The 72,089-nt window shown below is 31.9% G+C and overlaps 6 protein-coding genes across 6 annotated transcripts; 2 read left to right on the plus strand and 4 right to left on the minus strand.

Moving 5' to 3' along the window:
* Positions 1–2,691: 2,691 nt before the first annotated feature.
* LOC107867449 (lipid transfer protein EARLI 1) lies at positions 2,692–3,453 on the plus strand. Its single transcript, XM_016713703.2, has one exon. It carries the CDS (start codon positions 2,768–2,770, stop codon positions 3,194–3,196), a length of 429 nt encoding a protein of 142 aa, XP_016569189.1. The 5' UTR covers positions 2,692–2,767; the 3' UTR covers positions 3,197–3,453.
* Positions 3,454–7,943: 4,490 nt separating this feature from the next.
* On the minus strand, positions 7,944–9,585 carry LOC107867459 (36.4 kDa proline-rich protein). Its single transcript, XM_016713713.2, has one exon. It carries the CDS (start codon positions 9,088–9,090, stop codon positions 8,149–8,151), a length of 942 nt encoding a protein of 313 aa, XP_016569199.2. The 5' UTR covers positions 9,091–9,585; the 3' UTR covers positions 7,944–8,148.
* Positions 9,586–11,503: 1,918 nt separating this feature from the next.
* LOC107867468 (cation/H(+) antiporter 15-like) lies at positions 11,504–15,314 on the plus strand. The gene is made up of 3 exons (XM_016713725.2): positions 11,504–12,107; positions 12,567–13,562; positions 13,779–15,314. Exons 1-3 carry the CDS (start codon positions 11,895–11,897, stop codon positions 15,117–15,119), a joined length of 2,550 nt encoding a protein of 849 aa, XP_016569211.2. The 5' UTR covers positions 11,504–11,894; the 3' UTR covers positions 15,120–15,314.
* Positions 15,315–19,641: 4,327 nt separating this feature from the next.
* LOC107852707 (14 kDa proline-rich protein DC2.15) lies at positions 19,642–20,371 on the minus strand. The gene has a single exon (XM_016697746.2). The coding sequence runs from the start codon at positions 20,284–20,286 to the stop codon at positions 19,867–19,869; it is 420 nt and encodes a 139-aa protein (XP_016553232.2). The 5' UTR covers positions 20,287–20,371; the 3' UTR covers positions 19,642–19,866.
* An 856-nt stretch (positions 20,372–21,227) lies between these two features.
* On the minus strand, positions 21,228–23,203 carry LOC107862140. The gene is made up of 3 exons (XM_016707641.2): positions 22,810–23,203; positions 22,065–22,190; positions 21,228–21,583 (listed from the first exon to the last, which is right to left on the minus strand). Exons 1-3 carry the CDS (start codon positions 23,201–23,203, stop codon positions 21,228–21,230), a joined length of 876 nt encoding a protein of 291 aa, XP_016563127.2.
* Positions 23,204–41,073: 17,870 nt separating this feature from the next.
* On the minus strand, positions 41,074–46,149 carry LOC107867479 (NADH dehydrogenase [ubiquinone] 1 beta subcomplex subunit 8, mitochondrial). Its single transcript, XM_016713734.2, has 4 exons — positions 45,795–46,149; positions 45,581–45,667; positions 44,254–44,349; positions 41,074–41,324 (listed from the first exon to the last, which is right to left on the minus strand). Exons 1-4 carry the CDS (start codon positions 45,930–45,932, stop codon positions 41,268–41,270), a joined length of 378 nt encoding a protein of 125 aa, XP_016569220.1. The 5' UTR covers positions 45,933–46,149; the 3' UTR covers positions 41,074–41,267.
* Positions 46,150–72,089: the final 25,940 nt, after the last annotated feature.

Genomic DNA, 72,089 nt, shown 5'->3' on the forward strand with positions numbered 1-72,089 from the left:
ATTTTTTTAATTAAAGTGTGTTAATTTGGAATGGCGTAGGTAATACTTTTAATTTTCTATTATATAAGGTGGAGCCCTTGGTACCTTCCTATTGTGCCCGTGACTCGAAGAAAGTCCTAGATTCCCACTACACCTATCAAAATTTGCAACTTGAGCCATATACTTCAACAAAGAAATGACCATGCTTTCGACTAATAAAATAATTATTCTATTTTCCCAGATTTAATCACACAAAAATCCAAAGATTAGAAGCCACCAAGAGTCAAAATATTCAGCATAAATTCTGCTAAACCTATTCTCATTTGATGATTTGGATCAAGGGAATTAAATGATTAAGCATTGATTTGACCTCATCTTTGCCTTTTAGGTAAAAGTGACAATCTAACAGAATTAAAGATGAGCAATTATCAAAAATACAACCTAGAAAGAACAAAAGAAAGCTAAAAAATTGATCAAGAGAGAAAAAAATTAAGTAACATTATGCAATCATGCATCTCTTTAAACCTTAATAATCAAATGTCACTACTCTCTATTTTTAACCACTTTTGGTCCTTATGAGGAAGAATATTGTACAAGACAGAACAAAGATGAATTGAACTTCATCTTACTTATGGCAAAAGCTAAATATCAAATGAACACGCCAAACCAAAAATAAATAGCAAAACTACAAATCCAATATTAAAAAGTATACATTACTACCAAAAAAAGAGAAGGATTAGCGATAATGGATAATTACTTATGTCGGCAAAGAGTAAATATTCTTTTTTAATCCTATTTAACCATAGATAAGCAAGAAGCAATTTTTGTGGAATCATCAGGTATATATGGGTACTAGCTAACCATAGATAAGCAAGAAGCAATTTTTGTGGAATCATCAGGTATATATGGGTACTAGCTAAGAGGTACAAATTATTTTTTTTATATATAGTGATGTTCATCCACTGCACCAAAAAAATATTTAGTGGCATTTAGTTAATGACAATAATTTTATTATTGTTAAATTATATTTTTTACAGGCAATTATAATTATACTATTTAGCATGCACTCTTTGTAAATGCCCCTAAGACCTATAGCAATATTAAATTCAATGAGAATTAATTAACTAACTGGTAAAAGCTTTAAGTACATTCTTTAACGTGTATATTTATTGCCACAAATATCTTTATTGTTGTAGTGGTCTAAAATATTTAGGAAAAGGAAAACACAAAAAAGCTACATCAACTCAAGTGTATTTAATACCAATGATTCTATTGAGGTTCATTAACTCCTCAGGATTGATAATGTAAGGTCTCGTCCCCTGCTTATACTTATTCCTATTGAGAATTTTATTTTTATTTTAATAAAAAAAATCGCTAGACACACTAAATGTGGTATAAATTTTCTTTTAAAAAAAGTATTTAGTAAATTAGTTATAAAATTTATCATTAACTTGTTGCTAAATAGCCCGTCGCTATCAATTTTTTTTTTTAAATTGTTCTCATCCATCTTTAAATAGAATTAGCAAAGAATTTAATTTTTGTAATTTAGCTAAAGAATTTGTCTATCACTAATTACTGACTTTTCAATATTGTAAGTGGTAGCTCGTAGGTAGATCTAGTATATATTTACATCTTAAATACGCATACATTTCTCTTCCAATATAATTTCCTTTTCTTGTCTTTTATTCATTACGTGTAGACTCTGTCGACGAACATGGCAATTTGCAACACTTCACTTCTAATAATAATACATTTTCAAGTTATTTGATTAATCTTTGCTTGTGATGCCAGCTAAAACTTAATTTAATTAGGGGTGTGCATCGATCGGTTCGGCTCGATTTTACATATTATCGGTTTGGTTTATCGGTTTTTAAATATGTTAAACCAAAAACCAAATCAATAAGATATTTTTTATCGGTTTTCGATTTATCGGTTTTTAGTTCTTAACAATTCGGTTTTCGGTTTAACCGATAAGAAAATACTCATAAAATAGAAATAGTAGTAATTAACATGAAAAAAATCGAATCTCAGTTGCAAACAAAAATCCTACATAATTTGTTTTAATTTACAAAAATCTTCAAGTTTGAACTAAATGTTTTTAGGAGAAATTAAGAGTTTGTATAATTGAAATAATAGATTTGTTCATTAGTAGAGATTAAAGAGAAATTAAGAGAAATATATAATATAATATAATATATATATATATATATATATATTTCTTATTGGGTTATCGGTTTACCCAATAACCCAATAAGAAAAAAAACAAACCGAACCAATAACCTAATAATTTTTTTTCATAAAACCATTAAAAACCCGTTAACCCAATAACAATAAACCAATAACATTTTTATCGGTCGATTCGATTTTTGCACACCTCTAAATTTAATACTCACTCCGTCTCAATTTATGTGTCACCTTTCCAATTTCAAGATTCAAAACACATCTATCTTTAATTGAGATCTTAATTTTTTCATATATATTTTAAATATTTTGAATTATTAATTTTTGTAGAGTATTTTTAACGTAGTTTTCAAATATATAAAGTTTATTTTATAAATCTTGAAGATTTTATATCTAAATTCACGGTCAAACTTAAATTATTTGACTCTCAGGAAACTAAAAATGTCACATAAACTGAGACAAATGGAAGTATTATTTATTATTTTCCATGACTACGATGTTTAATATTGAATTCCTATAAATACCAACCTTCTATAGTCTTTTGCGATATCAACCAAAGCCAAAAATAAAAATCTACTTTAAAGTTTAAACACCTAAGTTAGAAAATATGGCTTCCAAGAAAACTACTACTCTTGCTCTATTTATCCTTGTGAACCTTCTTTTTTTCTCTCTTGTGAGTGCATGTGGCACTTGTCCAAGTCCAAAACCAAAGCCAAAGCCAAAGCCAAAGCCAACTCCAACTCCAAAGCCAACCCCGAGCCCCGGCTCAAAAGGCAAGTGCCCAATCGATGCACTAAAATTAGGTATTTGTGCTAATGTTCTTGGAAATTTACTTGGAGTTGTACTTGGAAATCCTCCAAAGAAACCTTGTTGTTCTCTCATTCAAGGACTTGTTGATCTTGAGGCTGCTCTTTGTCTTTGCACTGCCCTTAAAGCAAATATTCTTGGGATTAACCTTAATGTCCCTATTTCTCTAAGCCTTCTTCTTAATGTTTGTGGCAAAAAAGTTCCATCTGGCTTTCAATGTCCTAATTGAACAAACAACTATAACTACGCCTCAGTTCTAAATAAGTTGTAGTCAGCTATATGAATCTTCATTTCGTCACTATTACATATTTCGATTTAGTTGTTTGGATTTTTATTTTGGTCCTAGGTATGAACTTCTCCTATTAAGGATAAGTTCTAGTGTGTGGAATTTTCTTGTTCCCTTTGTAGCTTGAAAATAAGTTCCTCTTTGTATTTCCTAATGTACTTTTTATGCTTCACAATATACAGAAGTCTATTTTGTGGTAAGGTTTTAATTTTTTCGATTCTCCTTATGTCAATAAGTATATGTATATGAGTGCTCTATTCATATTTCTAATTGCAGTTGATATAATTAACATCATTTGTCACCTCTATTAACTTAATCTAATAAGATATTTGAGAATCGAAAATATTAAGTGTTTAAGTACTTGAATACAAGCAGAAGAGGTACATTTAACTAGGGCAAATATTCAACTTCAAAGCGACTAGGTAAGAGATCATGCACAGGTCACCAGTAGAACTCAATAATTTTGATTCAAACATTTTTACAATATCACTTAATCTATATCTATAATCTATAATCTATAATTTATATCTATATCTATAATTTATAATCTATATATATAATCTATATCTATATCTATAATCTGTATCTATAATATATAATATATTAAAAGTGTGAAGACCCTTAGAAAAGTGATTTAAACTTTTTGTCCTTCATTAAAAATCTCCGCAATAGATAAAATCATCTTTTTACATCATTAATTTATTATATAATTATATTTATAATATTAATTCCTAAAATATATAAAACTAAGAATTCCTAAAATATATGATAAAATAAAATATAATATTTATAAACTACTAAATATATGGTAATCCCCCCCTCCCCCTTCCTCATATTTTCCATATTTCCCGTAAAGAATTATGATCCGAAAAGAAAAAAACATTAAAACTACCCTAAATAATTTGTTTAGTTAAACATATAATAAATTACCTTAAATAATTTAATAGCATAATTAATTGTTACTTTTTCCAAAAGAAAAATAACTTTTTTTCATATTTAAAGAATCCCTTTCTTAGAAGAAAAGAATTTGAACTTCTATAAATTGATTATTATTCCTTTCACATCAATGTAGAGATATTATTCTCCCAATATTATAGTTTTCTTTATATCAGTCATGTGTAGATTTAATTTATTACAAATTATGTTTTATAATTTCTCTTTGTTATCGTCGTTCAAGATTTCTTTATTTCTTGATGATATAAAAAAAAATAATAAATATTTGCATTATTCGTCATCTTTCTCTTCTTTTTTTTATTTGTGTTGTAGGAATATGCAGTTTCTCAACAGTTTATAATAAGGTATTTCAGTTATATTTTCTATAAATTTTATACTGTTAGGCTATAACTTTATGATTTTTTTATGATTAATAATTAAAGAATCCTAAAATATATGATGAATAAATTTCTCTTTTTTATCGTCGTTCAAGATTTTTTTGTTTCTTGATGATGTAAATAAAAAATAAAGAATAAATATGTGTATTATTCTTCATCTTTCTCGATTTTTCTATTGATGATATATGCCTTTTTTTTCTTTTCTTTTTTTCTATTTTTGTTGCAGGAATATGTAATTTTTTAAAGATTTATATCCAAATATTTTTTTTAGTTATATTTTCTATAAATTTTGTATGTTAGACTATGACTTTGTGATTTTCTCTATAATTAATAATTAAAGAATCCTAAAATATATGATAATAGGGAATTAATAACTTAAGCTCAATAAAATAAAATTATTATTTTAATAATTTATTTGTGTGCAGAAAAAAGGTATTACTAATTCAATAATGCATATTATAAAATTTATTATAGTAGAACACACAAATTAAAAAAAAAAGTAGCATAAAGAAAGTCTTAAATACAATGCTTATTTATCAAAAAAAAAAATTGTATTATAGTTACTTTAAAATATTTAGTCATGTCAATAGTTTAGAATTAAGTGTTTAGGTTTATTTGAAATAATATGTTAAATAATTTATGAAAGAAAAATAAAAAATTTCGTAGTTTGGTGATTTTCTTTGAAGAAAAAGCTTTTGAATTTGGATTTTTATAAATTGAGAATCATTTCATTTTGCGACAATATGACAGGAAACAAAAATAGATTGAAGTGATTTTGACAAATTACTTCTTGAAAAATAACGAATGAGAAAAGATGTTGTTGCAAGTATAGTTTTTATCTTAAATGTTTTATGTTATTTTTTAAAAAAGTTATTTATATAATACTCTGACATACACACATAATTTATCTTTTCATAAAAATTTATTATAAATTAACGCGAGACACACGTGCAAAGCACGTGTGTTTGACTCGTATATTATAAAAGTAATTTACTCTAAACTCGATAAGTTATCTTGGATTCGTCTCTATTGGAGATTATTGTACGTACTAGCAAGAGATTTCATGACTACAACCTAGCTAGTTTACAAGTTACAACCAAACAACAACATATTCTCCCGTACCGTACGTGAGTTTGAAGTTTGAGCCGAAGTGACGGTGTTTGGATTTCGAAAGTTAAAAAGGAATTATTTTAATCATAATTCTTTTATATGTATTCTTTAAATTTAGTAATTACTAAACATAATATATTTTTTACGTAGTTTTTAAATATGTAAATTTATTTCAAAAAAGTAGAAGATTCTGCAGCAAATATACAATCAAGATTAAGAAATCTGAATATGTAAAAGCGAAAAAAAATGTCACATAAATATTATTAGGACGAGTATATTTCAAATGTTGAAAAAGAAAAAAAGGAACTCCAATTCAAAAGAAATTTGATTGTCATACTTTAATCTGGATCAGATCAATGCCATAGACATAATCATAAATTAAACTGGTCTCCACGAAATTACAAATTTCACCCATTTCTCGTATATAAACCTTACCCAAATACCAAGCACATCGATCCTTAACAAGGGTCTATTTTTGTAAGAACTTTATAAATTTATTTTTATTTTTATTTTTATTTTTACTCATAGAGATATCTGAAAGTAACACTCTATAAAGTATTTGTAAGTACTATGGTCATCCATTTCCTCCCTTGAAATTAGGGTGTTCACAGTTTTTCTACAGTATTACTAGTCACAAGAACAAGAGCTAAATAATGGATGATAATTCAACTCATACAATACGAGCTAAATAATGGATGATAATTCAACTCATACAACTCATAATTAATATTCCATCAGTTTCAATTTGTTCGACCCTGCCAAAGTTCGAACCCGGGTTGTTGATGCGGAAATGCACACTCTTGATCATTACTGGACTATGCTTCTCTAGCTTGTCAAGGGTGTGCAACAACATGTATATAACCATAAATATTTATATTTAACCTATATACTCTAAAAAAATTCCGACGAAGGTGTTCATCTGACCACCCTTCGTCGGTTGTGGCTCCACCACTGGTTAGACCTACTTTTCTTTTTAGTCCGCTTCAAAAACGATGATCAATTTTCTTTCTAACAATTCTTAAATTTCAACTTTCCATGTGACATGCTTAAGATCACAAGATTAAAGAATATTTTAGTACATCTGACATATTTTTAATTTAAGACCATGAAATTCTAAAAAAAAAAAAATATTTTTTAAACTCCATGTCAATCTAAAATAGGTAAATCAATTTGAAACGGATAGAATATTATGTTCATTTATCTGTTTGTCCATTCAAGTCATTTCAGTTTTTCCGTTTCTTTTTTTTGGGGGGTGGGAATCAGAGTAGACTTAGGAAAGTGATTTATCATTGATTTTTTTCATATAAATGGGGCCAAGGTGCTTTGGCAAATTAGCCACAAGTGAAAGTTCATGCATTACTACTATATATGTACTACAAATTAATGGTGGATATTCTTTAGACTTTGTAATTGATCTTGACATCCAACATTCTTTTTCATATAAAATGTCTTGTTAAACTTTCTTTTTACGCGGTTCGACAAATATGGCATGCAAGTTGGATACTCAAATTACGACTATATATGATAATCAACTTTAATTATATTGACATATTGTGATTTGGTACGAAAATCGAATTTCAATTTTTACAACTTTGTTTGTTTGCAATGTTTTTTCCAGAAAAGAAGCTCTTTCTTTTCAAATTTTGAAAAAGAAAAAAGAGTTTCAACTTCGTTGAAAACGTGAAAAACTACAAAAAGAAAAAATGCAAGAAAATGCACTTAATGTGCAAGTACTTCGCTCAAAAGGAATCAAATGTGTTGAGACGAAGTAAGAATTTGTAGTTTATGCGTTTTATATTCTAATTGTTTAAAGTTATTGAGTTTAATATTAATAATTTGAACATATTAAATAAATTTCTTAAGATAAATATAGAATTTAGATCAAAGTTACCGAGTTTGCCCCGTGTGCATGCAAACTTAGTAAAGTACTTCTAGTTGGGTATATCCAACTACTTTTGCAAACGACTTCTTTGAAAAAACTGAAAACCTATCCACTAAAATTGCTTCAAAAAATTCAAAAAAGTTGTTCAATGTATGACTAAGTACCTTTCACTCGAAAAGAATCCAAGTGCATGTGCAACTTAGTAGGTACTAGCTTGGCATATCCAACGATTCTTTGCATACGCGACGAGATATTGTAACTGGTAAAGTGATATTGATACAACAGTCCACTAAGATTCAACCCTTTATCATTGATCGATTTAACAAAGATAATAACTGAAATTACATAAAATGAATACATCAACACATTAATATTATCAAGTTCTTGAATTCAATTTATGCAGGAGCGAAATACAAAACATAACAAAGACACAATTCTCTTAGGATCATATCGTTTACACCTAGAGAAATTAAAAACAAGACTAGGGAACTCGTAATTATTTGCATTTTACCTCTAACGTACCTTGCAAAATACTACAACAAAAGAACAACATAATTAAAAACCTTAGTAATTCAGACAAGAGGAGGACATACAAAACCAGGAGGAGGAGTTAAACCACACGTTGCAAGAACTGAAAGTGCCAGTGGAAGGAAAATATTAAGGTTTAGAAGTTTAAGCCTTATAGTTGTGCATAGACAAATAGCAGCTTCTAGCTCTAGTAGTCCTTGTAACACTGGGCAGCATATATGTTCCACTGGATTCCCTATCCCAATATGCACTAATCCTCCAAGTACATCAAGGCAAAGTCCAAGTTTCAATGCATCTATAGGACACGTGGCAGGCGGAGGCGGAACAATACCTGGAATGCCTCCGCCTCCGCCTCCACCTGGTGGGCCGCCACCGGGAGGTGCGTAAGGAGGATATCCGCCACCACTAGACGGTGGTGGGAATCCTCCTCCAGGAGGATTTGTTATTGGTGGAAAAATTCCGGGAGGGTTTATTATTGGTGGAAGAATGCCAGGTGGCTTTGTGATTGGTGGTAGGATGCCAGGTGGCCTAGTGATTGGAGGGATTACAACAGGAGGATTAACTATAGGTGGTAAAACTCCAGGTGGCGGTCTAGTCACTGGGGGTGAAATGCCAGGTGGACGAGTGATCGGAGGCGAAACGCCAGGTGGACGAGTGATCGGAGGTGATACGACAGGTGGAGGAAAGACGATAGGTGGCAAAACCTTAGGAGGTGGCGGTTTGGTGGTTGGTGGATGAGGACGGGGAGTCGATGGTGGAGGGTGGGGTCTAGCGGGAGCCTTAGGTGGATGAGGGTGATGATGACCTGGAGATTTTGGAGGATGTGGAGGACGCGGAGTAGCGCCAGGTGGACTAGGTCGTTGGTAAGGTGGATAAGGAGGAGTACATGGGCATTGACCAGATGAAGCATAAGCTGGTGGTAACAAACATATTGACATGAAAATCATACTCATGTAGAACATTGCTGAAATCTTTGATGAACCCATAATGTCTCCTCCAATTTTCTTCTTCTTTTGGGGTTCTAAAAGTGTGGACGCATTATAAAAAAAAACTTTTATGTTCTTGATTTTTCTTATACACTATAGTTTATATAGGTGAATATATGTGTAACCCGTGAAGGGTTATTACTTGAAATTGAAGTGAGAGAGCAACACGTAGGTGGAGGAATTCCAAAGTGATAGGTGTTGCAATTGAAATGAAAACTTTGGATCTATGTTCTTTCATTGCAAGTTGCAACCTTCAACATCCAATCCGTGAATACTGATTAAATAGTCCGTGAATAGTTGCTTTTAGTACTGTATTTCACAAAGTGTTCATTTTGCACAGATTTTAAGGCACTTCATGTACTGTGCATTACATATTGTATTCTGGAGTTTCTCCTAATTTGTTTGGATATTGAATCCTCCTACTAGAATGCTAAGCTTGAAAGGGAAATTAAATCTGATCTTCTTTTCTATCGTTCTGAAAATAATTATTTGGTACTTCACATAACTGAAAATACTATGACAACTTGTATATATAATAATAATAAATATTTTTTACACTATCAAGCGTTCCAAAGAATATCTACTGATAACTCTCGATATAACTTTAACTCTTCTTTAATTTTATAGACCAAAAACATCGGCCACAAACGCCTTCATTCTATAAGTTACGCTGTAATCTGAAATATTAGCAAAAAATCTCAGTTTAATTTGATTGAAATGTCTCTTTAGCTTGCTCTAAAAAAAAAAAATCAAACAGTAAATAGTGAAGTATTCGTCTTGTTCATTTCACCAAGGCATCATGTGAACCTTTCTTGAGATTCTTTCAACTTCGAGGTTTCAGTCTTTCAGACTGGAAAAGGGAGCAAAAGAAAAACTTTTATTTTGGCCTCCACAGTCCACACCAAAGACGAATAAGTATGACGAAAAAATTATTGCAATAATTACCACTCGATCTATTGACTTTGATATTTAACACATATTCTATTAGTTTATTTGTCTACTTTAACAACAATAACAACAAAAATAAATATTCAGTGTAATTTCACAAGTAAAATTTTGAGAGTTGATCAGATTTCGTTTATCCAGACTACTTTACCCTATCTTTGTGGGTAAAAGTTGTTTTCAATCGACTCTTGATTCAAGAAAATCGTTTTTTGGGATAGATTTGAACAACATCATATACGAGTGAAATAAGTCATGATGAGAATATTGAAGAAAAAAACACTGAGAATATATAATCAATGTATACACACATTACCTCTCCAAAAATGATTGATAAGCTCAATCATCCAAAAAAGGAAAAGATATATACACCTATACATAATCTCTTCCATTATAGGAAAGTAAAATCAACTAATAAAAATATTAGCCTTTGTTAATTTTTTTTCTATTGCCGAATACTTGTTATCTATCTAGTTGAAATGGCCCTTCGCCTCTTTTGATAATTAACCAAGAAACTGTCATCCGAATTGATTTTGACTCTGTTTGCATCAAGTTTAATCCAGTTTAATTCATTCTTTCAATGATGTATATCACACATCACTAACCAAGTATACCTTCTAATTAATAGGAGTACTACCAAAATCAAGATCGATAAACTTATCTAGCTGAGTTGGTTAGCTACTTGAATTTTCACATTGTTAGTGAAGATTATTCGATTTTCCACCTTGTAATCCCTTTCCGTGTTTATCCTTCCCCTTCCCCTTCCCCAAACCCCAATAGGAAAAGATAAAAAACAGAAGCTAATATTAAGTATTGCTTTTCCACCAGAAATGCTATAAATAACAAAGTTAAATAATCCATATTTTTACCTTTTTCTGAAAAGAGTTAGTTTTGAGTGTTCTAGGAAAAAACAAAGTTTAATTAATCACCATTCACATGTCTTATTAGTCTTTACGCACCATATTCTTCGGTTTGAACTAATCAAGAATTACGTATTAAACAACTCATGACATATCTTTCTTTGGACTATTTTTGTTGGATATGAACAAATATCTCATATATATTAGTAGTTAAATAAAGGAAGTTGCATATAATATGCAGGAAATAATATTTTTAATGATATGGACGTATAATTATTGCTGTTGTGTGACATTTTTCGATAAAATCATGTGTTATTAGTTTGAAGAGATACAAGTAAAGAGATGACAGAACAATAGTATAGGTTCGATTTACTCTCTTTATTGGGTCAATAGCTTTTTCCACTCTCACACATCTAACCTATTTTTATTTTGTCAAAAAAAAAAAAGAAGTTATTTTTATTATATTGGGATCTATTAAGTTATTCCCTTAGTCTAAATTACAATTTTTTTTGTGTCACAAAATGTCCTCCCACTTTCAACAATCATGCTACTTTCAAGCATTTCTGTGGTTAAGTTTGCTGCTGTTCCCAATTTAGTAGTTACTATATTTTTTAAGTGTACTTTCTTAACTTATCAAATCCAAGAAAGTAAGAAATATCCCCTTTCTCTTTCTCGTTGAGCCTATCCCTTTTGAAAGACCGATTTTCCTAGAGAAGACATGCATGCATAACATTCATTGTTGACGTATTAGCAGAGCGAGAAATTCTAATAAGAGAATTCAAAAAGCTGGAAGAATATGTACCTATGACCTAAAGTACGAGGAATTCAAACAAGAGAATTCAAAAAGCTACAAGAATATCATACGTGTGATTTGTACCTATGACCTAAAGTACGAGGAATTCTAACAAGAGAATTCAAAAGGCTGCAAGAAAATCATCATACGCGTAATTAATTTATAGATGTAACCTAAAGTAGGTAATTTTTGAGTCACATTTGATCAGAATGTCGGACGATATAATAATATCGAACTCCGAAACGATAGTATGTTATGCACCAACGATGATAACCACAACTGGGATATGGCAAGGTGATAATCCTCTTGATTATTCATTGCCACTTTTCATAGTGCAATTGACCTTGGTGGTGGTTGTCACTAGACTTCTCGTTTTCATCTTGAAACCAATTCGTCAACCTCGTGTTATTGCTGAGATTCTTGTAAGTAATTTATACAATTCTCCAGAATTTAATTATATGATCGTTCCTATTTTCATTTTCATTATTTGTCAAGCATACGTCGTTTCATAAGGGGGAAACCCTTGATGTAATCAATCGTTGTGTGAACTGAGGTCGCAAATTTAAGCATAGTTGATAACCTCTTGCGGAAACATGAGGTGAAACTGCATATAGTAGACCTAATATGGTCCAACTTTTCCTCGGAGCCCATGCACAACGCGAGAGCTTAATTAGAGACCATGTCTGCATTTTATAGTGCACTAATTTAATGGTTGTTAGGACAATTACAATTGTATCTCTTATTTCTTGTTGGATAAAATGATCTAGAGTTGAGTATCTTATTGGTAAAGCAAATTCGACTATAAGAGGAGGACTGCTATAATCTTGTTAGCTTTGTTTTATAAACTACTTGTATATTAATATTGTGCAAAATGGTGGCAGGGTGGTGTAATTTTAGGGCCATCAGTATTGGGAAGAAGTAACAAATTTGCTGAAACAATATTTCCTCAGAGAAGTGTTATGGTTCTTGAAACAATGGCAAATATTGGCCTTCTTTACTTCCTTTTTCTAGTTGGAGTAGAAATGGACATTGCTGTGATTCGTCAAAATGGTAAAAGATCCTTGATTATAGCAATAGCAGGAATGATATTGCCATTTGTAATAGGGAGTTCATTCTCCTTCTTGTTGCATGAGAAATCACAAAATACCAAAGAAGGAACTTTCATTCTCTTCCTTGGCCTCGCGCTTTCTGTTACTTCATTTCCAGTTCTTGCTAGAATCCTCGCGGAACTCAAACTTATCAACACTGAAATTGGGAAGCTCGCGATGTCTGCTTCACTTATTAATGATATGTTGGCATGGGTTGTCTTAGCTTTTGCTATTGCCTTTACTGAGAATAAAGACACGAGTTTGGCTTCTCTTTGGGTGATCCTCTCAAGCATTGCCTTTATTTGCTTATGCTTTTTTGTAGTTAAGCCATTGATTGGAAGGAGGATTAAACAGACCCCAGAAGGCGAATCGATTAGTGAGTTCAATGTATGTCTCATTCTCTCAGGGGTTATGATTGCTGGATTCATAACAGATGTTATTGGAACACATTCTGTTTTTGGTGCTTTTGTCTTTGGTTTGATTATCCCTAGTGGTCCTCTTGGTTTGACCCTTATAGAAAGGCTAGAGGACTTTGTTTCGGGGCTTTTGTTGCCCCTTTTTTTCGCCATTAGTGGTCTCAAGACACAGGTTAGTGCTATTGATGGAGCAACAACATGGGGAGTTTTATTTGTTGTTATAATCCTGTCTTGTGCTGGCAAAGTAATAGGTGTAGTCCTTGTAAGTTTTTTCTACCAAATGCCGTTTTATGAAGGCCTTTCTCTTGGTTTCCTCATGAATGCCAAAGGCCTTGTTGAGATGATTGTGCTCAATGTTGGTAAAGACCAAAAGGTAATGGTAATTGTAACACATACACTTTCATCTATTTCGTGGAAAAACCCTCTTACAGAAATGCATGGTAAGGCCGAGTACAGTAGACCCTTGTGGTCCGGCCTTTTCCCGGACTCTATGCATAGCGGGAGCTTAGTGCACCGGGATGCCCTTTTTACTTTTATCTATTCGTCATCACACAAAACTCAAAAGTACTAAATACTTGTGTAAATGCAGGTTCTTGATGAAAAATCTTTTGCTATAATGGTGATTGTAGCATTAGGCATGACTGCAGTAATCACCCCCATTGTGACAATGGTCTACAAACCATCAAAAAATTTCACCCCATACAAGAGAAGAACAGTTCAAAAAATAAAATTGGATAGGGAATTTCGAGTAGTTGTCAGCATCCACACCCCTAGAATCGTTCCAACAGTTATCAGTCTTCTTGAATCTTCCTGTCCTACCAAGAAATCACCAATATGCGTATACGCCCTACACCTTGTCGAGCTCACTGGCCGTGCATCTGGAATGCTTATTGTCCATAACATGAGAAAATCAGGGAGGCCAGCTATGAACAGGACACAAGCTCAATCGGATCACATCATCAATGCATTCGAGAACTTTGAGAAAAGTACAGGATGTGTCTATGTGCAGACTCTCACTGCCGTCTCCCCTTACTCCACTATGCATGAAGACATTTGCGTCACAGCTGAGGAAAAACGTGTGGCGTTAATCATCGTCCCTTTTCACAAGCAACAAGCAGTTGATGGTGGACTCGAAGCTACAAATCCAGCATTCCGAACAATTAACCAGAATGTATTAGCAAATGCACCTTGCTCCGTTGGAATACTAGTTGACAGAGGCTTAAGTGGATCTGCAAGGTCCACAATGAACCAAGTTTCTCATCATGTCGCGGTGTTATTCTTTGGAGGACCAGATGATCGCGAAGCATTAGCCTATGCTTGGAGAATGAGTGAACACCCAAACGTTAATTTAACTGTTATGCGTTTCCTCCCTGGAGAAACCGTAATTGAAACAGAAAGATCAGACTCAACCAACAGCAGGAATGACCATAGTATACTAACAGTTGAAACAGAACGCGATAGGGAAAAACAGCTCGATGAGGAATATGTAACACACTTCAGGACGAAAACAGGTAATGATGAATCAATAGCTTACATAGAAAGAGTAGTGAATCATGGAGAAGAAACAGTAGGAGCAATAAGGACTATAGATAACTCACATGACTTGTTCATAGTTGGTAGAGGACAAGGCACTATCTCCCCATTAACATCAGGGCTAACTGATTGGAGCGAATGCCCGGAGCTTGGTGCTATTGGGGATCTATTAGCTTCTTCAGATTTCGCGATGACTGCTTCAGTATTAGTGGTGCAACAATACGTAGGAATGGGTTCAGGGGATCCCTTAGCCATTCCGGATAGTCCTAGCCAGCATTCCGAACACGTCAACATTGAACAAACGAATCGTAGGTCACATAGCAGCTATACGTCACAAAGCAGCTATAGAGAACAACTACAACAACAACAACAACCTGATTTTCATTCACAACATTGAAAACTTGGTAGGATTCTTGTCCATATCAATTATTTTTTTTTGTTAACTATTCTTGAATTTTGTTACTTGTAAAATGTAAAGTTCTTTTATGCTTCCTACTCTCAACATATCATTCATACTTGATGTATATGGTATTCCATTGAAAGAGTAAAGTGAAGATAACGTATGAAACAGTTTTATTTTCCTTTGTTGCTTCTATTGTTCTCTTGGTTCCAATTTTAAACATTACGATTATTATGAATGTCGGACCCTTAACTCCAAAGGTGAAACTAGAATTTCTAGAATATGGATGCGCTACTAATGAATGGCGATAAAAAACTTAGCATTCAACCAAGTGCACCATTCAAATCCTTTCCCCGTGAGGGCACTAATTCGAAGAAGAACATTGTGTAGATAAGAAAAAGATACTAATGATAATAAGCAATTACAAAACTCAATTGATTTTCATATTTATCATGGATATTTTGTTTCATTAGTAGTAATGTATATAATGAATAAATCACAACAACAATCACCTTGACCTTGTCAACCTTGATGAAATATTGCAAAACTAAACCATCTTATTTTTATTTTTTTTGAATTCTAATCCATCTTATTCAACCTATTACGTTGAATTATCTTTTCTAAACAATGAGAAATTTAGTGAAACATAAACACCTTAGATGAGTTTCTAAACGCTTGTTAACCACCTTACCATATTTATACCTTGTCACAGTTCTTCACATGATTCAAGATGGAGTTTTAAGTTTTGTGCACTGTGTACAAATATTCTACACTATCAGATAATTTGATCTGCTATTGTAAGTTACCCAATTATTTACATAAAAATTGAAAAAGGAAAATTATGTAACTTGCAATAGCAAGTCAAATTTATCTAATAATGTAGAATATTATGAACACTGACAGTGCATGAAACTTAAATTCAGATGGATATCATACCCTAACCCCTTCCAATAGAAGGTGTATCCTCAGATTCAATTTGTTTGTTTAGTTTCAACTTGTCACGAAGTTAAAAAAAAAAAAAAAAAAAGATGATTTTTGAATTTTGTGTTTTGAACTAAAGATATAGAACATATCGAAATATTCTTAATCTTATGTTTTAAACATGACATGTGAAAGGTTGGAATTAAATAGTCGTCATAATAAGAAAGTGATATTATTTTTTAAATGGATTATTAAGACCCAAAGTAAAACCAACAAAGTGAAATTGAAAGGAGAGAGTGGCAATCTTTGTGCAAGTATTTTCAATTTCAGAGTGTCCTCAACATGTGACTTGTGGTATAATTGTATGACATCCTTCCTCAATTGTTCATCAAGCCCTACTAATGGTCTTCCATTATTCCTCAGTTGATCATGTACAAAAGTGTACCCTTGATATCAGCTCTTCTATTTCTGACTCATGAATTTTTCATCCATGCTCCAGTTTTATTTTTTCAATTCCAAGGTATTACTAACATGGATTGTGTTGCAGTGGTAAGCCTCTTCGCCCTTAATCAGGAGTCTCGGGTTTGAGTCCTGAATATTGAGAAAATCCTGTTGGAAATCTCACTTCAAGACTAGGCGTTACAGTGCTATATCCAAATTAATCGAAGCTCTAACGCAAATACCGATCGAACAGGGAATAAAGAAAAACATGTTAGTCTTGATGGTGGCAAGTAGAGTTTCTTGATGGTGGCAAGTAGAGTTAATATTGTCACATGTAGCCTAGAGGCTATTCAACACGAAATATTTTTCTTGTAGTCGATCATGTATCAAAACAAAAAGGGTAATGTTTCTTTTATACAAGATTTATCACTTAATTAATATTATATAGTATTTATGTTACCTTAGTTAATCACTTAATCTTGATAAATAAACATACTTTAGTTTATACACTAAAAAGGGCAGCCCCGTCAAAGCTACCCGAGTGCGAGTCTGAAAAGAGTCGACCACAAAAATCTATTGTATACAATCACTTTAGTTTATATAATCCTATATATGCTACTTTTTATAATTTTTCCTTTCTTTTTCCTACCGTATACTGCATTTCTGCAGAAGTAAAAACAGTATTTTGGCTGTTTGTTTTTTCTTAATTTTCTAGTACCCAATATCTACATTAATACCCAATTAAATATGAATTCATACATTACATAGCCTTCTTTTAGGAAGGACTTTTCAACAAAATCTTTTTTATTGTCAGAGCTCAAATGACGAAATTCTGATTAAACATAAAGAGTGTCAATCATCCTATCACGGCTATATAAGCATACTGTGGCTGTTTTGGTTGGCGTTTACTTCAAAAAAGATGCTACTATAATTTTATCTTTAATCATCGACAAAACTCACATGTGAACCTAATCAATTGGCAAACTTTTTGTCATCAAGATTTTTGTTTTTGTATTCTTAAATTTTTTGGCATCTAAATAAACTTTCAAGGCATTATACTTAACTAAGAGTATCTCTCAACAGCATCTCACTCTATTTTCATTTGCGTTTAAGTTATATACAATTAAAGTATCCCAATTATTTGAATTTCATATCTTAATTGTTAGGTGTACGAATTTTTTATCTAAACTATCACCAATTATCTATCAATCACTCCTTAATTATCAATAGTTCACTTTTCCTACCTAAATCATGGTGATATTTCAGATAGGAAAAGTAAACAATTGATAATGAATTGTATTTGATAAATATATTTAGTGATAGTTCGTGTAGAAGACTCACCACAGTTCAAGTATGAAAATGAAAATCGGATATTTTACCTGTGATTTTGACCCTTCAATGTTAAATACTAAAAGGCTAAAAGTGCTTAATCAGATATCGCAAGAATTGAAATTAAAATTTATTAATAATTGAGTGATCAAAATATTATCTAACTCGTGTAAAGATTCTCACATGTAAGACTCCTACAAACTAAAAACAGAAATTATATAGTGAAAATAAAAGCTACATTTAACAATAGATAAAGTTATCTGATAATAAATATTTAAGAAAAAATTATGCAGCCCATATATAAAAATAAAAGCCTCTTCCCTTAACCATTAGTTATATTCTTTTTCCTAGCCCTAGACTTCTTACCAATGTGATGAAATAGGGACATTAATTAAAATTGTCATGTAACGTTATAGGTCGACAAACACTTGACAATACTAAATTGTGGTCCTATAATGCCATATGTTATACGTGTTAAAATTTATGTAGTTGAATCTAGAACATCCATAAAATTGTGGTCTCCTTTACTAGCCATGTGTCATTTCCACAAAAGATTAAGATAAATTGAACACATATGGAGTAGCTTTTTTACATTTCTTATCGAAACAATTCACAGGATATTCACTATGATTTTTGTAAGAAGAAAAATAATTATATTCACATGATAGTTTGGGAACTAGTGAAAATCGAATGACATTCTAATGATAAATAAGAAATAAAAGAGATTGAGAAAGATAATGATTCAATGAGAGTTGAAGAAAAGACTAGAGGAAAGTCTTAAGAAGATGAAAATGTGTGGTGAGATGGTTACGATTCATCGATTTTCTATTAGAAATTTGAATTTGAATCTGAAAATAAATAGTTCCTTAACAAAAAATAATGAGGAAATCAGAAATTTTATCAAGTGAATTCAAATAAGAAATACATTAATATATAGATTCTTTTATTTAAAACGAATTCAACAAGTTATATGTACATTTAAAAAAAGACCTATATAAATAATTTTCCAGGAATAAGGAGATTTTAATTGAATCTCTTTCACTAGACAATGATTCATTATTGATAGAGAACGCTTTAGTATCTACTACCTATCATTAGGACCTTCTTGCTATAATTTAATTAATCTTGAATTAGAATTATTTTGCATTGGAATATTTTGAATTTCATCCTTCCATGCTTCATTTAGTCCAGTCCCTCCATGCGACTAACATTGCAAATTAATTCTTTTTACGACGCGAGAGATGCTTCCTTAATAGTAATAATTTTGACTTAAATTCTATAAATGAATACTTAATTTGTCTATTTATTCATGTCTCCATCATATCAGGAGTTTAACTTACATCGATGGTGTAATGCAAGTTTAGAACTAGAACTTTTATTACCAACTGATAGTTGAAATATGTCTTTTTTCTCCCATGTTTAGTTTGCAAGGTAATTAGTTAGTCCATTCCTTCATGTAAACTAGCTTTTCAAATTAATTCTTTTTATCACTCTAGAGGAGCTCCCATAATAGTCATGATTTAGAACTTAATAATTTTGATTCAAATTTAATAGATGAATAATTAATATGTGGATTAATTCATGTCTTCGTCATCTCAAGAATTTAACTAACATAGGTCGATAATGTAATGAATATTTTATATTATCATATCATTCTTATATATTGTAATATACATATTTGTCTTATTTTCAGAATTACATATTGCACTTTCATGAATGATTGTTTGTAATTAACTACATTTTGCATGACCTGATACACTGATGGTATAAATATTTTCTTACGTTATCTATGTATATATAACTTTAACTGCAATATCAAAGCATGATATATATAAACTCGACAAATATTTGTCATTTATTACTCATGATGATACAACAATAAGAAAGGCAAACAACTAGCTAGCCTTCCTTCTAAATATACTGAATAAACTACATATAATAATTACTCCTTTGAAAATAAACAACTATATAAGCGTACAAAACACCAAAACACACACTGAAACAAAATACAAAATACTATATATGAAAGTGGAAATGTAGCTAGCTTGATAAATTATGCACATTGAAAGTTCTTGGGAACATATTTGCCACAATTGTTGAGCAACAAGCTGAGGGAAAGTGGAACATTGAGATTAATTCCCAACACATTGCCTTTAATGGCAGTGCAAAGACAAACAGCAGCATCAACATCAGCAAGTCCTTTAATTAAAGAGCAACATTTAGTCTTGGCTGGGCTACTTCCAATGACAAGGTGCACTAAGTCATTTAACAAACTGGCACAAGCTTTTAGCTTAAGTGTATTCTTTGGGCACTTTCCCTTTGATGATGGGGTGGATGGGGAAGAGGGGGTGGAGGGGGTAGGCGTAGGGGTAGGGTTGGAGGGTGGTGGGCATGGGACATAAGTGGAACTAACCATAGTCAAAAAGAGAATGTTCAATGTGAGGAGAAGAGCAATGGAGGCAAACTTAGCCATTTTTTTAAAAACTAGCACTCTCAACAAATGAATGTGGCTACTAGTAGTGAAAATGGTGTGTGTTTTGGTGTTTGAAATGATGAAATGAGAGGGTATTTATAGATAAAAATGATCGATTTTTTTGGCTATTTTTTGTCAATTTTTTGAAAACAATGAAGAAAATTGAGTGGCCCGTGTGGGCTATCGCACATTTGCACTACAATTGTAAGAGAATATCAAGGCAAACACAACTTAAGATCAGACTATTATAGAAATGGTGGGGATGATTGGGATTCCGCTTTTAATCAAAAATCTCGAATTTGAGTGTTGAAAATAATAAAAATTAAAATCTCGAATTTGAGTGTTGAAAATAATAAAAAAAAAACTTATTGGGAGTGCGTCTCAAGTGATGAAATCTACAATATGCAAATTTAAATTTAATTGTGTTGTAATACAAATATACATATGAATCTTAAACAAAGAGATAAAACTATTACGAATTTTAAGCTTGGAATTTTATGAATTTAGTTAATCTTTTATTATTTATCTCTTGAATTAATATACACATTTAACCTTCCATTTTCACGTGGGACTTGCATTATTCTGCTTAACAAAGGCAAACTCAGGATTTGAAGAGAGGGATGCACCATTATTTTTAACATAGTCATGTAGACTATCAACTACATAATTTGACATACAAATCTTTTAAACTTAAAAATTATAAAAAAAATTATGGGCAAAGTATAAACTTTCAAATGATCAAATGATATTAATTTAGTACTAATACAACAGAAGTAGACCATCCTTTCATACTAGAAATCGACTCGTTTTCATATTTTGAAAATTATCAATGATTGCATCATTGCTTATATTTACAAATATATCCTTCTCAATTTAACAAACTAAACAATCCCTTAAAAATGCATCATCAATACTGCTACGCAATTCATTCTTGATATGCTTCATGGAAAAGCTCTCTCTACAGTTGCAGTAGCGACTGGTAAAATCAACGTCAACTTCACAAGTAAATACACAAGAGAATAAGTCACCACAAGATTTGCGTTAACCAATGCTTCTGCCAAATCACCAATTCCTTTCAAATTAGAGAATATAGGATCAACACGTCGCATGTGTATATTGAAAGTATCAAGTTGGTAATTAAGCTCTCGAAGCTTTGATTCACCAAACTCATCCAGATAATATTTGACCAATATCATTATTTTTTCCTTATCAAAATTAGCAAGAACATTAGCTGGATTCAAGCTTGCCATACCAAGGAGCAAGTTACCACTCACAACATCAAAACAATTACTAAGCTCTTGAAGTTGCAAGTCAATTATAGCATAAAAGAGCTCAACACGTAAGTGAGTGAGTAATAACACTAGAAGACCAACTCTTTGACTTTTTGAAAAGATAAAACTCATCCATCTTAGGCATCAAGATTTCATGTTTATCACAAAATACACAAACTCCATTCATTAGAGAATCTCATCTATCATCTCTCAACAATTGTAATCTTTTCTTAGTAATGTCAAGAAATTTCATGGCATTGACAATATCTTGCTCTTTCCTTTGTAATGATGCACTTAGCTCATTGGACATCACCAATATCTTCAACATCAAGTGAAGTAAGAAAGCAAATTCAAATTCATTGATCATAGTCAAAAAAAACTCGACTTGTAATCTATCATTGGGATTTGAGCCTCCATATTTAATCGCATCAAGCACATGATCTATAGATGAAAGTAAAATAATAAATTTATCTAGTGTTCTAAAATGTGAACCCTTACGAGTGTCACCTGGCCTTTGAAGTCCTTGTTGTTGATTTAATCCTTTTCCACTTTGAATTTCACCACTTTCTAGGAGTTGCTCCAACATTTCTGCTTGATGGTCTCGAAGTTGATCTCTACGCTTAAAGGATGCTCCTACCACATTAAACACATTAATAATAACATCAAAAAATTCATCTATGAGCAAATATTTTTTGGCAACGGCTACAAGTATCAATTGCAATTGGTGAGCAAAACATGCAATTGGTGAGCAAAACAATGAATGCAATATGCCGATGGAGTTTCCTACAAAATCAAAGCTTTAAGACCGTTCATTTCTCCCTGCATGTTACTATCCCCATCATAGCCTTGTCCACATATTTTAGATGTACTTAAAGAGTGTCTCATAAGAAAAGAGCATATTGTTTCCTTCAATATTTTTATCGATGTATCACCAACACGAACAATAGAAATAACTCACTCATTCACTTTACCTTTTTTGGTAACATACCTTAATGCAACGGCCATTTGTTCATTGTGTGATATGTCTTTGGATTCATCAACTAAATCCCTAAAAAATCTCCATCCAAGTCATCAATTATAGCTTTCACGGTTTCTTGAGCACAAGAACTCACAATATCCTTTTAAATTTTTGAAGAAGTCATCATAGCATTTTTCGAAGCATGTTTTAAAATAACATTGTTCAAATCGGGAAGTATTTTTTCTAGCCATTTCAAAAGACCTAGAAAAAGGTCTTTATTTTGGAAAGATTCACTTTCATCGTGACCTCGAAAAGACAATCCAAATTTCAAAAGGAACTTTGCCACGGTAGTTGAAGCCTCTAAATGAATACGATGCACACTTCTTATTTTTTCAGATTGCTTGCTCAAAGCAACTTGAATTGATTGAGATTGATTCTCAAAATCTAGCATATTACTGAAACATCTTCTATGGACGTTATTTACTTCACCAACATGTAATTGAAATCGCTTCAAACTATGATTCCAAGTCTTAAAGCCGGTTTTTGTGAAAAAATCACCTGCATTGCCCTTTATATAGTCATTTTTGAATAAATAGCAACACAAACGAAACACAGCATCTTTCTTCACACTATACTCCATCCACCTAGAATATGAATCTTCATACCACGTCGAATTAAATCGACGCATTTTTGTTCCAATTCTAGTTTGAGGAAAGTGAGAAAGAATCGGTTGACAAGGCCCTTGTTGAATATAGTGCCTTCTCACTTGATCTCGTATTGTAGAGTCACATTCATGAATTGATTTTCTTTCTACGGAATCGAATTTTAGTGAATTCACATCAAACTCTTCTATAAGAGGATAAGAATTGTCTTTAAAACTAGAGCTTGGTTGAGGAGAATAATATCTATCCATTTCAATTCACAAGAATCAATAACAAATTCCTACAAAATAAAAAATTCATCGAGAATATAAATAAAATTAATTATTTATTTTTAATCAAAGTCTATGAACTTAAATAGAAGCAAGAAAAAATATAAATAAATTTTACACACTAACTTTCTAGCAACAAATAGATATTAAAACCATTTATGATTTAACATTACCCAAACTTAAATAAAAAAAATAAAAAAATGAAAGGAAGAGATGTATACCTGTTAGCATCAAATAAAGAATTGAAATTGCTCCTTGTTACCTTGTTTGGCTTTTGGAAGAATTTGGAAAATACCGAATAGAGCTTGAAATTTAGGAAAAATTACGGGGCTTGGGACTGGGGAATATTTATTACCTAGATATATTAATTAAGGGTAGTGTGGGGCCAGCTGAGGTGGTTGCCTGGCTGGTGGTAATTAAATGTTAAGTAAATGAAAAAAAGGGCATCCATCAAGATTCGAACCCGTAACGTTGGGGCTCGATGGATGCTAACATTTGAGTTTCGAACCAATGCACCCAGACTTGTTTTACTATTAAGGGTGCACAGTTAAATATATTAACAATTTAGTAGGATATCTATACATATATATACGATTTTAAAAAAAAAGTTACCGGGTGCACGTGCACCCTCACGGAATCACGTGGTCCGCCTCTAATTGGAGCCTAATTAAATTTGAATTTGCATCGAAAAGTTTCACATTGGAGGGTAAAACGCTTTCTAACAAACGCAACTTCGTATTCAGGTGGACTCAAACCCGAGACCTCTGGTTAAGGTTGAAGGAGTATTTATCACTCTACCACAAATCTTTATTTATTAAGGTATAATACGCCACTCTTTTCTTATTATTTCGTTTAAAAAAATGACACCATTTTAATATTTTAAAACAATTAACTTTTAAAAGTTTTCATTTTACCTTTATTAGCTTGCTTTAATGATATAATATTCATGCCATATTTAAATTTATAAGTTTCAAAAAAAGTAGTTTCTTTTCTTCTTAATTAAACTCCATCTAACTCTACGGTAAAATATTGCAATATAAACTAAAACAAATAAAGTAATACTATATTCTTATCGTTTATAGGATATTCTTTTCTTCTATAGTATTTCAGAGAATAAAAAAAAACAAAAGGAGAAGAAGAAAGAAAACATTGTGATGATAAAAATCTGAAGCTAAATAGAATTTGTGTGCTATCAGCTAAGAGAGAAGAGAGAGAGTAAGAGAGAGAAAGAGAGGAAATTGATTCTCTAACTCATGCTGAGCAAAACAATAACCGTCTCTGTATTGAACTGTATAGAATGAATATATTCTTCTCTTTTATATGCATGCTACATTATTGATAGTTGTACATCACTAACTAATCAGCTAATTAGTCTAATTAGTTTAATCTATATTAACTAACTCTTGTGCCAACTGTACAATGCAAAGAGTCAATTGTACAATTCAATTAAGTCACTGTTTTTGTTTCATTACTGCCCCTTAAGCTGGCAGGTATGAACACATCCAAAGCACCCAGCTTGGAAATCAAATATTCATGCTGTGATCTAATCAAACCTTTTTTCAAAATATCTGCTTGTTGCTCATGCGTTCTTAAGAACAATGGTTTAATCAATCCCATTTGGATCATCTCCCTAATGAAGTGACAATCTATTTTGATGTGCTTTGTTCTCTCATGATATACCGAATTTGTTGCAATTTGTAAGGCTTCCTTACTATCACAATATAGTTTTACTGGCATTTCCAGGTCTTCTCCTAATTCTTTGTACAATCCTGTAATTCACACTATCTCTGAGATTGTAGAAGTCATGCTCCTGTATTCTGACTCTGTTGAGCTTCTTGAAATGATTGTTTGTTTCTTGGACTTCCAAGATATCAGAGAATCACCATGTTTAACTAGGAAACCTGTCAATGATCTCCTAGTGTTTGGGCATGCTGCCCAATCAACATCACAATATGTTGTCAGCTTGTTTTATTTCCTACTACTCATCAATATTCCCATTACAGGTTGCCTCCTTATGTATCTCACCACTCTTAGTGCTGCTTCCATGTGAAATCTCTTTGGTGCTTGCAAAAACTGACTTAGTGTTTGCACTGTAAAACATATGTCTGGTCTTGTTAGAGTTAGGTAAAGCAATCTACCAATTGATCTCTAATATGATCTCATATCTTCCAATATTGGATCATCCTTTACCACAGCTATTTCATCCATTTCTCTAGTAGTTAGTCTCGTATTGTTGTCCAGTGGTGTCCGGGAGGGCTTTGCTCCAGTAAGACCAACTTTCTCTATCATTTCTAGAGCATGTTTTCTTTGATTCATCAATATTTCTTTAGTAGACCTTCTAAATTCTATCCCTAGAAAGTACTTTAGAGTTCCTAGGTCTTTAATCTTAAACTTAGCATGCAACTTTTGCTTGGCCTGCTCAATTAACTTTAAGTCATTCCCTGCTATCATCATGTCATCAACATAAACCAGAATGATTACAATTTTCTCATTGTGTCTTCTTATGAATAATGAGTGGTCTAGTTTGCACTGCAAGAATCCTGAAGCAATCAGTGCATCTGTAAGTTTCACATTCCATTGTCTGCTTGCATATTTAAAATCATACAAGGATTTAACTAGCCTACAAATCAGTCCATGAGACTCCCTCTGCCTAGAAAATCCTTCAGTCAGGGTCATGTAAACTTCATCAAAGAGATCACCTTGAATAAAGGTATTATACACATCCATTTGATGGATATGCCATCCTGAAGCAACAGCAATTGACAATACACTTCTGATAACAACAATTTTCACCATAAGTGAAAAGGTATCTTGGTAATCAAGACCCTCTCTCTGGTTATAACCTTTAGCCACCAATCTAGCCTTGTATCTTTCTACTTCACCCACTAATAGGATGATTTCCCGGAGATAGAGGAACTAACTTCCAAGTATGATTGGCTTCAAGTGTAAGAATTTCTTCTTGCATTGCCTTGATCCGCTTAGGATCAGAACAAGCTTCCTTATATGTCTTGGGTTCAGTAACACAAGAAAAAACAGCCAAATAGTATTGATAAGTAGGTGAAAGATGAGCATGACTTAACACCTGAGAAAGTGAATATAGAGTGCTTACATAAGCATTATTGGAGATGTAATCAGTCATCCAAGTAGGCTACTTCTTGGTTCTTGTGGACTGTCTAGGAACAACCTCAACAGGCACATTAATAGCTACAGAAAGTGTGTCATCAGCATCAACTGACATGGTGTTGTATGCAAGTGGTCAACAATTGCATCATGATCAGCCTTAATAGGAGAATGAGGTAATATTTCATCAACCTATATTGAGTTTTGAGAGACTGGAATAAAAGGATCAATAGAGAAGTCCAAAAATATAGGAGTAGAAAGAGACTTAGTTTGAAAAGGAAAAATATTTTCCTTAAACAAAACATCTCTCGACAAAAAAAAAGAGTGAGTAACTAAGTTATATAGAACATAGCCTTTAGTTACTGCAGAGTACCCCATATGAACAGCAGGGATTGCTCTTGCATCAAACTTATCCCCTGGAAGAAGCTTCTTGACAAAGCACAAGCAACCTAATATTCTTAAATGAGTGAGAGTAGGGATATGACCATGGAAAACTTCAAAAGGAGTCTTTCCCTCCAAAGCAGAAGAAGGTAATTTGTTCATCATGTATACAGCTTCCAAAATACAATGTCCCCAGAACTTAAAAGCTATTAAACCCTGAAATATGATTGATCTGGCTAGCTCCAAAATATATTTGTGCTTTCTCTCCACGAATCCATTTTGTTGTGGAGTGTAAGCACAGGTTATTTGATACATTATCACATGGGTGGAGAATAAGATACGACAATGTGCATTCACAAATTCAGTCTCATTATCTGACCTAACCATCTTTATAGTTTTGTAAAACTGAGTTTGCACTAATTGAATAAAGTTCTTCAAAATCATAAAAATATTATTTTTTAATTTAGTAAGATAAACCAAAGTCATTTGAGAATGATCATCAATAATTGTCAGGAACAATCTATAATCATCAAATGTTTGAACATGAAAAGGGCCCCAGACATCCAAATAAAGTAAATCAAAAACAGCTGCAGACTTAGTTTCACTAAGGAAAAATGGCATCCTAGTATGTTTAGCAAGAGGACATATATCACATGTATCTAAAACAAGTTTACAATCATCAAAAGTAACACCAAAAAGTTTCTGCATGGCTCCAATAGCTACATGTCCCATTCTCTTATGCCACAACAATATATCCACCTTATTTTTTATAGCAATCAATTCCTTAATAGGTCGAGCATGGTGTTGTTCTTTCACTTTGTGTTCAAGTAAGTATAATCCATCATTTTCCTTACAGTCGCCAACACTTTTTCATTTGAGAGGTCCTGGAATATACAGGAATCAGGAAGAAATTTGATTGAACAATTCAACTCTTTGGTTATCCTGGAGACTGACATCAAATTATACCTAAAATCAGGTATATATAATACATTTCTAATGGTGTGATCATTCAACACCTCATAAGAACCAGTATGAGACACATGAACCACTTCTCCATTAGGTACGTGAACATTTTTGTCACTAACACATATTTGTGTTGGTTTTAATAACTCAATATTAGAGGACATGTGGTTTTCTGCGCCTATATCAATTATCCATTCTGTCTTATTATCATTTACACAAGAAGCAGAAGCAATATCTGTGTTTTCAACCTCTGTAACATGAGATGCAGAAGAGTTACCTCCCATGTTTTCTGCTTCTAATATAGACAGCTTGCTTATGCTGCATGTTCTTTCTCAAGAGATTGCATCACCTTATTTCAGTAATAAGGATTCTCTAGCATCTTCATCATTTTGTCATAGTGAGGATGAGTGTAAGAAGGCATCTATGAACCATGATGGCCATCATCACTAATTGACACTCATTTACCATGTGCATAATCTGGAAATCTAGAATTTGGAAATCTAGTAGCCTCTTTCTTTACATAGTAAGTTCTGCCTCTAGCATCATCTCCTCTCATATTGTATGACTTATTTCTAGGATCTCTATCTCTTATGTTAAAATAAGCACTAACTCCGTTCTTTCTTTTTGACTTGAAATCAGGGGGATTACCATGAAGTTTGAAACAATCATCCATAATGTGACCAGTCAACTTAAAATACTCATACTTAGAATTCCAGTGAGGATTCCTTTTATACTTATTAGAGGTGCTACTTTTGTTACTCATTAAAGCAGTTATCTCTGCATTTTCAGAAGGCCCAATGGTATGAGCAATCACCTTTTGGCTTTCCCTTTCAATCATCATAGAGTATGCTTGATTGACAGATGGAATTGGGGCTAACATAAGAATTTGCCTTCGAGCTTGTTCATATGAGTCATTGAGTTCCATTAAAAACTATAACAACTTTTGCCTTTTTACAAATTCCACAAATTCTCGTGACTTCTCTCAATCACAACCTGGGAATGGGGCTAAACAATTAAACTCTGCCTAAAGCAAGCTCAATTTAATAAAATAATCAGCAATGCTACTAATACCTTGAGAGGCAGTTGCGATTTCACGATGCAGCTGAAAAATCTGCGATCCATCAACTTTATCGAATCGCTCTTTAAGATCATTCCACACAAATGATGCATTTGAAGAGTATACAATTCCACTCAATAATTCCTTCGAAACACGGTTCATGATCCATGAAAAGACGATTGCATTACGATGCTCCTATAGATCAGCTAGATTTGGATCAAAACTTGCTCTTCTGCATGTGCCATTGATGAATCCCAACTTGTTTCTTCCAAGTATTGCAATCTTTATCGTCGACTCCAGACAGAGTAGTTTTCAGATCCTATCAACTGTATAGAAATTTACAATATTCCAGAAGTATCCAACTTATTGAGATACAATGGATGATTGTGCTTCAATTTTTCCGACGGAGTATTGTCGACTTCCACCGCCATTTCTATCCTAAATTGCTTCAAATTAGCTTACGCAGACCATATTAATGACCTTAGGCTCTAATACCATGAAGTTAAATAGAATTTGTGTGCTATCAGCTAAGAGAGAAGATAGACAGTAAGAGAGAGAAAGAGAGGAAATTGATTCCCTAACTCATGTTGAGCAAAACAATAACCGTCTCTGTATTGAACTGTGTAGAATGAATATATTCTTCTCCGTTATATACATGCTACATTATTGGCAGTTATACATCACTAACTAATCAACTAATTAGTCTAATCTATATTAACTAACTCTTGCGCCAACTGTACAATGCAATTAAGTCACAGCTTCTGTTTCATTAAGATCTCAATTGAGATAAAAGTTAAACTTTTTGAGTCCTTCCCATAATTAATTTGACGACGATTCGTCATTAGAAAGAATGGGGAGAGAATATGTTTTGATGAATAATATAGGTATATATATGTTACTGGACAACAACAGAGAGTTGCTCGGACAGTAAGCACCCCTTACTTCCAATCCAAAGATTGTAAGTTCGAATTACTAAGAGAGCAAAAAGGATGAAGCTCTTAATAAGGGATAAAAATAATGATTTGATGATAATAAAAATAAGTACAGTTCAATATCTTTAATTTGAGTGATCTAGTTTAATTTTGCTGACCAAAAACAGTCTAGTTTAATTTATCTTTAATTACTTTTAAAATGATTTAATGTGTACAAACTTTTTACATTATCAATGCATAAAGAATAATGTCAATATGGAAAACGATGGATCATTTGCACGACCTATCAAATTTCCAAAAGAGACAAGGAGCCCTGACGCGTTTATTTAAGACTATTTGTGAGCCTATTGCATAAAAAATCTATTCGTTGCGTGTCGAATGAATGGATTGAATTTGAATTTTAATCGATTAAAAACTTAAAATGGAGTAATTTAATAAGTGAGTGGGTGATCGAGTGGATTTCTAACCAACTAATTGTTAAATATTGAGTTAATTTAATTTCATATATTAAATCAAATTAATTCTTAACAAGCTAAAACTGTTACATAAATTGAGATGGAGACACTAATATATAACACATTTTTTAAATTATATGTTAAGCAAAAAGCCCACTACCCCATGAAATAAGTCGCAAAAATGAAAAATCTTTTTCGTAAGTCGTCTAATGGTGCTCAATTTAACAGCTTGTTTGGATGATTGTTAGCTATTGTATTATTTCATATTGTGTTGTTGGTTTAATTATAATATGTATTTTTAATTATTTTTAAAATTTTATTATACTATATTGTTAAATTCATCGTTGTGTAACGATGAAATTTTTCATTTTAAATAGCAATTGATGTGGTATGATCATACCGTTATTCTTTTATTCTTTTCCACTCATTTTATTCTTGGTTATTATTTAATAATTGTGTTTCATCCTTTATTCTTAGCTTTTTTATAATAACTCTACATGTAACCTATTCTTTTTTATAAATTTATCTTTCAAACTATTGATATGTCACGTTATATAATAACAAAAAAGATATAATTTACTCGAACGTTATATTCGTAAAATAATAAAATACAACAAAATATGATATACACTATGAAACCAATCCTAACAATCATCCAGACAAAACTACAACGCCAATAACATATTCATGGTGCATGCATGTGACCTACAAGTGAGATCTTGAGAGATTATGCCATTTATAAATTTTATTTATCGTATCTCTATTTTAATAAGCTATTACAGATAGACACTCGACTGAAAAGAAAAGTTTTCATATGTGAATTAGAATATGACTACGAAAAACGAAAAAATAGAAGCAAAAAGTAAGAAGTTATATGACAAAGACTTCAAAGTACAGCCAATTACATTGAGACCCCATTACCAAAATCAAACCGTAAGGATCGGATAACTGCAGACTTCATTTTCAATCCAATTAAATGGGGTCATTTTGTTATACATAATTAATAATTGTCGTGTATACATATATTGTTAATATCCAAAGTACTATCAGTTAAATATATAAAAAGGACAAAACTAAAAAGAGAGGGTATTCTGTCAACTTTGATGAACTTCTAGACACGTATTGAGGCATCTTAATTATGCATGAAAACCAACAAACAGATATAGCATAGTGAATTCATGTGGTTTACATTTAATATTCAATTAAAAAAACTAAAAAAAATAACTATTTTATTTTATTTATTTAGTTTTGCAATAATTCTCAAGTCCGTGACTCAAAAGTCCAAAATCCATGTTTATTTTATTTAGATTACGTATTATAAAAGATAATAAATTGCTAACTTTAAGTTCAAAGAAATCATTTAATCCTGGATTAGGAGCTAATTAAAGGGTCATTTGGCATAGCCGGATTGGACAAATTGCAATTATTGAAATTCGAGAATGATGAACGTATTGATTTTTTCAGACTGATATCTTGGTAATTAGAAAAATGAAGAAAACAAAATTAAAAAGCCAAAAATGTGTATCCACAATGACCCTAATCAAGGGATGTGCTTTCAATTTACTTATTTGGATGGCTGTTACCTATTGCATTGTATAATGTTTTGTTTGATTACTAATTAAATCTTATTGTATCATAAGGTTAAATTCATCGTCAGGTAACAATAAAAGGTCCTATTTTATGTAGCGACCAATTTGAGACCATGGTCTCGTTACCTTATTTCTTTTATTTTGTCTTTGTTTATTATCCAATAATTTTACTTTATTCTTTATATTACTTTTTTTTTATAATAGATCTACCGGTACCCTACTTTTCTAATAGTTTTAGCCTTCAAATTGCTATGTAACATTATATAACGACGAGAGAAACAATACAATCAATCTAAATATAATATTCATCGTAATAATTTAGTACATATAATATGATTAATATATATAATATATTATGAAACGATAAGCAACCACATTCCAACAAAGTAAGGTGGAAGCCCTAAACAGGGGAAGAAAAACCACACGTTCACTCCAAAAAAATAATATTGCAACTTGCAACAATGCGTTGGAATTTAACGCGGAATCCCATTTGTTTGAAAACCAAAAGTCTTTTTTATATTTTGTTTTACAACTAAAAACAAATTAATGAATGCATCGACTGGGACTTTTGTATCCTAATGAGATACTACTTGTGTAGCTCAATTAAGGAAATTATTTAAGATTTTGTAGACTTCGATTCGATGTGACAAGTAAACGGGGTATGACCCTACCGACTGTTGGGTTCAGTCGATTCAAAGATATTCTTACATGATGTGATATTGCATGCTTGGTTCAAATCTGTATGGTGATATTCAATGGCGGAGTTAGGATTTCCATTGAGGGGTTCAGTAGTATATATACGAACTAGTCGAAGGGAGTTCAACATCTACTATATATGTATAAAAATATTTTTAATCATGAAAAATAGTATAATTTTTCGTCGAAGTGGGTTCGGATTAAACCCCCTGGAGCAAAGGTGGCTCTGCCACTGGTGATACCCAAAATGCATCACATCGGGGAGGAGCCAAACTTTTGGTGCTCCAGCACTCAGTAAATTCGACATTAGGTATAATTATATAAAAAATGTACAAAATCTGATATAGGATTTAAAAAAACACTCAGTAAACCAAGAAGATAACTAGGTGTTTTAGTTTTCAGGCGGAATCTTAAAGCTTGGGACGTCAATATGCATGTTCGAACCTTCCATGCACCGACGATTCCTAAATTGTGGATCCGCCACTGCATCACACCATTAAGAAATCATATACTATGTAATATTCGAATCTTTTTAGCCACCAATATAAAACTTTTATTAGCAAACCCAACACCAACTGCTTCAAAATGGAATAATGCAGGTAGTATATCTCTGACAAACATTAATCTTAAAAGTATGTTTCTATTTATTTTCAGATAATGGTAATGGTTATGTCAATTTTAGCGCTTCGACTATTTCATTGTGCATTTACTTTGACACTCATCAGTATGATATTTGAGCAAACTCTACTAACTAAATTTTAGACAAAATTAAATTAAGTGCATGTTTTTTTTTAAATCTCTAGTGTTTGAATTCTTGGTTCCAACTTTCAAGGATGAGGACACCTATCTCATTATCACAAGCCACATACTTAGCTGCAATTTTAAATCGATTTTTGAAGAGCCTTTATTACTACAAGAGAAGTTTTCTTATTTTAGTTATATAAATTTTAATTTTACCTTGTTAGGTAGGTAATTGAACCATCACCAATATTGTAAAAGTTCACGTCTAATAAGATTATTCAGATAGGAACCCTTCTACAGTTGAAGCTTGTCAACTTTTTTAAAATGGTCGAACTGTCCAAAAGATAATGTAGGTATTACACAATTAACCTGGCGGTCATAATAGGTTAAACCCAAATTAACCGTTAAAATTATATAAAAATAGCATTTACTGATCACTTTTTAACCCTAGTTTCGTAAGTAGTCACAAACTCCTGAAAATGGGAGTTGTCCCTTACTTGTGGACCAAATTGGGCCGAACGAGATATTCAACTACTTGTCAAGCCAGTTGAAAAGCCCAATACAAAGTGCTCAATGCTCCAACTAAAAGATGAAATAGAAGATCTAGAAATTACATATATATATATATATATATATATATATATATATAAGGTAACTTTATTTTATTACATAAAATCTCATATTGAAAAATAAATTAAAAAAATCTCAAATTAATTACTTAAATTCCTAACTTTTTTATTTTCTCTCTCTTCCTTCTTATACATCCTAAATAGCTCCATAGTTTCCTCCTAAAATCTTGTTAGCTACCTTATCTCTCCAATTATTTATCTGCATTAAACCTCCTTACCCACAAATTCCGATCTACAATAATCTCTCAAAAAAAAAAAAATCTTTTCCATTTTCTCCGTCCAAAATCAACAAAATCTTTTCCGGCCAAAATTATCTTTTCTCCAGTCAAAATCGACAGAATTTTCTCCATTTTCATCAAAAATTCAGAAAAAAAACTGCAATTTCATCCAATATAAGCTTCTCTGAATTCGGGAATATATGCTTCTTTGAATTTCATCAAAAACGAATTAAGTTGAATCCTCTCCATTTAATGGTCGTGTGTTATTATTTCCGTTGTTGATTTTGTTCTTGGTTCTTTTGATTATGAAAAACCTAATTTCGCAGAGAATCGTTCGAAGCACCGAAACGATCCAATAACAATGAAGAAATTGAGGGAAGTTGCCGGTTCAAGTTCAAACAAGAAAGCTCTAAAATCGTCAAGTAAGAAAAAGGTTGATGATTCTGGACGACCACGTCTGCCGAAGGTTTAGTTATCATTAAAATATGTATTAGTAGCACTATTCTATGTATAAAATTTCATTATACAGTTGTTAAGATTATATAGTGAAGTATATAAGGTGGCCGTATACATGTGAAACAGTGTTAGATTATATTTATTACTTGTATAAGGTTTACACATACATGTGAAACTGTTGTATGAGGTTGTCTTTTATTTGTTTTGGCGGTACGATTCTATGTATAAGATTTCACAATACATGTATTAATACTATATTATTAATTGTAGAAGGTTTACACAAATATGTTTAATAATGAAAAAATTTCAGAAATAGCAACTATAGAGTCTTAATTGTAAGTTTTATAGCAACCCTTTCAAAATTACAAAAAATAGCAATATATATTTTGTATTTGATTAAATTGTTGCTAGTTAAATGCATATACAATTAAAGATTCTGTTCCTAATTTAACTCCAATCTGTTTTAGTTTAATATGGGAAAAACGGTTCCTTAATTTAAGGAACATTTAATTTGACAGATTTCTTAACCGTTTACAAATATCTTTCTTTTAATGACTCTATTTTAACCACAACCATTATTTTACAGCAACATAATTCAAAATTCAAAAACTTTTTTCATAATCTACAACTCATATCAATTTAAAAAAAAAAACGACTGCTTTCAAAATTTATGTGCATCGTCTAATGTTTTGAGAAGAGTTTGATAAGACAACACTGCAAATACAGGTATCAATAAACAAATATGATTTTGTTTGTGAATTTTCGAACTATATTTGTGAAAATCGCTGAAAAAATCGTAACAACAATGGTTTGATCAGTTTTCGAACAAAATGGTTTGATCGATAATTTCTTTTTACAAATTAGAGTTTTTCATCACGTTATGTAGGTTGAATATTGATATACAATTGTTATTGTTTATTTTGTATTTTTTTCCGTTTCAATTAAACAATTTGTTCTTGTTGGATTTCGTTTTGAAGTTTTGTATATAATAATAAGTTATTGTGTCAAAGGGTTTGAACATTGTAGACCTGTAATAATCGTTGATGCAAATCATCTCAGAAAACTGTATACTAGTACTTTTGTAACTACTTATACCATGGATGGAATCATAAGTCCTTCTTATATATGCATTTAACATTGCATATACTGCCAGCTATATGTATTTGTAAAATACATAAGCAGTCTGTCTATGTGATCACTGGTAGTTACTTTTATGTATTTCAATTTACATATGTTGCCAGCAATATGGATTTCAAAAATACATATGCACTTTGTTTTAAGTGTTTGATTGCATTTATTTTTAAAAAAAAAATAAAAATATGAAGGCCTTATATTTCTAAAAATACATATTGAGACATGCAATATACATATGCAGAATTGGTAAAATACAATTGCTAAATTGGAACAATTACAAATGTCAATGAATAATTGTTGTTAGAATTTTAATTTTATTTTAATAATTTCAGGTTATACCAGTCTCAGAGTATGTCTATACAGTACATGTCAAGGATAAACATTTTATTGTTTGCCTTAAGAAAAAAAATTCTTGCCATGCATTCCAATAGGACGAGATACCGTGTGTGCATGTTTATGAAGTACTTGATAGCAAGAATTTTCAAAAGGGATCATATTACTCTAACCTATACAAATCAAAAACTGTGTCAAGAACGTATGATCTTCCCATTTATCCTATACCACACAAATATGATTGAGTGATTCCACAGGAGATATTGGAGGAGATAGTTTTGCCCCCAAAATACAAGCGACCCCCTGAAAGACCTGCAAAGAAGGATAGTGAAAAGTCAGAAAGAGATATGTTCGAGAAGAAAAACAAAAATTATTATAGTTCATGTGGATTTAAAGGTCACAATTGGTGTTCATGTAGGAAATATAATAAATGATAAGTTTACAGATGTATTCAGTTTAAAAGCAATTGTTTTTTTTATTGATTATTTTATGATTCTAAATTTTGATACAAACTTTTGATGATGTTGACTTTGTTGTAGTTAAATTGTTGCAAATGTTATCATCATGAATATATTTTATAGGACATATACCATTATTTATTTATACGTAAAAGAGTGTACACCATACAAGTCAATTTTTTGATATGAAAAATACATATGAGATTCTAATAAAAACGTATACCGATCTATAAAAACTAAAAATAAGTTAACATATATTTATGTAATAATTAAAATTACATTTAATGACTTATCAATTACTTAATTAGAACTTGAAATTCATTTATTTTTTTTAAAAAAAAAAACATATGCATTAATCATAAATAAATATGCATTATTCATAGATATATACGAATAACTATGTATGTATAAATCATAAATACATATGCTTCTTAAAAATACACAGACTTATGCAAAACAATACAACAACTTTGTATTGTTCGAAAGTATATGTGCATAACTGGAAAAAATATATATGCATTACTCAAAATGCATATGCATTATAAAAAAAATACATATTCATACAATGAAAAATATTATATGCAACCTCAACTTACCTTATATGTATTACAAAAAAATACATATGCATACAATGAAAAATATAAATACACTATTGAAAAATACATATGATGACTGAAACATATATATTCATTACTGAAAATTATACTTAAAACTGAAAATCACATATTCATACCAAAATATGTGTAACAATAACATAAAGTAAGATCGAACAATTCTATTTTAGAAGCATAACGATCAAAAATCTAACAATCACATAAAAAAATATTAAGATATCATCTTTCAACTATATCATAGTCCTCCTAAAGTTCAATGTTGCCAAATACAACAAATACAAATAAACTTCAAATATCATGCACTTTAGTATCTTCTATTAGCCCAATATCTCTAGGAGGCCTCATTGGTGTTTCATCATCACTTTCAGCCTTCTCATCTTCTTTCCTCGAAGCATAATTTCACAACATTAAAATAGATCTCGTGCGAAGAAGATCTGGATCAAAGTCAATAGTTGAAACACAGTCATCAAAAGTAAGGCACTTAGCATATGTCACCATATATAAAAACTTAGAACAAACAAATACAAAATACATATCTAACCCCTAGCAAATGCATTATATATAATTACAACATACAAAATACGTATCTTAAAAATAACAAATACATATCTCCACACTACAATTCCATATCTTCACAATAACTCTCACATAAGCAGATAATTTATCAAATGTATATATAAAATACATATATGATCATACAGTCCAAAAAAAATTAAAATACAAATGCATAAAATTTTATGAATACATGAATGGTCCAAAATTTAAATTACCAAGAAAAGAATACAATTGAACATCAAATACAAATCTTCTCAATAACTAATACAGATATCCTACACATATCTTAAATACAAAATACATATATTAAATATGTTATACATAACAAAACAAATCTTATCAGTAACAAACCTAAATACAAAATACATATCTTAAATATATAACAGATACATATCATCCCATTAGCAACTGCGATTTCATATCTTAACAAAATTCAAAACTACATACACACCTTATAAATTGTACATATAAAATACATATATGAATATGTTGTCCAGAAATTATAAAATTTTACAAATAGAAAAATACCTCTTCCACTTTCTCTTCTTTAGATTCATAATCAGATAAAAAAACAAGACTTGAAATTTGACTAGATTCTCCTTTTTCATCCGACTTTCTCTTTTTCACCAATTTTTAAATTTTTGTGAGTTTTGGGGATGAAGATTTTCTCAATGCTTTTCGTTTCATGATTTTCACAATCTTTTTCGGATCGTTACGCTGATTCGATCTCACCTCTACTTTGCTAACACCTTTCTTAGACTGAAAATTAGTAGAAATCAAGGTAATTTCTTCATCTTGTGTTAAATCAAGACTAGACGATGGTAGTTCATCGGACCTAAAATTCATCGGTGGAATCCCACTAACTGAACTACTACGATTTGTATGTATTGGCATTATCGCGTAACTTCAAAAATTTCAAACCGCAAAAAAAAAAAACGCAGAAGAAGGTTGAAAAATCCCAAAATTATTTTACAAAAAAGAAGTTATATGAAAAAAAAAAAATAACATGCATTAACTATAAAATCATCTTCCCTTAATTATTGGGGAACAAGTTTATCCGAAATTAGAGAGCAAATAGCGATTTTGAAAAAAAAAAAGTTAGAATGGAGGAAACTGAAATAGGTAAATTGCTTGAAAATAGGTAAAGAAAAAGTAATTGGTAGAATCCAGAAATAGATAAATTGCTTGAAAATAGGGTAAATTGCTTGAAAATAGGTAAAGGAAAAGCAATTGGTGGAATTCACATGCTTAACTCTAGAAAAGTCAAAATATTGCTAGTTTTGACATAAGTTGTAATTTTGAGAAAGTGTTGTTATTAATTGTAATTAACATCTTAAGGTTGTTAGCTTCTGTAATTTATCTTTTAATAATGTACTAAAATTTGGTAACCTTATACATGAAATTATATTGTATGGAGATATCGTAACATTGAATTGGTTGATCCATACAAACGCTTCACTACATGTTTATTAATTACTATAGCATAAGACGATACAATGATAGCTGCAAAAGAAAAAATTCTCACGAAAATATTGTACGATGATATAGATATCATGTCAAAATATTTCATCATACATAAGTCTATATGTATGATGAGTCATTATACATTAGTATACCAGATTTTTACACATTTAATAATGTATAGGAACAATCAATACAATAGTAATTACATTAACCGCAGTAACATATTAAAAAACGAACTTCTTTAAGAATCTATAACAATCAAATTTTCCATATTTATTCAACGTATAATATAATACAATACATATCAGAAAAAAATAACAAAACTTAACAACTATAATACGACAACTGCAATTTCTATTAAAATATGTATTAGTGGCACTATTCTATGTTCATATTGATTTTTTTGAGAACTGAAGAAAGCACTAGAAGATGGGTTTTTTTTAACGCAATTTAACAAAGAAGAAAATTTAATGTGATGTTTAACATATATTTTGAATTTAAATTTCACTTATTATATTTAATAATACATCACTAAATATTAAGTAATTAATGGCGTGAATTAAGGAACAGGTTGATATTATCAAATTTATTTTTACTTAGATATAGCCTATTCAGCTTTATCATACATTCCAGCAATACATGAAGGTTGATCAGATGTATAAGTATCTTTTTCAAAACAGGGAGAGAGAAAGGCTGAAGGGATTTTATATAATTACTTTCATTTACTAAAGGATTTACATAGTTTATACAAAAAGATTAAAAGAAAAATATTTCTTTACACATTGTACTAAGAATTTGTGGGATCTTGATTTGTCGTCTACGCTGAGTTATGATCATATCACACGTATTTGCGTCAGTATATATTGACCCAAACTAGCTTTTAAACCATTTAATTGCACCACCTATCTTTGGACTTGTTTCAATTGTTGTTCTTCAAATGATGGTCTTCTATGATCGCGGTATCCGAACCAGCTTTCACGCAACTCGCTAATCGAACTTATATCTAGTGAGACATGCATTCTTTAAGAGCACGAGACATAATTTGTGAGTTATCATAATGTGAAAATATAAACTTATGCCCTACTAAAAAGTTAATTTGACTTAACGGGCAAAGTTTTTTATTTTTTTGATTAAGAAAAATCGTTCCTAAACAGCAGCCGAGCAAGCGATGACGACATGAGGCACCTCTTGGTTCTTGCCTTACTTCACGGGCAAAGTTTTAGACCAGCACAAAATAAGGGCAAAAGCAAATGACTCGCCTTACCCAGATTGACACCCCTAACAAATAGAATTCATAGGTCCAATAATTGATTTCATAAACTTTAACAAATTTAACTTCTATCATCACTTTCCAGTAATTGGTTAATCATTTTGCCAATGGGGGGGAATATTTCCATTAATCTTCAAGAATCCATAGAGTCATTACTGCTAGTGCTGAATATTGTTTAGTAGTAATTCTTAAAAAGTATACATAGGCAAATATAGGAAAGCCAAAAGTACAGAACAAGTGTAACCTTGTGCACCTCTTTAAAGCCAAATTTCACAATAAAATCGAAGACCAATTCTGCTACCCACGTTAATTACTAAAAGAGCTTTAAGTTTTGCTTCAGCGTAACTGTCAGATAGTTTCTTCATTCTTGCACAATAAAACAAAGGTTACTGTAACAGAAAGATTAACTGTAATTGGTGTTCATTGTCATATCAATCATCGATGTGAATTTCGTGTACTATCTCAGCTACCATGGAAAAGCAATTAGTTCAACAATTATTTGATCTCAAAAGGACGGTCAATCTACTTAACTTTAAGATTATATCTTCTAAGATTCCGGAACTAGCCAAATCAAAACTCTTAAAATATGAAAAGATTCAGCAGAAATGGGACAAAAGCAAAAGTAACGTCAGTCTGTTGGCTGCAAATGTCGAACCAAGACTTATTTTCACTGTTTCAAGCACTTACACAGTTGATTATACATGACTAGAAATGCAGGAAGCACATTTGTGGATCCAATTGCAACTAGCTCCTAGCTCAAGGTTCTCCACCAAGCTCCACTCTTAAGTTGTCGTATGGATAGACCTTTGGTGTCTGCTCATTAAAAAAACAGAAGTTACAGAAAGAAAGAAAAAGAACAATGGCCAGCCAGTAAAGATGAAGATAGGGGGGGAATTAAAAGCAAGAGTTTTATGATAATCAGAGAATAAGAGAGGTCGCAAGCAGTTAAGATGGATTATATATAATAGTAAAAGCGCCTTCACAGAGTATGCGATACCTTGGTATTTATATTTAACATTTGATAGTGGGATCGCATGGCCAGCATTACTTGCTGAAAGCCATCTCTAGTTGCACAATGAAAGGAGGGAAAGAGCCCATGCATGTGTCCTACGCGCGCCCTTCCCAACATCCTTAAGGGAAGAAGGGGGTGATCCAATGACTTCTCCCTACTAGCAGGTGGAAGTCGCGTGTACCTCTCTCAAATGCTTTCACCTAACGCTTAGGTTATTGATAAGGGCCAGTACTGCTCAAAACACAATCTCAAATTTCCTTCCCCCCAGATGCTTTGAATATAAGAAAATGATAAATACTATCAACTATGTTACAGACAATCACTAAGATGCAACCTCAGAAAGTGTCTAGACAGTCTCATACATTTTCTAGTACAACTTGTGGAACTTTAATCACGTTAACTAGCAGGTATAGTGACAAATCTTAAGCTGCTGTAGAAGAAGCCAAGAGCAGTCTATATTATTGAGATGATTAAGGATTCAAGATTCTAAAGAAGGAAACTCTAGTTCACGTCCTTAACTCTGACATGTTTCTGTAACCATTTTCGGCACTTGCATGAAAAGTGAATTCGAAAAGCATAACAGCACCCAGTATCTGTTGAGCATTAATATAGCTTCATTCGAACGTGAATTCTATGCACCCCCCCACGCGCGCACACACAAAAAAAAAAAAAAAAAAGAATCCAAAATTTCTTCTACATCGTACTACTTGAGTGAATTAGTCTAGTCTCTTGCTTATGTATTTTTTTTCATTTTATTTTAGAATATAACTGTTTACGATCTTGCAAACAAACACCCATAAACTCCAACAAGTACCATAGAACATATTGAACACATTGATATCTTCACAAACTTCCATAGATAGAGCAAAGAAAGTGCAATGTAGTTGTGGGAATAGCACACAGCAAATTAGTAACAATACTGCGCAAATCTAGTGGTGTGTTATCCCATTTTGTTGTTTGTTTTTATGTCTTTTGTTTCTTATACTGCTATTTTTCCTGAGCTAGGGGTCTATCGAAAACACCCTTTCTACTTCATCATCTGAGGTAGTAGTGTGGACTACGTACAATTTGACCTCCCCAGACCCCACCCCACCACCCCACTTCTCTGTGGGAATACACTGGGTATGTTTTGTTGTTGTTGTTACAAAGCCACAGGGATAACTTGGATCTTTAGGCAGCATATAACATTCAACAGAGAAGTTGATTATTAAAAAGAACACAACATCAACAAATAACTTGAAACCATTATACTATTTTCTAAAACAATAAAGCTTAAGAGAGTTCTTTTAATGCCTACCTAATCAAATCACAACCAACATCAAACAACTTTATGAATACAAACAAAACCTAGACAATGATAGCATAACTCATATTAGTAAAGGACATCTAGTTGGATTACCGCACAACAAAATAAAATAAATAATAACTTGCATATGACAATTCTACGTGGACTAATCTATCCCTAATACGAACCTTCAGCAAACATTTATCATCTATTGGCACTTCATCACACAAAGTTAAGTATATTTGATAGCGTAAAACTTTGGTTTCTTCAATGACTTACAATCTGACCAAGAAAACAAAGACATATTTGTCTTAGATGAAGTAAAAGGGATTTCACTAAAACAGCATCCAGAGTGTGCAAAATACAAAAAGGATAGCACCAGTACAAGGAATCCTCTAATAAATTTAGGTCAACGTTCTCCCTAGAAAATACTTCCCTAAGTATTTACCAAAACAACACACGAGAAAATAGGATAACACTTTCCTCCATACCAAACACACCATTAATGAAGAAGTGGCAAAAGGAAATTGCCATGGAAAAAAAACTTAGGATATGAAGCTCTAATTGATCAAATCCAGGTGGAGAATTCAAACCCCAAGATACTAGCGCTTGCAGAGCCAGAATGGGATTTAATTAAGGTCAAGAAACGAAAAGGTGTTAAGGTGGTGCATTGAGGAAATGCAGATTCTAGCTCTAGCAATCCTTGAAGTACTATACCACAGATATTTTCCCCATCCCACTGGGGCGATCTTTATTTTTGAGAAGTAATGAAAGATCCAAATGGTATGCTGTTGTAGTTAAAAAAGATCTTAAGGCATTATAACTAGTGGTGGATTACTGGATTGACTACAGGTGGTGAAACATCAGGCAACCCCCTATTCACTGATGGTTTGGTTGAAGGTGCTGTGCACCAAAAGTGTGCAGAAGAATTGACAGGGTGAGAGATCGAGAGAATCAGGCAGATGCTCTGAAGGACTTGTTAGGCACTAGGCATCTCTTAAGTTTGATAGGACAAAGTACGTGAATAATTTGGCAAAGAATAAGTAATACTCTTTTCTGGTTTTTTGATTCTAGCATTACATAATTCTGCCATAATACCACAATATTTCAACATTGATTTTCCCAACTTAAAAGGAGAAGGTCACATAATAAACTCTAATAATCCACATGATGCTGGTCATTTGGCCACAGAACAAAGAAACCACAGCTGCAAAAGAGTTCTTCTTTAGTTTTCATCCAACACTAAGCTTAGCAAACACTTCAAAGTAGCTTAGCCACAAATCGACACAGTAAACAACACACAAGTACATCTATTGTAAACACACTCACAACAAAGTGCAACTCACATCTGGACAACATAGTACAGTAATGTCATGTCATCAAAGCATAATTGATTCACATTAAAATGGAAAAACTGAATTAGAATTCAATAAACGTATACTTACAAATGGGATTTTGGAGGCCTTGTCATTCCAAACAGCTAACAATCCAATCCCAGCAAAACAACTCAATCCACCACACAACCAAGCCAATGCCTCATACTGACATTAAAAGCAGTTCAAGAATCTTCAATTATCATATATACTTAATTTGACTAACAAAAGAGAAACACAGAAAATAGTAAACTGTAAAAACCATGAAGATGATTCAAATACTAATTCCCCTTTCCAACAGATACAAAATCCTCAGATCACATTGCCGATTCGAATACAAAATACAAATCTTAAACCAAAAATCTAACCTCTCCAACTAGATATAAAATCTTCAAAGTTTAATTACTAAATCTTCAACTTTTAATCTACTATCAAAATAAAAAATGTAAAACATGAAAAACAATAAAAATGGGATTCCAATAACAATCTTTATCAAAATATCTAACCTTTCCAACATCAACAAGCAAATCTCCAATAAATAACAACATACCCATTATGATCCCACGAAGTGTAGTCAGAAGAGAGTACGAGTACACTGTATGCAAACCTTACCCCTACCTTATAGGTCAAGAGGTTGTCTCGGATAAGACCCTCAGCTCAAGGGAAAATAGTCCAAAGCAATCCAGAAAAAGAAGTAACACAAGTACAAGAAACAAAACAGAAACTACAATACTATAATACGATAATCGAGGTATAAGTAACAACACAGAGTAACAAAAATCAAAGGACCAAAGGACAAAAACTACCAAAGCAATTAATACTATGGCTACTAATATAAAAGGGACACAAGACTAACACACTATACGCTGATCCATATCCTCCACGCCCTCCTATCTAAGCTCATATCCTCGATAAGCAAGCAAATCTCCAATAAACACTAAAACCAATTCAACAAAAAAATGAAAAATTTTAAACAATAGCAATTAAATGGGAATCCAAAAACAAATCTTCAATTACCAACAAAAAAAAATAAAACCTTTCCAACAGTATCTACTATCTGATCAGATAGTAATAGAACAGAAACTACAATACTACAATACAATAATCGAGGTACATGGAACAATAGAGAGTAACAGAAATCAAAAGACAAGAACTACGGAAGCAATAATACAGTGGCCACTAATATGAAAGGGCCACAAAACAGCGCACCGCTGCCTACTAGGCTTCTACCCTAATCCATATTCTCCACGCCCTCCTATCTAAGCTCATATCCTCGATAACCAAGCAAATCTCCAATAAACACTTAAACTAATTCAACTAAAAAATGAAAAATCATAGACAATAGCAAATGAAATGAAGATCAAAAACACAAATCATAAAATTAAATAAAAAATCTAACCTTTCCAACAGTATCTGCTATTCGATCAATACACGGCTCCGGAAAAGGAGTTCCATTATCCCATATAAGTTCATCATTCACTTGAAGCTACAAAATAAATAAATAAATAAATAAAATTAAAACAAAATTAGGGTTTACAAATCAAATTTTTTTAAAATTAAAAATAAAAAGGTATAAGTACTGTATATAATATATTTATACTATATGCATTTACCGGCTTATCAGGTACAATGTGTTTGCCGACGGGAAGGCCCATGCCGGCGCGTGTTCGAAGAGAAGATGCGACGGCGCGTGAAACGACGCCGTTACCTCCCATGATGCGTGTAGCTGCATTGCTTAATCTTCCGGCCATTTTTCGATGATCGGAAATTGTTCGCTTATCGCCGATGGTTTTTTCGTAATTCAACGATTTGTGATTCAGCTCACTTTTTGTTTTTTCCCTAGTAGAGATTTGTGATTCGGGTAATGAACTCAAACGTTATCTATTTTATGTTTTGATCCTTGTTTTAGTGTGAGTTGCAGAAACGGAACCAAAGTTTACTAGTTTACAAATACGTCCCTCTAAAGATGGAAATGTTGGAAAAGAAATGTACCTCCATATATATAATAGAGTAAAGAAGTTTGCATAAAATTATGTCAAGTGGCATATTGAGAACAATCACTTGATATTTTGGCAACAAAAATCTGTTTTCTTGGTAACAAAATTTATTTAACTGATTAATTATTTATTTTATATATAGATTTTTAAATTTTCATATCTATTTTCATATTGTGGTAAAAAATATTGAATGACCACTATTATTTATTTTTATTCTATTATATCATATTTTCATATTGTGATAAAAATAATTATAATTGACTCCTATGAATGAACACTATTATAATTATTTTTATATTTCAACTCTTTATATATAATAAAGCAAAATGTTTGATGAATATTTTTGTTTATTTTTATTCTATTATTTCATATTGTGATTAAAAAAATTAGAATTGATTACTAATACTAATAATGAACACTATTATAATTATTTATATATTTCACATCTATATATATAATAAAGCAGAGAAGTTTGCATAAAATTATGTCAAGTGCCATTTTGAGAACTATTCACTTAATATTTTGGCAACAAAAATCTATTTTCTTGGCAACAAAATTTATTTTACTGATTAATTATTTATTTTATATATAGATTTTTAAATTTTCATATCTATTTTCATATTGTGGTAAAAATATTGAATGAACACTATCATTTATTTTTATTCTATTATATCATATTTTCATATTGTGATAAAAATAATTATAATTGACTCCTATGAATGAATACTATTATAATTATTTATATATTTCAACTCTTTATACATAATAAAGCAAAATGTTTGATGAATACTTTTGTTTATTTTTATTCTATTATTTCATATTGTGATTAAAAAAATTAGAATTGATTACTAATACTAATAATGAACACTATTATAATTATTTATATATTTCACATCTATATATATAATAAAGCGGAGAAGTTTGCATAAAATTATGTCAAGTGCCATTTTGAGAACTATTCACTTAATATTTTGGCAACAAAAATCTATTTTCTTGGCAACAAAATTTATTTTACTGATTAATTATTTATTTTATATATAGATTTTTAAATTTTCATATCTATTTTCATATTGTGGTAAAAATATTGAATGAACACTATTATTTATTTTTATTCTATTATATCATATTTTCATATTGTGATAAAAATAATTATAATTGACTCCTATGAATGAATACTATTATAATTATTTATATATTTCAACTCTTTATACATAATAAAGCAAAATGTTTGATGAATACTTTTGTTTATTTTTATTCTATTATTTCATATTGTGATAAAAAAAAATAATTAGAATTGACTCCTATTTATGAACACTATTATAATTATTTATATATTTCACGTTGTGGTAAAAAATAGTTAAGTTTGACTTCTATTTAATTAGTATATAGATTATTTCATAAATATGTAAAAATTTAAAAAATCTATATATATAATAAAGCAAAGAAATTTGCATAAAATTATGTCAAGTGGCATATTGAGAACTAGTCACTTGATATTTTGGCAACAAAAATCTATTTTCTTGGCAACAAAATTTATTTTACTGATTAATTATTTATTTTATATATAGATTTTTAAATTTTCATATCTATTTTCATATTGTGGTAAAAAAATATTGAATAAACACTTATTTATTTTTATTATATTATATTATATTTTTCTATTGTGATAAAAATAATTATAACTGACTCCTATGAATGAACACTATTATAATTATTTATATATTTGAACTCTTTATATATAATAAAGCAAAATATTTGATGAATACTTTTGTTTATTTTTATTCTATTATTTCACATTGTGATAAAAAAAAATAATTAGAATTGACTCTTATTAATGAACACTATTATAATTATTTATATATTTCACGTTGTGGTAAAAAATAGTTAAGTTTGACTTCTATTTAATTAGTATATAGATTATTTCATAAATATGTAAAAATTCGACATAAAAATTTCGTCAATTGCTCCTAATTCCACTGTCATTAGGAGTAATTTCACAATTTGTATTCTATATATTCCAATCAAGTTATAGGGGTAATTCCACAGTCTGTATTCTAATTTTCAAGTATATATTTCAATCAATCAAGTGATTTAAGAAGATCATCTGTCAATTACTCCTAATTCCACTATCATTAGGAGTAATTCCATAATTTGTTTTCCAAATATATATTCCAATCAAGCTATAGGAGTAATTCATCAATCTGTATTCCAGTTTCCAAATATATATTGCAATCAAACGATACTCCTAATTTCACAATTTGTATTCCAATTTTCAAATATATATTTCAATCAATCAAGTGATTTAACAAGATCATACAAATGGTAGATGGACATGGTAAGTGAATTGTAAATTTCCTTACTCCCATAGATAAAAAGTAGATGGCTATGCTAAGTGAATCGTATATATATTAAATCAAACCTTTACACTGCCAATCATTACCATATATGGCTATGGTAAGTGCTACTAAATTATAATATAACTAATCATGAGGCAATAATTTTATATGGAAAAGTAATATATTTTCATCATATATTCTGATCATAGTTGATTCTAACTAATTTTATAAAAAAAATCATATAATTATAAAAGAAAATGCATAGTTAACATAATTATTATTAGTTAAGATGAGTGTCATCTTGAGAACTAACTATTTGAAATCTTATAACAAAAAACTATCATTTCATAACAAAAAACTATTTTGTTTATTATTTAAATATTAAATATTATTTCATATTGTGGTAAAAAAATAATTAAAATTCATTTCTATTAGAAGAAAACTATTATGATTTAATATTATTTCGTTTAATTTATTTCATATTGTGGTAAAAATATGGTAAAAAACAATTAACATTAATTTCTATTAGATGAAAACTTTTATGATTATTCAATTATTTCATATATATATATCATTTGGTATCTGTTTGGAAAATCGTTATTACTTGAAATAAACACAAAATTCAATTACTTTCACTTCTAATTAAAAAAATAACAAAGGGACAGGGATAAAAATAGCCCAAGTGACATCTTGAGAACTAGCCAGTAACTAAGTTTGACTAATATTGAATGAAAACTACCATTACGGAAAGAGAGATAATTATGTAATCAATTAAATATAAAAAATTACAGGAGATGTAGTGCACAAAAATAGAAAACTTTTAGTATTTACTTTTCATCAATTCTATATTAATCAGAATTAAAGCATAATCTTTACATTTAAACGATTTATACTTGAGTTGTAGGTTAAGAATTATAAATTGCTAATAAAATTATTAATGCGTATTAATTTTCTTTTATAGATAGACTTTTTTCAACATGTTAGGTCATTCTATAAAACATTTACTATATTGTGTATAATATTATCATAAAATAATAATTTATTTTCATGAAATCTCTTTTTTTCCCATATGAATGAATTTTAAAAAAAATATAAAAGCAAACGATTTATAGTAAATTTCAATCAACATCGATTATTTCCTTTTTTAGCTAGAAATATTTTTGTTAATTCTACCTAAACAATTTATTACTAATTTATTGCTCAAAAATGGTAAATTGCTTACAGATTATAATCTCAATTAATTCTCTTCCATGCAGGGACTTTTTTTCACAAATAAACAAACTTATTCATTTAAATCACAGCCTTTTGCATGACCAAATTATTTGATCAATTTTATTTTTTTTACTTTGTTTAGATTTTTAAGTAAATATTAATATGAAAAAGTTATTTCATATTTAAATTATCACATTAATTATATGAAAGTTATTAATTGATTAGCAGTCAAGCAACATACATGGTAAAATAATATTGCAATTAAGAGTCATTTCTATATAAAAATCTCTATGTAAAATATTATATATATGTGAATTCTAACTCCACAATATCAATCTATGAGATTATCTGAAGAAGAAAGCATAGAAACAAGAACTCGCTCGACTAAGGAGGATGTTTTATTCATCTCTTAGTGTATTTCCACAGAAGAAAGAAAAAACCATTGTTATGTACACATACGGTTCGATAGAGAATTAGTTTTGAACTTCTCAGTTATTTTTCTTTGAACACTATTCACTCACATACTCACTATCATATTCTATAATGATTTAATTATTGTAATATAGTTTCTTCTGCAATTTGTAAAAAAAAACAAAAACTGATGCTAATTGCTTGAGGATATGTCTTTTGTTTTTTAATTTATTTTTGAGTAGTTGATGATTTCTAGATTATGAACCCAACTAATTTTATTTTCTTATTTAGTCTTGCTATGTTTTTTTTTATCTTCCAATTAATAGTTGTATTCTCTTTCCTGTATTTTTCATTTCTTCGATTTTGTTTACATTTTTGAAATTTTTATTATTGATGTGATTATTCATTAAACTTAATTGATACTGCTTTCTTTTTCTATATAGTTTTTAGAAGAAATTAATATACAAAAACCTAACAGAATTGCAAATTATTGAGTGTCATTTTGAGAAAAGGTGAATTTTCTACTTGATTTTAAATGAGGTTCTGAATACGTGTGTATGTGTGTGCGTGTGTATATATTGGTGAACTATTTATATATACATCTATATACATAATAAAGTTGTATAGTCTAACCTAAATTTAAATCAAGTGGCATCTTGAGAACTATTTTCTCAAATTCTTACAATAAAAAATAATCATTTTATAACAAAAAACTATTTTATTGATTATTTAAATATTTAATATTATTTCTTATTTCATATTTTGGTAAAAAAAAAATAACTAATATTTATTTCTATTAGATGGAAGCTATTATGATTTGATACTATTTCATTTAATATTATTTCATATTGTGGTTAAAAATAATTAAATTTTATTTCTGTCGGATGAAAACTATTACGTTTGATCAATTATTTCATATTAAGATTAGTAGTTAATTATGTCGTATTATTTTGTGTTTTTATTGATAATTATTTATTTAATATTATCTCACATTTCATATTGTGGTAAAAATAAATGATTGTTCAATTATTTCATATAAAGATTAGTAGTTAATTAATTTATGCTTTGTCGATTATTTATTATTTATTTCATAGCTTTCGTATGTTTAAAAAAATTATGTAATATTAGTTGTGCAATTACTTGACATATATGAAAAAACATTGATTAACTCAATTTGACAGGGTAATCAATTACAATTAAGAGATATAATTGGAAAAGAAATATTTTAATTGAGATGAGAAACTTTTAGATGGAAGGATGTAAAATTTTGAATTCAAATAAAACAAAAATACGAATTTAATTGAAAGATAGTTAAATTAGATATTACTATTATATTGAGACTAATCCAACTAATTAAACAATCTTTGTATGAATTTCACTAATTACATTTTTGTATAATAGAAAATAGTTAATTACCAATCTTGAAACAAATATTATCAAATGGGGAATATGATAATATAGATGTCACCAATATCTGGTGCAGTGAATGGGGTTGCTCCACCCTTAACCAGCGGTCGAGGGTTTGACCTGTGTATGGAGAAAACTCTGTTGGGAGTGCTGCCACCTTAATGGGCCCTGCAACGCGCGATCAGAATTAGTTGAGGCTCCAATAACGGCACCGGACACCGGATGAAAAAACAAAAAAAAAATGCAGATGTCATCCCCTAAAATATACAAATAATATAAATAATGATATTAAAAAATTATGATTTCATTACTACTGAGTAAATCAAGAAAGTATTACAAGAAAAATTTGTGAATTAATAATCAATTATCAATCAAACAACTTATATGAAAAAAGTTTAATTGACATTTTTTAAAAAAATATTTCAACTTTAATCACAAATAAGTTTGACCTATTTTTGTAAAACAATAAATGAATAAATATAAGAAAATCCGTAATTAGGAAAGAAAATAAGTGTTACCTTATTTGAGTGACTAGAAAATTATAAAGATAATTAAATAATCAATTGACTATAGTCAAATTATAATTTTATAAGAATTTTTTGAGAAATAAATCAGTAATTGAGAAAAAAATTAATTGTTACCTTTTTAAAATTCTTCCCCAAATTATAAAGGTAACTAATATCAAATTAATATAATAAAACTATAAAACTATGAGAAATTTATGGGATTGAATTTCCGAAATTATAAAAGTAACTAATATCAATTGTTTCCGTTTTTGAGTCTTTTATTTAATTGTACATTAATTAAATATAATCAAGATATAAAATTAGGATAGATTTATGGTAAGTAGATATTTATAATTTTAAATAGTTTTATTTTCATCAAATTAATTAGATGAAATTGATGTAAAAATCAGTTTATATTGAGAATTATTTTAACAAAAAATATATGCAAAGTTACGTAATTGATATACATATATTGGTAAAAACAACAACGAATATTGACTACTACTTTAGCCATAAATATATTTTGGAATTTACAACATTAAATTTAAGGAACTTGAGTTTATATATTATGATAATAAAATTGATTCTTATTAATTAAAATCAATTAGTTGATTGTGTAGTGATATTACAATTATGTCGTACTTTATTTATTTAATGAAAATACATATAATTAATTAACTTATTTTATGCAATCTACTATGAACTTATTAATTCAAATGAAATAATTTTTAAATGGTAATTTAGGACTATAAAAGAAAGGAGATTATTTTGTTGAAATTTTAAATTAATATGTATTAATCTATTTTAGTGGGGTATTAGTCTTCAACAAGATCTCCACATTTAAATGGAGTAATTGTATGGATTTAGCATCTTTTATGTATCCAAAAAAATAGAGACAGAAAAATATAATGCCACAACATTTTTGAATTATTTAATTTATTTATCATATTTTAAAATATTGTTTATATCAATTCAGTGATGTTTATATGCAAAAGTTAAATTTTGAAAAAAAAAAAATCTTAAAGTTTTATAATTTAAGTTAATTTGTGTACTAATTTTAAAAAGTTAATTTATAATTTACATTCTATTTTTATTATATGAAAAATTTGACCTTATATGGCTATATATACTATTTCAATAACACAAAAATATTGTCACACTTTCCCTCTCTCTCTCTCTCTCTCTGTTATTGTTATTGATCATTAACCTTATTGGTATTTATCAAGCTTTTCACTATGAATATGTAGAAATAAGAATTGTCAATACTTTGTTGAATATTAATTCAAATTTTTCTTCATAAATTCCAGGCTTTAAATATAAAGGTTTCAACATAATAAGAATCACACATATTGATAAAATATTATCAATATTTCAGAATGAGAGTTCAGCAGAATAATATACATATAAGAAGGTTGAACAATGTAATCACAATGTAACATAGGTTTGAAACAAGAAAATCATTTGTTGAAAATGATTTGAATTATTCGTAGTGATTTTTGTTTCTCGAGAAAATTAAGTTTGTTAATTTTTTAATCTCTTTATACAAATATAAATTTATACTATTAATAATATAATTTCTTGATTATATATTATTTTGAGGTCTTGCATAATTATGGTATAAAAATGATTGATTTTTTTATTTTATTAATCGTTATTCAATATCATATTTTGGTATAGTAAAAGATCCTCATATTGAAAGACTGTTGTCACTAATTAATAATGAGATTCAAGAAGAAGAAACCTATGAGAAGGTCACTATATATTCAAATAATATAGGTTTGAAACAAGAAAATTATTTGTTAAAAATGATTTTAATTATTCATAGTGTTTTTCTTTCTTGAGAAAAATAAGTTTGTTACCTTAGTGATTTCTTTATCCAAATACAAATTTTCTAATATAGTCTCACTAAATAATGAATCTATTAATAAAAACAAAAAAACATATCAATTTTTTTGACGCGAATGAAAAATAAAAATTTCAAGATCTTGCTTGAGATTATTATGTGATTTATTAGTTTAAAATTTTAAATTTTTTAAAGATAAATTTTATCTCTTTTTATATTTAGTATTATGATCATATTTTGACTTAAATGTGAATGTTATAAATGGTATAACTAGAACGATACTAATATTTTTTCTTTATACTTGGTCTCCTTTAAATATTCGTATATAGGTAAATATTTTTAACAAATTCAAATTGATTTTATCTACTTTTTTTCATTTTAAAGTAATTTATTATGAATTATTTGTTATGAACAATTCAAGAAACTATAATTGATTGGAGATTTTGACTTGCATTTCATTAGTTTATGTTGGCTTATTTATTGGTCAATAAAATATTTTATTATGCTTTACTATATGATAAATTTGTAAATCTAAATTATTTTTTTAATCTATCTTTGTTTAATGATTACTTTTACTTAAATATTATCCGCACATCATGCGTGTACTAATACTAGTTGGGTTTAAAAACATTGTCATGTGATTTCTTAATTTGTTTCGTTTTCTTTTAATCTTACAAAGCCAAAACATTGAACGAGTTGCTTCAATTTATCCAAATCAAATTTTAAAAATTTCTTGCTAAGATTTTTTTTTTAATTCTTAGTAATATGACAATAGAGTATTAAAAAGCCTCATTTAGTGAGAATTAATCAAATTTGTTTTCTAGGTCCGCAAAATAAAAAAGATAAAATGGTTCGGTGGACTCTTATACTATATCCGTTTTGTAATGTGTACACTTCTACTTACATGTTTGTCATCTGAACTCTTGAATCCACTAAAAAAATAATATTTCAAATCCTTTGACCGCTGATCAGGCCTATGTGGCATTAAAAGGGCTGACTAGGACGAGGTGCGAGTAGGGCCAATTTTTGATCAATTTTATATTAAAATAATTAAAAAAAATTCAAAATAATATTTAAATTAAAAAAAGTCCTTTTTTTCCCTCCATCTTTTTAAATTTAAAAATAATATATATATATATATATTTTTTTTTATTTTATTTTATTTTTTTAAAAAAAAACCCCCTTCCCAAGCATCCTCCCCGTCCAGCCCACCTCACCCTTCAACCCCCATCCACCCCCCTTCCCCAGCCACCTCCCTCCGCCTAGCCACCATCCTACTCCTCACCCCCATCCAGCCCCCCTCCCCCTCCCCCTCCTCCATCCAGCCACCCCCACCCCACCTTTCACCCCCGTCCCCTCGTCTAGCCATGGCTGCCATCACCATTAACACCCCCGTCCCCACCTTCATAGCCCCAAGGATCTCTATTCGTCATCATTTTCTTCATCATCATATATCACAAATTATCCAGAAAACAGTAAGATGTCTTTGCTGTGGTTGATTTGTTATTGTTGTTCATTGTCAAAAAAAAATAAAATTATATATATCCCTCAAGAGGGTCTTTGCTGTGGTTGATATTGTTGTTGTTGTTCATTGTCAAAAAAAAAATATTGTTGTTTTAATTTTTTGAATTTTTTTATTCACTTTCTCAATTTAAAATTTTCATTTTGTTTAGGATTAATTTTATAACTTTTACATATTGTTAAACATGTTTAAATAAAAATTGAAAATTCATTATGTTTGAGTGTGTGAATTTATAGTTAAAATTTTAAATTAATTGGAGAGAAATTTCAATTATTTGAAATAAATTTGATGTTTAGTTAAATTTATTGTGTTTGTGTATTAGAATTTATAGTTGAAAATTTAAATTAATTTAAATTAAAAAATTATAAAAGGAATTTATTAATAAAAGAAATTTATTTAATTAAATTTATTTTAATATTTAATTAAAAATAACATAAAATTTAATGTAATACTTAAAAATGATGTGGCGGCTGATGTGGCAGCTGACATGGACAATCAAATTTAATGTAATACTCAAAAGTGACGTGGAAACTGACGTGACGCGGTTGTGTTACACACACCGTCAGAGGGGTTTAAAATATTATTTTTTAATGGGTTCAAGGATCCAGATGACAAATATGTAAGTAGGAGTATCCACATTACAAAACGGACACAGTACAAGGTCCACCGAACCATTTTGCCAATAAAAAATAAAGTTCAATTTTTTTATTCATAAGATGATTGGGACAAGTGCATTGACATCTGCTTAGAGGGTTGTCACCTAATATGTAATCAGAATATAGATTATTTAATACCATTGATCTCAAAATCAACTAAAGTACGTGAGATTAAAGAAAACAATACAAGGAGTAGGAAAAGGGAGACATAGAAGGGGGTTGCCCTTATTATGTACTAGAAAATAAGATGTATTACTTCTCTCTTGTTGAAGCAGTCATTATATCTCGAAAAGTAAGAATAATGACCAAGTCTTTACTGCCTCTATTTCATTTCATTTGGTTCTCGTTGATTTGATACATCTTTTATAAAATATATATATATATAGATTCTAATATCAAATTAATTTTATTAATAATATTTTGTAACTCTTAATATAACTACATATTACTCTATGTTGTTGGTTTTATATTCAACAACAACAGCATATCCCCAGTGTAAGTGTATTCCCACATAGTGAAGTTTGGGGAGGATAAAGTGTGCGCAGACCATACCACTACCTCAGGTGAAGTAGAGAGGCTGATTTTGATAGACTTCAGGCTTAAAACCGATAATAGTATAACAAACACAAAAAATAAGTGCAAAATAACTAACACCGCTAGCAACAAGATAATACTACCACCACAAGATAAAAATAAGAACTATCTAACCTAAATCATAGACATCACACAACACCACGAATAAAAAACTACAGACATAAAAGAACGCTCCCTAATTGTTACTGATGAACTCCCACCCCCTAACCCTCTACCCTAATTCGTGTCCTCTACACCTTTCTATCAAATATCATGTCCTCCGTAAGTCGTAACTGCTTCATATCATGCCTAATCACCTATCTCTAATATTTCTTCGGTCTACCTCTACCCCGCCTAAAACCATCCCTAACTAGTATCTCACACCTCCGCACTGGAGCATCCGAGCCCCTCCTCATCGCATACCCGAACCAACGTAACCTCACTTCTCGCATCTTATCCTCCACTGACGCAACTCCCACCTTCTCCCGAATAATCTCATTCCTCACCCTATTTTTCCTGATATGTCCACACATCCATCGCAATATTCGCATCTTAAGAGTTGAAAAAAATCTAATAAAATTTTCTTAATTTATAAATTAAATAAATAATTTAAAGTAACTATTTTTAATATATATATCAAGTAAAATGAAATGAAAAAGTATGATCTTTAATTTTAGTAGAGAATAGATGGAACAGAAGCAAAAGATATTGAGGTCAATTGGAAGGTAAAAAGTTTATTCTTGCCAGATATTTGCAACAAGCTACTCTCTCTGTTTCTTTATTTAAAGTGTTCCTTTTAAATTGTAGTAATTTTAGTTTTAAATAAGTATATATTTAAATCCTTAAGAATAAATTTTTGAAAGAAAGACGCAAAAATATATTGATTATAGTCTTCTTAATATGTCTTTGAGTTTAAATATAATAATTAATGTCAACTTGAAAAAAGATAATAGCATTTAATTAGGAATAAGTTAATAACATTTAATTTTTTAGAAGTGAGTGGTTTATTTAAAGGTGTATCCAAGTCAAAAGGAGTATTTACTTAGAAATTAAAGGAGTAAGACGAAATGTTCTTCTGAACCCTGTACTATGTCAGTTTTGTAAGTTGGACACTTCTACTTACATGTTTGTCATCTGAATTCCTGAACCCATTGAAAACAACTTTTTAAACCCTTTGTCGGTCTACTCAGCTGTGCGTGTTGCACAATCGCGGTCACGTCATTAATTTTGTATAAAATAATTTTCACGTATGAAATGACGTGTGTAGAGTATAAATAGTAAAATTTGACCTAAAATTTAGGTCATTTTAAGCCTTCTTCTCTGCCTCTCCTCTCTCCCTCTCTCATCCGAAACTGAAAATTAGCACGATTTTAGGGTAATTTAGGCCGATAGTTGTTGAAGCTTCTTGCAATCCTTATAAGTATTTAACATTTTGGTGTAGTTGTAGTATGTGGTTGTTTATTCTGAAGCTAATTGTAGTCGATTAAATGGTGATCCGTTCTACTGATTTTAGGATTTTCGAGATTACAAACTTTTTTCTATATTTTTTTGTGTGATTTTGTTCTTTTCCGTCTGTAGTGTTGTTGTAGGTAGTATTTGTAGTGATGATATGCCCTCAATGACATATATCTGGTTTTAAGGTAGAATTTTGGGTTTTCGAGTTTTTCATAAACTAAAAAATTGAGATCGAAAATTTAGGGCTTTTGGTTTGTTTGTAGTCTAATTCTCGTATTATGGCTATATATTGCAGTTTTTATGCCTTCAATGGCATTTTTTGTTATTTCGATTAAATTTTAGGGTTTTTTTGATCAAATCAGAATTGGGTCCAAAAATTTTGGGGCTTTTGATTTTTTTGTTGTTTAATGCTCCTATTAAACGTGTGTATAATCATTTTGTGCCTTCAATGGCATGTTTTGTTATTTTAATTACACTTTAGGGTTTTTTTTGGGTAAAATCAGAATTGATGTTTTTATTCCTTAGTTTTTTCTTTAAAAATTAGGACTTTGTGGATAATTGCTATAGACACCTAATTTCATCCCTCCCCGATGTCGTTTTTACCCATTTTATTTTTACCCTACCGTGTACCATCACCCATGTTATTATACCCCCACAAAATACAAGAAAAATATTACAAAATCCCTAACAAAACCTATCCTAACTAATTCTATCTTATCCTAACAACCTACCCAATCAAAATAAAACACATCACACCTACCCCTACCCCACGTGATCCCACCTACCCTACCTCACCACTACCCACCCTCACAATATATACACACATACTCTCACAAAAAAGAGGAAGGCAGGGATCAGTAACCAAAAGAAAAAAAAGCAGAGGAACCATCTTCTCCTTCAGGAACTCATGCACAATTTCAAAAAAACAAAAAACAAATACATACACCATCGAGAAACCACCATTAAAGCACACACAGACCTCACGATTCACACACGCACACACTTGCTCTAGCTGGAAAACACTTGCACGCACACACTCAGTAAGGAGAAATGAAAAATGGAGGGCGTTTGACGGAATCCGGCGAAGGAATAGGGAAAGCGGCGAGAAATCAAGCTTCTGTTCAAGCTTTTTCCGACGACTTAAGTGCCGGACTTAGTTTCAGTGCCAGTTGTTCGAATCAGTTTCATAATCGCCCAAATCTCTTTATTTTCCTTCGATTTTCTGGACGAGATCTAGCCAGAATCCGACCGTTTTAGTTGTTTTTGGTCACTTCCAGCTCACTGGAGCTCCATTTATATAGGATTTTTCAGTTCTTTGCTGGATTTAGAGCGCTTTGGGTTCGTTTACTTCGTGATTCGTTCTTCGATATTGTGCTTCAGGGGGTTTTCCGCAATTGGTTGGGTCAATATTCGTGAGTTGGAGCTCCATTCGTGGTGGGGGTTCCTTGTTCGAGAATTTCGGATTTGGATTTCTTATAGACTAAAACAAGTTCTATTGAGGCGGAGTGATCGTTTGAACTTGGTTCCAGTGAAATCGCTTATGAGTTTTCGTTATTACAACATTTGGTCTGATGTGGGGATTAAACCGAGTTCGTTATTGAGGTGTGATTCGAGGTTCAAATCGAGAGTTTTTGGATCCGACTTTGTCTTTTGATCACATATTTTGGCACAATAAAAGCTTCAATCGAGGTCCAATTCTACTCTTTTCACTTCTATTTTATTGTTTACTACGCTTTTGGTGTTTGGATTAAGCTTCGGGTGTTGTTTGATACTTGTTGGTGATGCATGTATGTTGTCTGGTTTGGTGATAGTTTGTTATTTTGATATTGACTCGTTGTTTATTTTCGTTGAAAAGTGATTGTGGGTCGCTGAAATAGAAATGGTGAGTTGTGAAAATTTAGTATTAAAATGAAATTTAGGGACGGAAATCGAAAATTGATAAAAGTGAATATTATGATATTTTTGATACATTGTTGATGTTGAATGCGATATGTCGTCGAGTGGGTAGGCAAACAGGAAGCTCGGGTAGGCAAGTTTAGGATTGGTGTAGTGTTGGAATGATTGGAATATTTGTTGAATGTCTTGTTTATCGTATTTGGAAAGTGTATTTATTTAACCGGGGAATGCCCCGAGGTAATTTGTATTTACTCACCGGGGAATGCCCCGAAGAATTTTGTACGTTAAGGATGTTCGTGATCAAGGCCCGAGGCATCGGGTAAAGCATAGGAGTAGTTTAGGATTAGCTTAGAATTGAATATTTTCACATTTTTTTTATTTTTCAGGATTGTATAATTGGACTGAACATTATATTTTGGATTATTTGGTTTTATTTGCTTGAGTGATTGTTTTTGGGTGCTTTGTGTGGTTTATGCATTTGTAATGTCAATTTAGCCGATACGCTCTGCCAAGCGACCGTGGTCAAACCACGGGATCGAGGGGTTCCTAACACCTTACCCTCGGTCAACAGAATTCCTTATCCGGAATCTCTGCTCGCAAACCAGTTTAAAGAGTCAAATGGTTTTGAAAAGGATTTTCCAATGGTGACTTGGCACACCAGATTATGCCAAGTGGCGACTCTGAATATAAAATGTAAATAATCCTTTTCCGAAATAAATTTTCATTTCTTGTCACTTAAATAATAAAACACTTTCGAAATTAAAAATATAAATCATTTTGGAGTACGTAAAAAGGGGGTGTGACAGCTTCTGGCGACTCTGCTGGGGACACTATGAGAATTCGAGCTATTTTTGGAGTCGTATCGGCTTTGTTTGGCATTACGAGTGTATAAGCATTGTTTGTGGTTATTTTTTGTATTATTTTCATTTTTGTGCTTTTTCGTGCTCTTTGTTTATAGTATTTATCCTATGTGTTACCGCTTTATATTTGTCATCATGAGTCCACCTCCCGGCCTTCTTTCTGCAACAAGTCCGTAGTACACGTGTTGTACACAACCTCTAGTTGAGTCACCCTTATTCTAGGGGGGAAGCCGTCGGTGTTATGGAGTAGGTGGAAAGCAAAGCAGCCACTATCCACCATACGCTCCCCCGAACAGCCTTGTTAGTGAACCACAACGTAGGTCAGCCTTTAGGCCATGCTTATGTGCATCATATTAAGACCTAGTGGGGCCCACTTGGTCCTTTGTAGGAGACTCACCTCTAAAGCATCCCTACATGCTAACTGTTGCATTTTTAAGGATAACGTGGTCATTTGACGGACTGATTTTTGAAAAAAAAATTGTTAGGAGTAAGGTGCGTAGGCAAAAACGAAAAAGAAAAAAAATATAAAAAAAAGTGAATCGAAAAGAATGAAAAAAAAAAAGGAATGTCGTAGTTTATTTTAGAATTCTTTATGACTTTTGTTCTTCACAATCCAAAAACTCAAAAAGATTTTTTTTTACGTTTTGCATTTGTCTTCTCAAAATACCATAAAAAAAAAAAGTTTTGTTTACCTTTTCTACTTCTTTGTCAAAAAAAACAAAAAAATACCAAAAAGATTTTTTCCTTCATAATTGGTGGTGTCAGTCTTAGCTGAAAATCCAAAAGTTTGTTTTCGTTTGTTTTTGGTAGTGTCTCCTAAGTTAGGTCAATTTATTAGTCAATCGTTAATTGTCCAATCTGGACAAACTACGCACCCCTGATTCTCCTCTTTCGAGAGTGAGATACGTAGGCAGCCTATTGTTGGTTCGGGGATCTTATTTAAAAAATTCAAAAAAAAATAAAAAAATTCTTCACTTTTCATCTAAATTAGGTGTTTCATACATGTCTTGAAAATAAAAATACAAAATAATAATAATAATAATAATAATAATAATAATAATAATAATAATAATAATAAAAATCCTTAATAGTCGTAGGTTTTATTTTTGGTTGATCTTATTCCAAAAAAAAAAAATTTTCTTCACTTTTTATTTAGAGTAGGTGTTTCATATACATCTTCAAGAGAAAACTACAAAAAGATTTTCCTTTAATAGTTTCAAGTTTCATTTTCATATGAAATTCAAAATTGAAAATCCCAAAAGATTTTTCTTTGGTAATGATAGGTTTCATTTTGTATAGGTATTTTAAAAGTAAAAAAAAATACAACAAGATGTTCGTCAATTCTTTTGACAAATTGTTATTTTCTTTTCTTCTTAAAGTTTCAAGCAAAAGAATGAAAAAAGAGTTTAATTGACCATTTTGGCAAGACTGCCCGGACTATGCAAGATCTGATTCATGTACAACATGATACGTAGGCAACCTACTTTTGGGTTCGATCTAATCATTTTATTTCGTTGTTTTTCATTATTTTTTCTCTTTTAAGGAAAAATAAAAAGACATAAAGAATGATAAAATAAAGGTAGATAACGAGAGAAAAGAAAAGAACAGAGATGGATACGAAAATAATAATAATAATAATAATAAGTGTAGAAAAAAAAAGTATAGACAAAAATTAGGATGATGTTAAAATGACCTCGCTACCCTCAAAAGCTGGTAGAAATGAACATGAATTTAGGACAATTTACCAATGTGATTCCCATGATTGTTGTGTGCCCTAATCCTAATGGATGTCGTTTTTTATGAGCATATTCTTTCAGATAACAGTGGTAGGTTTGCAACACTCTGGCTAGTCACCCATATTTCACTAGATCCAAAGCAAAACTCGTCATAGATAGCAGGGAGATTGAAAATTCACTCATTGACCCGGATCAGGATCACAGGAAAGAAAGTTCTGAACACAATGATGAGGTAGTAAGGCTCAGGTAGCAATTGATTGATTTACACCGGGTATGGGCCAGTGGAATGCCTCCTCCTCCGCTCCTTGAAGGTCTTGGAAATATCTCTAATTGCCCACCGCTCTCTCAGGCGCAATTCTCTGCTCCTACTGAGTCACCTGAGCACGCGCCAGGATTCACTCCGCGACATTATTATCCTGGCAGTTCTGGTGTGCCCTTGGCAGCTCCCCAATCAAGACCAGCTGCTCAGCCAGCGCCACCAATCACACCGGTATTCGTGGCTCCGCCACCACATGAAACTCTCATATATGCTGTGCGTCCTACAATGGAGGTTCCCAGGTCTGCCAGTGAGCCAGTACTGAAGGTTTCAGATAGTCAGTATTATGCCCCGGAGCCTACTTTGCAAATGAATGAACCGTATGGGTACACTCAACCGCCTGTATTTCCATTTGATACGGAGAAACCTGCCGCAACAGAGGAACAGGATATCATAGCCCAGAAATTGAAAAGTTTAGAACAGACTATGAGGAATTTGCAAGGAATCGGAGATTATAAGAGTGTTTCCTATAAATATCTTTGCATGTTCCCAGACATCAACCTCCCCCTTGGTTTTAAGATGCCTAAGTTCGAGAAGTATGCAGGACACAGTGATCCCGTGGCACACTTAAGACGTTATTACAACCAGTTGAGGGCTGTAGGAGGAAAGAAAGAACTGCTCATAGCCTTCTTTGGTGAGAGTCTTTCTGATCTGGCATCAGAATGGTTTATTGATCGAGATATCGATAAATGGAACAGCTGGGATAATTTGGCTTCTGAATTTGTTCAACATTTTCAGTATAACATCGACCTGATTTCGAACGAAAAATCCTTGGTCAACATTAAGAAAAAAAGCACTGAAGGTTTTAAGGAATACGCGATAAGGTGGCGTGAACAGGCCGCCAGGGTAAACCTCCAATGAAAGAAAGTAAGTTGGTACAAGTTTTCATTCAGGCGCAGGATGAGACCTATTTTCAGCATTTACTTCCGGCAATGGGAAAATCTTTTATGGAAGTCCTCAAAATGGGGGAGATGATAAAGGACGGAATTAAGACCGTCCGAATAGTGAGTTTTGCCGCATTAAAAACCACCGCACAAGCGATTCAAGGTGGATCTGGCGCATTTGGAGGTTAAAAGAAGAAAGAGGACGTGGCGACCGTTGTAGCTGGAACCCGTTCCTATCCCAAAAGACCACCTCGCCCCTATCCCCAATCCTAAGCCCAAGTCTACGCCCAAGCTCCATATATTCCTCCCTACCATTACTACCCTTCACAAAACCCTTTATATTTCATTCCACCACCCCTGTACCCAGTATATAGCGTGCAGCCATATGCCCAAACCCCTTCTTACCCGCAGTGGTGCGTGCAAGCTCCACAAAATCGCCTATTCGCTCCACCAAATTACCAAAACCCCTCCAGACTCGGTCTTTAGCCTAGGCCCGAGTATAAGAAGGAGAAGGCGGTCAAAAATCAATTCACACCTCTTGGGGAGTCATATGCTAGTTTGTTTGATAGGTTGAGAAGGTTGAAGGTTTTGAGCCCAATTCAAGGAAGGCTTTCAAATCAACCTCCAAGGAATCTCGATTATTCTTTAAGGTGTGCGTACTACTCTGATATGCCAGGCCATAATATCGAGAAATGCTGGCATTTAAAGAGAGCTGTCCAAGATTTAATTGACACAAATCAGATGCTGGTCCAGGCCCCAGAAGGCCCAAACATTAACCAGAATCCGTTGCCAACCCATGCTGAAGCCAATATGTTAGAATTGATATATGACGAGAAAGAGTCTTCGAGGGGTTATAAGCCTATTGTCAAGATATAGACCACTGAGGAAAAATCGGTGAATGTAGCGGAGTCTTTGAAAGCAATGTCTTTGAACCGGGAAGGAATGAGAGAAGATAAAGCCCAAGAAAGCACAAAGAAACCCCTAATCACAGTACAAGGCGCCAGAAGGTATGTTGATTTAAGTCAGGATAAACCTAAGTTGACAGTGGTGGGAGCTTTGAGTCAGCCTATCTTGACGGTGAAAGGAGCGCTGGCAGCACCTATTGTCCTCAAACCGGTGACCCAACCTCCGACAGTTGATACAAAAAGAGTTCCCTGGAATTATGGGCGAACTGTGATGACCTATCACGGGAAAGAAGTTGTGGAAGATATAGATGAGGTAAGGGGTTTGACTAGGTCAGGAAGATGCTTCGTGCCTGAAAGCTTAAGAAAGTCCTAGCCAACGGTGAGTGGACCATCATCTATAAAAAAGCCTATCACCGAAGAAGAAGCCGAAGAATTTTTGAAAAAGATGAAATTGCCAGAGTATTCAATATTAGATCAGTTGAAGAAAACTCCAGCTCAAATTTCCCTTTTATCTTCCTCACTTGTTTTTTACTTTCTTTTTTATGAAATGCACCTTTCTTCATTTACAAACACTTATGTGATAATATTCCTAACAAAGATTCCGTTTGACTTGACCGTAGGACATCACCTTCCTCAATGCAATGGAAAACTAGGAGCACGGAAGCGATGAAAGCACACTTCAAAGAGCACCGTGATGTTTTACTGAAGGTATTAAATGAATCATATGTTCCAAGGGAGATTACAGTCAACCAATTTGAGAAAATGATTGGAAAAATCTTTGAGGTCAATCGGATCAGCTTTTCTGACAATGAATTGCCTGTTGAAGGTACAGGGCATAACCGGGGCCTTTACATTACAGTGAAGTGTGAAGATTTCTACGTCACTCATGTTATGATTGATGGAGGTTCAGGTGCAAATAGTTGCCCTATTTCTACTTTGCAAAAGTTAAATATTGGTGCTGACAGGATCAGGCCCAACAATGTATGTGTTAGGGCTTTAGATGGTGCAAAATCAAATTTCATTGGCGAAATAGAGCTAATGTTGACCATAGGGCCTGTTGAGTTTGCCATAGAGTTTCAAGTATTGAATGTAGATTCCTCTTACAATCTGTTGTTGGGAAGACCCTGGATCCACAAGGCCAAGGCGGTTGCATCTACACTGCACCAAATGATTAAGTTTGAGCATGACAAGCAAGAAGTAGTTGTTCATAGTGAAGGAGATTTGTCAGCTTACGAATATTCTCCCTTGTCTCTTATTAAAGCAATTAACGTAGAGGAGACATTCGTCTATTAAATTTTTGATACAGTGCCAGTGAATCGTATCCTTGAATGACAGGCTATACCAGGACCGCAATTGTCTTCTACTTCTATCATGATGGTGAGTGAACTTTGGAAATATGGATTTGAGCCAGGAAAGGGTTTGGGAGCATCTCTGTATGGTATAGTTCATCCCATATGTCTGAGTGAGAATGTGGGCACGTTTGGTCTAGGATTTAAGCCTACAGCTGAAGATTTAAAGAAAGCCAAGGGAAGAAAAAAGGAAATATGGTCATTCCCTCGCCCGATGCCACTACTCAGTGAATCATTTGTTAAGAGCGGTGTCACAAAGCATATGGAATTTGAGGTTGAATTGGTTTATGACTTTCAGAACCTTTGTATTGAAGTTGATATGCTCGAAGCAGGAGAAGGTACCAGTATGGAAGACGTGCAATTCATAGGTCCAGTTGTCCGGCTCAATAATTGGGAAGTCACTCCTCTCCCCGTCAGTAGGGAGTTTTAATAGTTTATTTTGTTTTTCTTTCTGTTTATCCGAGTTATTTCAGGGTTGTAATTTGGATTTTAGTTTGTTTATGATATGTTGGCATCTATGTTTAATCCCTTCTATCTTTTATTTAATGAATTGCAATGTCCCTTTTATTTCGTGTCTAATATATTTTGTTTTTCTTTTCTTACACAGTTCTCTTTATGCTGATTCTAATGACATGACATGCATGCGGAATTTTTAGCGTGATCTTAAAATTCAAACTAATCAATATGTAATGAAGCAGGATGGGGAATATGATGAAGAAAAGGCACTAGAAGAAATAAGCAAAGAGTTGGAACAGTTTGAAGACAAACCAAATCCTAATTTGAATGAGACTGAGCCAATAAATCTAGGGGATCAAGAAGATGTTAGGGAAACTAAAATCAGTGTACATGCTTTGCCACAGCTAAAAGATGAAATGATTCAAGCATTAATGGATTATAAGGACGTTTTTTCATGGTCTTATGATGAAATGCCTGGTTTAAGCACTAAATTAGTGGCTCATAAATTGCCAACTGATCCTGCGTTCCCTCCTATCAAACAGAAGTTGAGAAAGTTTAAAACAGATGTAAGCATTAAAATTAAAGAAGAAATCATGAAACAACTTGAAGCTAAAGTAATTCGAGTGGCTCGTTATCCCATGTGGTTATCCAATGTTGTCCCCGTACCAAAGAAAGATGACAAAATTCAAGTGTGTGTTGATTACCGTGATTTGAACAGAGCAAGTCCGAAAGATGATTTTCCATTGCCCAACATCCACATTTTGTTAGACAACTGTTCTAAACACGAGGTTGCCTCTTTTGTTGATTGCTATGTCGGATATCACCAGATCATTATGAATGATGAAGACGCGGAGAAGACATCTTTTATCACACCATGAGAAACTTATTGTTATCGAGTGATGCCGTTCGATTTGAAGAGTGCTAGAGCAACATACATGAGAGCCATGCTATGTTTCATGATATGATGCATAAGGAGATTGAGGTCTATATGGATGATGTGATCATTAAGTCAAAAAGTCAGGCCGACCATGTTAAAGATTTAAGAAAGTTCTTTGAAAGGCTTCGCAGGTATAATCTCAAACTCAACCAAATAAAATATGTATTTGGAGTTCCATCTGGAAAGCTGTTGGGGTTTGTAGTCAGCCGTAGGGGAATTGAATTGGATCCCTCAAAAATCAAAGTCATTCAGGATTTGCCCCCGCTCAAGAATAGAACGGAGGTGATGAGTTTGCTTGGTAGACTGAACTACATTAGTAGGTTTATTGCTCAACTCACAACCACTTGTGAGCCCATATTCAAGTTGCTGAAAAAGAGTGCTGCGGTAAAATAAACTGAAGAATGTCATGAAGCGTTCGATCGAATCAAAAGATATTTGTCAAATCCGCCCGTGTTGGTACCCTCGAAGCCTGGTAGACCTTTGATCTTATATTTATCAGTCATGGACAATTCTTTCGGTTGTGTCTTGGGTCAACATGATGTTACAGGCAAAAAAAGAGCAGGCTATTTATTATCTTAGCAAGAAGTTCACCGCATATGAGGCCAGGTATACTCTTCTTGAAAGGACGTGTTGTTCCCTAACTTGGGTAGCACAGAAGTTGAAGCATTATCTCTCATCCTATACTACTTATCTCATCTCCCATATAGATTCTTTGAAGTATATCTTTCAGAAGCCTATTCCAACGGGTCGATTGGCAAAGCAACAAATATTGCGTACCGAGTTCGACATTGTATATGTGACTCTAACCGCCATAAAAGCCCAAGCCTTGGCAGATCATCTTGATGAGAATCCTATCGATGAAGAGTACGAGCCATTAAAGACATATTTTCCTGACAAAGAAGTGTCGTGTGTCGATGAAGTCGTTATAGATGTTGATCCAGGTTGGAGGTTATTCTTCGATAGAGCTGTCAATATGAAAGGAGTAGGAATAGGTGCGGTTCTTATCTCTGAATCGAGACAACATTTCTCGGTAATGGCATAACTTCGATTCTACTGTACTAATAATATGGCAGAGTATGAAGCCTGCATTCTTAGTTTGAGGTTAGCTGTTGATATGGGAGTCCAAGAATTATTGGTGTTGGGAGATTTGGATTTGCTCGTCCATCAAATTCAAGGTGATTGGGAGACGCGAGATTTGAAGCTCATCCCATATCGACATTGCTTACAGGAGCTATGTCAGTAGTTTGTGTTAGTAAAATTTAGGCATATTCTAAGGATTCGTAATGAAATTGCTGATGCGTTAGCCGCTGTCTTCAATGCTCCAACATCCTGACAAAGCCTACATCGATCCAGTGCATATACAAAATCGTGATCAGCATGCTTACTGTAATGTGGTTGAAGAAGAGCTCGATGGAGAACCCTGGTTCTTGGATATGAAGCGATACATTCAGTCAGGAGAATACCCATAATATGCCACCAACGATAAAAAGAGGACTATTAGGCATTTGGCTAGTGAATTTTTCTTAAGTGGGGGAATCTTGTATAAGAGGACCCTAGATCTGGGACTTTTAAGGTGTCTAGATGCAAAAGAAGCCTCAGCAATCATGGTTGAAATACACTCTGGAGTATGCGGGTCGCATATGCATGGTCATGTCATGTCAAAGAAGATTCTTCGAGCACGTACACGGTGATCTGATACGTTCTCCTCTTATTGAGTTGCATGCAATGGCCTCTCCATAGCCGTTCGTGGCTTGGGGAATGGATGTGATTGGACCGATTGAGCCGAAGGCATCAAATGGGCATAGATTCATTTTGGTAGCCATTGACTATTTCACAAAGTGGGTAGAAGCAGTAACTTTCAAGTCAGTGACAAAGAAGGCTGTAGTAGATTTTGTTCATGCCAATATCATTTGTAGATTTGGAATTCCTAAGACGATCATTACAAACAATGCTGCCAATCTTAATAGTCATTTGATGCAAGAAGTATGTCAATAGTTTAAGCTCGCACATCGAAATTCTACTCCATATCGTCCAAAGGCCAATGGTGCTATAGAAGCCACCAATAAGAATATAAAAAAGATACTGTGAAAAATGGTACAAGGGTCTAGACAGTGGCATGAAAAGTTGTCGTTTGCATTGCTAGGTTATCGCACCACTGTTTGCACTTCAACAGGGGCAACTCCATATTTATTGGTGTATGGGACAGAAGCAGTCATCCCTACAGAAGTTGAAATTCCCTCTCTTTGAGTTATTCTAGAAGCAGAAATTGATGATGACGAATGGGTAAAAACCCGACTGGAACATTTGAGTTTGATTGAGGAAAAAAGGCTAACGTCTGTGTGTCATGGCCAGTTGTATCAGAGGAGGATGGCTCGAGCGTATAACAAAAAGGTCCGTCCCAGGAATTTTGAAGTGGGTCAGTTGGTATTGAGACGTATCCTTCCTCAGCAGGTTAAAGCGAAAGGCAAGTTCTCCCCTAACTGGCAAGGTCCCTTCGTTGTGAAGAAAGTGTTGCCCAATGGAGCCTTATATTTGACAGATATTGAAGGCAAAATGGCAGAAATGGCTATCAATGCTGATGCAGTCAAAAGATATTATGTATGATATTTGATCCTTTGTTGATTTAATTGCATGTTTAGTACTTGCATTTTTTAAGATTGACATGATGAAGGCATTTTATTCTTCTATCCAAACATGGTGTCATTCTTTGTTTACCCATTTGAGCTTCGTTTTATTTTTCTTTCATATCCCTCTTTTGAATCAAAATAGAGTCAAAGATAAATGTCAAGAAAATAAGAATAAAAGAAAGAGTTCGAAAATAAAATTAAAAAAAATCAAAATCGAAAAATCAAAATCAAAATTAAATCAAAACAAAGAACAAGCTGATGGAACTACGTCCGACCTGATTCTTCTCTCTCGGGAGTGAGATACGTAGGCTGCCCTATTTTGGGCTCGGTCCAACCAAATAAAGATCTAAGATTCACCCAGTCAACAAAACTGGGGCATGAGTTAATGTGTTGTTTGAGTCGATTCCAAAAGTTGTAAGTCCCACCCCCACTTCAAGTATCGTTTGAGCTCCTTACCATTTTTTCTAACCTTAACCAAAAGCCAAGTTACAACCAAAGAAAGTCCTTCAGATCAATTTTTGATAATGTTAAGGCTAAGCATGCAATGGATATGATGATACATTGTGAGGTACCACTTGTCTCCCTCAGTATAAAAAATAAAAAAAAATACAAAGATGAGAGAGTCTTATTGGTGAAAACCCCCGTGGGCATCATAAGGCGATGGTGAGTCGAGAGAAATGAAAATGAGAGAGTCTTATTGGTGAAAACCTTTGCAGGCACCATAAGGTGATGGTGAGTGGAGAGAAATATAAATGAGAGAGTCTTATTGGTGAAAACCCTCACGGGCACCGTAAGGCGATGGAGAGTTCAAAGAGAAAAGTGAAAAGTGAAAAGAAAGAGATTTGTTGGCAAAACTCATTTAAGATGTCGTTAATCGAATGTGATGTATGAGTCCAATGGATTTGAAGAAGCGGCTCAGCGGCAAAAGGTACAAACTCAACAACAAATGGGGAGTCTGTATAGGAAGATCAGGCAGCTCAATCCAAAATGCATGTCGTACTCATTGTAGTTGGTTGTCGTATTCAGATAAGTTTTCTTTTTGAATATGGGACATTGCCTTCTTTCTTTCATTTACATATTCATGCTTTTTGTATTTTTAGGTCATTTATCAAAATAAAGTCACCATCATTTCTTTATATTTTAAGTCAAGTCTATGTCAAAACAAGCGAGAAAGAATTTCAAAATTTACTACCAGTCTTTCCAATTATCCGAGGAAAAGCCAAGGAACAACACAGGAAAGAAATATGATCATAATTCAACACAAAAAAAGAAAGTCTATCAACCCACAGGCTATTGGATTCGTGGAAGCATTCAGACTTGGGAAAAGAGTGCACCTCAGGGGCATGGTAAAATGGAAGCTCATTGTTCGAGTCGGAAATCACTTCCCTCATTATAGATCCGGGTCAATGATGCGGCAAGACTGGATAAGTGTTAGCGATTTGGAACAAAGATGAAAGGAACGAGTGCTGGGCATATACCTGAAAAGCCAAGATCTTCAAGCCACCACTAAGTTTTTAACTGACAAATTTTCTTTGTTGAAACAGGGGCAAATTCGTTTCACTTGATTCAGCTACCATTGGAAATGCACATCCGTGAGACTTTACTTTCTGTTCAGGACCCTCCTGAAAAATGAGATTTTACTTTCTGTTAAGGACCCTTCTGAAAAAATGGGATTTTACTTTCTGTTGAGGACCCTCCTGAAAAAATGGGATTTTACTTTCTGTTCAGGACCCCCCTGAAAAATGGGATTTTACTTTAATGTTCAGGACCCTCCTGAAAAATGGGATTTTACTTTCTGTTCAGGACCCTCCTGAAAAATGGGATTTTACTTTCTGTTAAGGACCCTCCTGAAAAAATGAGATTTTACTTTCTGTTCAGGACCCTCCTGACAAATGGGATTTTACTTTCTGTTCAGGACCCTCCTACAAAATGGGATTTTACTTTCTGTTCAGGACCCTCCTGAAAATGGGATTTTACTTTAATGTTCAGGACCCTCCTGGAAAATAGGATTTTACTTTATGCTC

Source organism: Capsicum annuum, chromosome 1, assembly GCF_002878395.1.
Source record: "Capsicum annuum cultivar UCD-10X-F1 chromosome 1, UCD10Xv1.1, whole genome shotgun sequence".
Taxonomy (NCBI): domain Eukaryota; kingdom Viridiplantae; phylum Streptophyta; class Magnoliopsida; order Solanales; family Solanaceae; genus Capsicum; species Capsicum annuum.

Coding starts and splice junctions, on each gene's coding strand:
- LOC107867449 (XM_016713703.2), top strand. CDS start 2,768: ATGGCTTCCAAGAAAACTACTACTCTTGCTCTATTTATCCTTGTGAAC.
- LOC107867459 (XM_016713713.2), bottom strand. CDS start 9,090: ATGGGTTCATCAAAGATTTCAGCAATGTTCTACATGAGTATGATTTTC.
- LOC107867468 (XM_016713725.2), top strand. CDS start 11,895: ATGTCGGACGATATAATAATATCGAACTCCGAAACGATAGTATGTTAT. Junction 12,108..12,566: donor GTGTTATTGCTGAGATTCTT/GTAAGTAATTTA, acceptor AAATGGTGGCAG/GGTGGTGTAATTTTAGGGCC. Junction 13,563..13,778: donor ATGTTGGTAAAGACCAAAAG/GTAATGGTAATT, acceptor GTGTAAATGCAG/GTTCTTGATGAAAAATCTTT.
- LOC107852707 (XM_016697746.2), bottom strand. CDS start 20,286: ATGGCTAAGTTTGCCTCCATTGCTCTTCTCCTCACATTGAACATTCTC.
- LOC107862140 (XM_016707641.2), bottom strand. CDS start 23,203: ATGCGTCGATTTAATTCGACGTGGTATGAAGATTCATATTCTAGGTGG. Junction 22,191..22,809: donor TTTTCGAGGTCACGATGAAA/GTGAATCTTTCC, acceptor TTAATGTGGTAG/GAGCATCCTTTAAGCGTAGA. Junction 21,584..22,064: donor ACAAGGACTTCAAAGGCCAG/GTGACACTCGTA, acceptor TGCAACTTCAAG/AGCTTAGTAATTGTTTTGAT.
- LOC107867479 (XM_016713734.2), bottom strand. CDS start 45,932: ATGGCCGGAAGATTAAGCAATGCAGCTACACGCATCATGGGAGGTAAC. Junction 44,350..45,580: donor TAGCAGATACTGTTGGAAAG/GTTAGATTTTTT, acceptor TTTTAATGTCAG/TATGAGGCATTGGCTTGGTT. Junction 41,325..44,253: donor AGGCCTCCAAAATCCCATTT/GTAAGTATACGT, acceptor TTTAATGAGCAG/ACACCAAAGGTCTATCCATA.